This window comes from Prionailurus viverrinus, chromosome B2 (genome assembly GCF_022837055.1).
Source record: "Prionailurus viverrinus isolate Anna chromosome B2, UM_Priviv_1.0, whole genome shotgun sequence".
NCBI classification, from domain to species: domain Eukaryota; kingdom Metazoa; phylum Chordata; class Mammalia; order Carnivora; family Felidae; genus Prionailurus; species Prionailurus viverrinus.
The window spans coordinates 72,562,126-72,634,214 of NC_062565.1; positions in this window are offsets into that span (position 1 = coordinate 72,562,126).

The window sequence follows — 72,089 nt, forward strand, 5'->3', positions numbered from 1 at the left end:
TCTTCTACCAGTAATACATCTTGTAGAATTTTCTTTAAGAAAGCTCTCTTAGAAGTAAATGCTCTTAGGTTTTGCTTGTTTGTTTATAATTCTCTTAATCTTATCATTGTTTTAAAAGTAAAGTTTTATTGGGTACACAATTCTAGACTGAAGCCCCTGCTTGTAAGAATTAGGGATTAGATTGTAACAGACCAGTTTACTCTCTAAGAATAACTAAAAAAAGCTGGGTAGATGTGAAGCACTATTTAGAGGTACTGCAAGGGACTGAAGCAGCCGTATGTGCACAGTCAAGATCCTGAAGAGAAGGGAATTAAAAAAAGGTGAGCCAGACATCACTCACTGTTTTTCTTCCCAAAGCATTTGCTGATTCTTTTTAAAAAAAAAAAAAAAAAAAATTTTTTAACGTTTATTTATTTTTGAGACAGAGAGAGACAGAGCATGAACAGGGGAGGGTCAGAGAGAGAGGGAGACACAGAATCTGAAACAGGCTCCAGGCTCTGAGCGGTCAGCACAGAGCCTGACGCGGGGATCGAATTCACGGACCGCGAGATCATGACCTGAGCCGAAGTCGGATGCTCAACCGACTGAGCCACCCAGGCGCCCTGCATTTGCTGATTCTTAATGCTGCATGGGTGAAATGATGAGCAGAACTTTTGATAATCTCTAGGGATACAAAAATTGTATACGTATTCATTAAAAGAATAGTAAATAAACGTGTCACTAAGAACCTACTAGAAGAAGGAAAGTGGAAAATATTTTACTAATCCAAAGAAGGCAAGAAAGAAGTAAATGAGGAATACAAAACAGGTGAAACAAATGAAAAAAAATAGTAACATGATTGGTTTAAAATAAAATATATCAATGTTTACGTGAAACACTCCCATGATGGGATGGAAGAAATAACAATATTATACTGAAGTAAAAAACAAAACTCACCTCTTTGCTGTTTTAAAAAGATATGCCTTCAGTGTGAAAACAAAAAGGTTGAGAATGAAAGAGTGGAAAAAATATGTAAACGCCAATGATTTTTTTTTAAATTTTTAACTTTATTTTTTATTTTTTAAAATTTACATCCAAATTAGTTAGCATATAGTGAAGCAATGATTTCAGGAGTAGATTCCTTAGTGCCCTTTACCCATTTAGCCCATCCCCCCTCCCATCACGCCTTCAGCAACCCTCAGTTTGTTCTCCATATTTATGAGTCTCTTCTGTTTTGTCTCCCTCCCTGTTTTTATATTATTTTTGTTTCCCTTCCCTTATGTTCATCTGTTTTGTCTCTTAAAGTCATAATATGAGTGAAGTCATATGATTTTTGTCTTTCTCTGACTAATTTCACTTAGCATAATACCCTCCAGTTCCATCCATGTAGTTGCAAATGGTAAGATTTCATTCTTTTTGATTGATGAGTAATACTCCATTGTATATAAATACCACATCTTCTTTATCCATTCATCCATCAATGGACATTTGGGGTCTTTCCATACTTTGGCTATTGTTGATAGTGCTGCTATAAACATGGGGATGCATGTGTCCCTTCGAAACAACACACCTGTATCCTTTGACTAAATGCCTAGTAGTTCAATTGCTGGGTCGTAGGGTAGTTCTATTTTTAGTTTTTTGATGAACCTTCATACTGTTTTCCAGAGTGGCTGCACCAGCTTGCATTGCCACCAACAATGCAAAAGAGATCCTCTTTCTCTGCATCCTCACCAACATCTGTTGTTGCTTGAGTAAACACCAGTGATTCTAAGTTGACCTTTAGTTTCTGTCAGCACAATGAACTTACTATTTTTTTCTCTTCCAACTTCCACTGTTGCTTAGTTGTCAATGTACTTGTCATTCATTTGAAGCTCATCTGTATTCTCCGGCTGAAGGTAAGATTTTGTCTTTGGTGCTACATGGTTTTGCTGTGGTGTGCCTAGATGTGGCTTTCACTTGATTTATCTTATTTGAGATTCATTAGCCTTTCCATAGCTATTAATTAATTATTAGTTGTGTAAATTTCTTACCCATTAACCTTTCAAATGTTTCTTTGGTTTAACTTTCTGCCTCCTTTGCCATCTATATTTAAATGGATATTGGTTGGATCTTCTTACTTATTTTTCATGTCTCTTAACAACTTTGTCATATTTTCCATTTATCTATTTATATATGCTCCACTCTAGAAAATTTCAGGTAAACACTCCAGTTAATTAATTTCCTTTTTGGCTATGTTTAATGTATTGTACATTACACATTTTATATAAATTATAATAGTTTTTGTTTCTAAAGAAGATTTATGTTTTTATTTTTCAAGATAGGCTTTACCATTTTAAATAATCTCTCATGCTCTAGTTATATGTTGAACACTACATTTTATTTCCTTGAGCATATTAAGCATATTTATGTTATATTTTTAAATCAATAATTTTAGTACCTAAGGTCTTTGTGGGTCCCTGTAACCTTGTATTAGGTTGAATTGTGCCTCCCTTCCTCCAACCCCCGCTTAAAAATGTGCTTCCTGGAAACTCAGAGTATGATCTTATTTGGAAACAGAGTCTTTGTATATGTAATTATGTAGGTGAGGTCAAACTGGAGTAAGGGGGACCCTAAATATAATGTAACTGGTATCTTTATGAGAAGAGAAGAGACAGAGGCACACATGCGAAGAGAGATGTGAAGAGAGACACAGCGGGAGAAAGCCATGTGAAGACCGAGGCAGAGATTGGAGTGATGTATCTACAGACCAAGGAATGCCAAGGATTTCTGGTAACCACCAGAAGTTAGGAGAGAGTTATGGAACAGACCCTCCCCAACATCCTTCGGAGAGACACGGCCCTGCTGACGCCTTGATTCAGAGTTTTGGCCTCCGGAACTGTCAAAGAACAAATTTCTGTTATTTCAAGCCACCAAATTTGTGGTCTTTGTTATAGCTGCCCTAGAAACTAGTACAAATCTCATCCATAAAATACCCACTCAAAGATATAATGTGAGGATTGAATGAGATTATATATATAAAATACTTTGCTTTGTCTGGTCCAGGGTCCAGAATAAGTGCCCAATAAATGTTATCTTTTTGGATTTGATTTTCATCTCTGTGACGGTGTTGGATCACTTTCTTTCAAGTGCATATCTATCTATCTATATCACACACTCAATATCTGTATATATATATGATATATATATATATATATCATATATATATATCATATATATCCACATAGAACTGACCCTAATTCTCTTCACTCAGACCTCATTCAGGTCTTTCTATATGAACCCAGCTAGTTTCCCATAGTTGTTAAAGCAGCATATATCTAAGACTTTTTCAATTTCAAACCAGATTTCATGTAATGAACACTAAATTTTTCCCATCAGATAAGAGAAGGAACACTCTTTTCATACTAAGGATCCAGAAATAGTGAGTTGTGCTACCGGAAAAAAAAATTGCATCGATCGTTCGTGGTCTCTTGGTTCTTTTTCATTACTGAGAAAAATCTTGCACAAATCTTTTTTTCAGAATAAAAAAAAGAAGTAATGACAGCTCCAGTGGTTTGCATTGTGGTGCTGCTCACTTAAGACCAGCCCGAAAGCAAGAATCTCATTTCATGTCAGGAGTTTAACCCATAGTTTAGCTTGGCCAGCTGAGCCAAAACCTTGAAGCAAAGGGTGGGGTACTATGAGAAAAGTTAAATTTAATCTCTGTAGTTCCAACATGTTAAAGTTTCTGTGAGTTAGAATTAAAGTGTGCTTTGGAATAAATTCTAACATGAATAAAGAGAATGAATGAACATTTGGACCAAATGATGTTATTTTTAGATAGTGGTTTTTTCTTCCTGTTGTCTCCTCGTGGATTTCAGTGGGTAAAGCAATGACAGAAACCTTGCATATTGTCGTGGTACATAATCACTTCTATGTGTCCCACTGCTTATATGTTTTGATACCCTGAGGATAATCCTTGATGTAGTGTATGAGTAAAGAGTAAAGTCCTGAGTTGGACAATATTATTTTAATTCAGAGATAGATTGTTTAACTCTATCTAGACTGACATCAAATTGGGAAAGAACTAGAACTGTCTTTTTAGTTACATATTCTATATCAAGAAGACATTGCCCCCTGCCCCGCCTTTCCTTTAAGGGCTCAGTTCATGATATGATCATATAGTATAGTTACGTACCACAGTTTAATTTATAAAAAGATACCACTTTATGTCATGAAGAATACTTTTAAAGACAATGGGATAAAGGGATCTGCTTGTAAGACTCATAAATCCATTCATTCAATCATCCATATGCTTATTCAGAAATATTTCATGCTGACAATGGACCTATACTAGGTGCAAGAATATAGGTTGAGAATAATGAGATTCTTCCGTCTCTAAAAGTAGTACATGTCACTGATTGAATCAGGAGAAGCAAATATGAATTTGAAGAGGAAGATGGAGAGTCAAAGAGCATGTTGCAATTTTTAAAAGGATCACCAGGGAAGGCCTGAGAAGGTTCCAGCTGAGCTAACATCTAGAGGACAGGAGGACATATTCAAGTGAAGTTATTGAAGAGAAATTAAGATTTGTAAATCTGAATTACAGGGGAAAGGCCTGACAGGAGATAGTTCACATAAATAGGTTTGGGGAAACTTACTAGAGTATCCTCTATTTTTAAGAATTTCGTTGTTATTTTTTTACTTTTTTAAAGGTTTATTTGTTTTTGAGAGACAGAAAGACAGAGCATGAGTAGGGGAGGGGCAGAGAGACAGGGAGACACAGAATCTGAAGCAGTCTCCGGGCTCTGGGGCCCTATGCAGGGCTCAAACTCACAAGCCGTGAGATCATGACCTGATATGAAGTCAGACGCTTAAATGACTGAGCCTCCCAGACGCCTCTACTTTTTAAGAATTTCATATTTATTTACAGAAGATACTGGAACTCTAGACCATCAATACAAAAGTTTTAGTTTATTCTGAAGCCCTTTCTTTCTCTACCGGTCTCTATTCATTCTAGAGCTTATTCTGGTAACTTAGCCAAGGGCTTTGATCACAGACCATTTAGATATATTGGGGTAAGTATGCCCTCAGCCAATAAGTGTATAATTGTGTTGTGACTTCAGGCATGGTCTACATTTTGCAGTCTTAGAAACACTGCGTTGTGCTCTGGCCCACTTAAAATGGCAGGAACCTTAAGCAAGGCACGTATTTAACCTGCTACTTCAGACTCTCCATATGCAAAATAAAAGGATTAGACTAAATGGCTTTTATTTATTTATTTATTTATTTTTTCTAAATGGCTTTCAAAAAGACACTTTGGTTCTCACATTCCATGATTATATGATAGTTACCTTGATTCTACATGGAGCATTTTAAATTGTGAACATATTGCCCAATTGAACAGATTTTCCATACAGAATTTTCTTTGCGCTTGTTAGTAATTGTTCTTCTTCATGTTCTTTATTCACAGGTGTTCTCTCATTGAGAATAGTTATTTACAAATTGACTCTGGACTGAGGGAAAAAAGAATGTCATATGAGATAACCTTAGAATAAAGGTTCTTATGGGATTTTCTGTTTTGTTCCCAATGACACTTAAAGCAGAGTTAGTGCAAATCTAACCTGCTTTTGGATCCTAGACAATCATGAAATTTAGAGAGGTTTTAGGCTTTTGAAGTCTTGAAAATAAGTATTGTCTTCTGACTTATTCTAGTTTTTATCATTTTTGATGCATCCATCATTTTGTCAACTCCCAAAAAGACCGTAATCTTTCTTCTCTATTTCCCTAATACCTCATCACGTTTCAAGTTGATTTCTCTGTCATTCAAAAGGAAGGGTTTGTACACTTGTTTAGCTTCAAAAGTGCAGTTTGTTTTATTAGTTTCTGGTTGTTGCTTTTCTTTGAAGTGTTGTCGTAATAAATCAGCTGAATAATGAGATTCTTCTGTCTCTAAATGTAGTACATGTCACTGATTGAATCAGGAGAAGCAAAGCTTAGGGAAACATAACTGACTCAATTAGTATAATGGTGGCCAGCCACATGATTTAAAGCCACTCAGGAAGATTTATATTCCAGGAAGCGTTGAGAACAAAAACGAAATGCCTCTTAAAACATTATTGAAGGTAGGAAACTCATTTAACAGGTTGGCACATAGTGAGTGCTCAGTGAGGTACTAGTTGAATAAAATAAATAACACTATATATATATATATATACACACACACACACACACACACACTTTTTTTTAGTCCACTCTCTGACAAATAATGCCAGGGAAAACTTTTAACAAATTATGTATATGGCTTGTGACTGTATTTTGATAGAAGGGTGTGATTATAATTTACTCCAAACTCTGTGTCTGCATAGCATTTGTGGTGGTGGCTACAGGAACATGTTTCCTCCAGAATAAACTCCTGAGATGTGGAACAAATCAGGTGAACTCTCAAAACCTGGCAAACTGAGATGGCGAGGTGGAGACACTTCAGATTTAAGGCTACGAATCAATCTGGAGTTTGCAACCCAAATAGACTTGAAACAAGAAGACTAAGAACAAGGAGGAGAACATTGCCAAATCACTGTGTTATGAGCAGGAACAGGAGAAAACCTTAAGGAGAGAAAACTCTGAGATGTGAAGGCACCAAGGATGATAATGGTGATAAAGATGACAAAAATGGCAGCTGAAGTGTGTTTTAGTATTTGCTAAAGTGCTTAGATGTACAAACACGAAGTGAAGCATTTCTGGTAGATTATTTCATTTAATCCTCACAACAAATTTGTCAGGAAGGTAAATTCATTATCCTCTTTTTCTCTCTTTCTTTTATTTTTAGGGAAGTGATTTCTCTGAGGTGGTGCTGCCTGCCACCATAGCCTGGTCAGAACAGAGAATCAGGGAGTGGGGGAAGGGAAGGAAGGATAAACCTAGATATGTCTGTTTATCCTTTTTTTTTTCCAATAAAATTTAGAAACATAAGAAAACTTTTCCTACAGTTACAGAGCAAAGAAGTGGTAGAACTGGGAGAAGAATACATGGAATGTGATTCTAGAACCAACATGCACATCTACAGTGAGGTTTGTGACAGAAGGAAGAGCAGAGCTCTGAGAAACTAAAAAACTAATAAATAACTAAATAAAACAACAAGAGTGGAATTAATTTTTATGAATTAACACTTGCATTGGAGACAATAAAAAATGAACTGATTATGTTAAAAGTTTGAATCAGTGATGTGGAGACCCCCTTGAAACTATCACCACAAAACAAAAAGATAAAATATTAAGGGGACCCAATGAGTACAGAAGGTGGAGATCCAGCCTGAAAATTATAGGTACTTCTGAATAAGAAATCACAAATGTGTCAGGAGACAATGAAAGGTATACTTGAAGCAGACTTTTTTTTCTAAGTGTAAAAACACTTAGAGATGCAAATCAAAAGGACTATGGAATTCCAGGAAAAACAATCAATAAAGACAGACCTCATCCCATTTTTTGCAACATTGTGAAGGGGCCAAGATTAAAAAATTAAAATACAAAGCTCCTACAAGCATCTCGGTACAAAACTCAGGCCGACAACAAAATTTACCACTCCAGCAGTGCATATCGGAGAGCCGGGAACAATCTCCGTGAAGTCATTCACGTGGGACGGCGACGGAGAAACACTGTCAGATACTCACAGGCTCAGAAAATATACTAACTGTACCCTCTTGAAAAATTCCTTGAAGATGTATGTTAGGAAACTAGACATCTGCAGATTGTCCAGAGTGAACATAGCCTTGAAACTTGTTCAATCACCCTGTAAAAGTATAAGTACTATGGGTGTTCCACAGGCCACACGGGTCACATGCCTGAGGGGTATGTGGAGCCAAGTTAGCTTTGGCTACTAAGCTTGGAAGAAAATATTCTTCTTTTGAAATATTTGCTATTCCCCCTTCTATGCTCCATTTTTTTCTTCTTCTTCTAACTGAATTGGAACTTTCACCGTAGTTTCCTTCAACCTTGCAATTTCTTCAAACCATTTGGATGCTAACATCTCAAATAACAGTGAGATTCCCCATAGTTAGCTTCACAGTAACTTTCTCAAAGGTAATTTCTCCAAAGTCATTGGAATTGCTCCACTTTCAGCAGAAATCTTTCCTTTCAGTGATATTTACATAACATAAAAAATTTGCTGTTTTACGCAGAAATATTTTTCAAACGGGCCAGGTTTTATTCCTTTTCTTAAAATACTTATATAAAGAATGTATCATTTTAACAAAGTATGCCAGTGTATCTGCTTTTCCCAGAAGTGCTGAAAAGGATTTGTTAAAAATGATGCACTGTCATACCAATTCTCCTTTATATCCCCTAAGTCTGTAAAACATAATCACTGGGTGGAGGTCAGCAGCAGAGAGAGCCAAACGTTTCTTAGACCTTTATGTAGATGTGTGGTGCCTTGAAGCTATATACGACTAAATAGCAAATTCTGGAATAAAAAGCAGCTGTATTTTCTGAATTTTCTTTCAATAGTATCTGTTTCTATTGTTTCTGTGAACTTTCTCGATATTTCTTCCCTCACACTATCTTTGCCATCAATAGCTTTTTCCTGCTTCTTATGGGTATACTTGAAGGAAGTGTCTGGTTTTGTGCTTCACTGCTAAATGTTAAATTTCTCCTCTGTGGTATTTCTCTTGACCTCACACTTCTTTCCTTCTCTCCCCAAGTAAGATCCCAAGTACAAAAAGCTAACAGAAACACCACGATAGTTATTTGATGCTTTTAATAAGGCCACCCTCAAACAATCCCAAGGCAATTAATATATGATGCTATGCAATTTGTTTACCCATGTGCCAAAAAGCAAAACTGAAGTAATGTAGGAAGGTCTTTTGGAGAAACTAGAAGCATTTATTTTTAAATACTTGCTTTATTGTCCATCAAAGTAATAAATTGATGCCAGTTGTTTTAGGTTTTCTTTTTTCCAGACGAAAACTGAAATATTATTACTAGCTGTAGAAGTCCTATGATTTGTATAGCCCTGGGACTTGAAATCTATATTGAGGTTATTCGCTTTTAAGAGGCAGAATAGTATAGGAGCAAAATTTATGGACTCGGGAGCCAAACCGCCTGGGTTTGAGTCAGTCTCTGCTGTGCCATTTTCTACTTATGTAGATAATTTACTATCAGTCGATAATTTACTATCTGTGTTGGTTTTCTCAGGTATAAAATGGAGATAATAATAGTATCCATTTCATTGTTAATTAGTGTAACACATTTAGAAGAGTCTTGGCACGTGTTAAATATGTTCAATATTACTAATTTCTAAGTTATTATTTTTAAAACTCAGATTTCCCTCGAAGGCCCCTTCTCTTACATACAGATGTATGGAATGATTTACCTAGTGGATCTTTCTTTCATAAGAATGAAGTCAAAAATTAAATTTTCTACTCAGAACATGTATCTATTTAAGAATTTCTGCTCTATTGAAGTTTCTTTCTCCTTTTCTGATCACACTATCTGGAAACTTAGCAGATATGTGTTTTCTTACTAAAATCTGTTTTTAAAGTTAAGATAATGAGAATTATTTAATCTACTTAAAGATACAGACTATTTTCACCTACAAGGTGTAGCAAAGTGAAAAAAAAGAGGAAAAAGAGAGAAGTTTGGGAAAAATTGGAAGTGGGTCTCAAAGAAAATACAGCTGAAATTTCATCATCAATGGTTCCTGCTTTGTTCATTCAACCAATATGTTTTTAAAACACATGAATTATAAACACTGCTTCCTGTCCTCAAGGTATGTGTTGTTGAATAACAACTCCTTGTGGTAAATGTTACTGTAACATCTAGCTCACTCTTATCAAAATAAGTCTTGCTAAAGACAGAATTAGAGATGGAATTCTGGTTTAGTCCATAGAGAGGAGTTCTTTAGATTGGTACTTTATGAAATCTACAACAGAAGTTGTTGAAAGTAATGAAACCAAAACTCTACATTAAGAATGAAAAATAACATAAAAACAGAGAGGGAGGCAAACCATAAGACTCTTAAATACAGAGAACAAATGGAGGGTTACTGGAGGTGGGGGCGAGTGAGGGGGCAGGTTAAATGGGCAAAGTGTATTAAGGAGGGCACTTTTCGGGGTGAGCACTGGGTATCATACGTAAGAAATAAATAATTGAGTTCTACTCCTGAAGCCAAGGCTACATTGTATGTTAACTAACTTGGAAAAAAAAAAAAGAATAACCTAAACTTTGGGGCTCCTGGGTGGCTCAGTCGGTTAACTGTCCAACTCTTGATTTTGGCTTGGGTGATGATCTCATCACGGTTTGTGTGATAGAGAACCACATTGGGCTCTGGGCTGACAGCACAGAACCTGCTTGGGATTCTCTCTCTCCCTTTCTCTTTGGCTCTCCTACTGCTTGCACTCTCTCTCTCAAAATAAATTAATAAACATTAAAAAATGACATAAACTTTAATAATGCCATCATAGTAGCTAATACTTTATCATAATAGCTAAATACTTGCTAAGTATTGTGTGCTAACAATAATCCTATACATTTACTTCATTTACGGATATTTAAATAGAAACTCAGAAAGGAGAAGGAGCTTGTCTGGGGTCTCTTGGTTGGTCAGTGGCCTCAGAGAGATCTACCTGACCATCATATGTAAAGCACATTCCAATCAGGCCCATTCCTCTATGACACTTTGCTTTGTTCTGTATCCTTCAATTGAAAATTTTATTTATTTATTTATTTGCTTATTTACTTTTGTATCCTTACCACTATCCTGTATGTCACAAAAATGCAGTATGGTGCCTGGCCTAATAGGCTAAATTTTGTTTTATTTATTTATTTATTTATTTATTTATTTTTTCAACGTTTATTTATTTTTGGGACAGAGAGAGACAGAGCATGAACGGGGGAGGGGCAGATAGAGAGGGAGACACAGAATCAGAAACAGGCTCCAGGCTCTGAGCCATCAGCCCAGAGCCCGACGCGGGGCTCGAACTCACGGACCGCGAGATCGTGACCTGGCTGAAGTCGGACGCTTAACCGACTGCGCCACCCAGGCGCCCCAGGAATGGATAATTTTTAAAAAGTGTCGTGTTTTGGACATCAGATCACTCTTGTTCCTTTGGATGTGTAGTGATTGATACCATCTTGTGATTTATGCTCCTTGTCTGAAAATGGAGTGTATGGATAGTAAATCTGAGGTGTAGTAAGACCAACAGATTAGGAAACCAATTCCTATTGGAAAGATAGTTGTTTACTAACAGTTCCCAAGAGGGGGGTATGCCATTCCAATGGGGGCCACATGGGAAGTATTGATGTTGGTTGCAAGGCACAGAGTTGGGGAGAGCTGTGGGCAAGAATCTTTTTTTTTTTTTTTTTTTGGTTTCTGTGGGAAGAATGGTAAGGCAGAGTAAGCAGGTGTAGGATTGGACAGGGTAATTTGAGTAATTTCAACACACTCTGGAGTACAGGGCCTGTCTCTGGTTGTCTGGTATGTGGCCCTGGTGATTAGGGAAAATGTACAGTGGCACAAGTGTAAGAGCCCAATAAGCAAGAGGGTTTAGCTGTGAGCTCCAGATTGATTTGCATTTGAAAAGTACATTCATGGGCAAGTTGTTTACTATGTCTAGGAATTAGAACCCTGGAAGGACAGTTCCTCTAGGGTGAACAAGCCCCAGATGTTAAAGCATCAGAATATAGAAAATAAAGAGATGGAGCGCCTGGGTGGCTCAGTCGGTTAAGCATCCAAATCTTGATTTTGGCTCAGGTCATGATCTCACGGTTTGTGAGTTTGAGCCCCGCATTGGGCTCTGTGCTGACAGTGTGGAGCCTGCTTGGGATTCTCTCTCTCTCTCCTCTTTCTATTCCTCCCCCACTCTCACTCCCTCACTCTCTCCCTCCAAATAAATAAATAAATAAATAAATAAAACTTAGAAAAAAATAAAGTGATACGGTTAACACAATCCTCAACTCTGCTTCTGAGATACTGATTACAGAAAACCCTCTGAAATCACATTTCTCCTCTACCTGGGTTGTGACTTTTCCCTTTAAACAAATGATGGATTTATAGTCAACCAATTGCTCCTTACCGTTTCATATAATTTGCATTATATCGAATAAAGACAAAAGTATGTAGTATATTTTGTTCTTTTTTAAACTTTTTTTAACTTCTTGATCTTTATCTTCTCGAAGAAGATATAACTTTTTAATATTACAAAATGATTCTCAACTGGGGGCAATTCTGTTCCCCCAGGGGACATTTGGCAATGTCTGGAGACATTTCTGGTTTTCACAACTGAGGACAATGCTAGTGGCATCTAGTGGGTGGAGACCAAGGGTACTGCTAACCATCCTACAATGTGCAGAATAACCCCAGGTACAAAGAATTATCTGGCTCAAAATGTCAGTAGTGCCGAGGTGGAGGAACCCTTTTATAACAGAGTGATTCTGAATTCACCTTCTATTTTCTCATCTTTTTAACTTTCACATGTAGAGATTTGGAATCTCTTTCCATTATACCATTAGAGAAAACAGCATAAACTTGAGAAATGAATACGGGTTCTGACTTCTCCCTTGTTCTTCACATCCTTCCTGCTGCTTGTCTGATTTTGGAGACAGAATTCAACTATATGTAAATTCTGTTCTTATATTACTATTAGTCAAGTCTGTTGTAACTGCTAGATTACATTAGAAAGAACCTTCATAATTGTTTATATACATGTTGAAAAAAATGAGAAAAAAATGGATGGAAAGTGTCATTATTTGGAAATAGTTACCTATTCAACACTTGATGAATAAATATTTGCTGAGTGAGAACTTAGTCTGATAACCTTGTATCATCAAGAAGTATTTATTTTACTTGAAGCGTTCTTTTCTGTAATATTCGTGCTGAATTAAAAAGTCACATCATTAATGTAGTTGTCTAGTATATTTCTGTAGGACGCTCAAATAGAGGTTAAAAAGTAAAACAGTGGGGGGGGGGCGTTTGGGTGGCTCAGTCATTGAACATCTGACTCTTGATTTTGCCTCAGGTCATGATCTCTCAGTTCGGGAAATAGAGCCCCTCATCAGGCTCTGCGCTGACAGCACGGAGCCTGCTTGGGATTCACTCTCTCCCTCTCTCTCTGCTCCTCTCTGTCTCTCAAAATTAATAAGTAAACATTAAAAAAATAAAAAGTAAAACACAGGGATCACTGAGAACAGAAAAAAATCATATCTATTGAGGGAAAGTGGGACTCTTGAAAGAGAAAGGACTCTAGAATTCGGAAACTCCAGCAAAACAAACTGCCAACTGTATAGGTGTACATCTTCCAGACGACACTTGTGAGCTAGGGATCATAATGCCAAGCAGGCTATGACACTGAAAGTTTTTCAATCCAAAGCACTGAATAATTTTTTGTTTCTTGTAGGCCTGAATCTCCAAATTTACAAAGCAAGCCAGTGAGAACGTTATATGTGTGCATGTTTGTATGTGTGTGTATAATTTTATAATAGGATGTATTGTAAGAAGTTGTATAAACTTGTATAAAAAGTGTAAATCACTTGACTGTTTCAGTTCTAACATTTATAAAATAGTATAAATCCTCACATATTTTTACATTTTTATAAGTGAATTATGTGGATACATATGCAGATTTGTTCCACACACAGATTCACTGTGATGAAAATAACATGGATCATATTTATAACAAAAAGCAGTGATTTTTTTTTTTACATTTTTTAATGTTTATTTTTGAGAGAGAGGAGCATGAGAGGGGGAGGAGCAGAGAGAGAGGGAGACACAGAATCTGAAGCAGGCTCCAGGCTCTGAGCTATCAGCACAGAGCCCGATTTGGGGCTTAAATCCACGAACCGTGAGGTCATGACCTGAGCCAAAATTGGATGCTTAACCCAGGTGCTCCCCAAAACAGTGATTTTATGCCTGGAGGGCTTTTTCAAACACAGGTGGTGGCCCCCACTCCCAGATTTTCTGATTTAATAGGTCTGGAGTGGGACCTGAGAATTTGCATTTGTAACAAGGTGTTGCTGAAACTGCTGGTGCAAGACTGCACTTTGCAAACTACAGGTTGGCAAATTTAGTGATTTCCCCTCCATGAGAATATCTAATCTTCGCCACAACCCTGACCAATAGGTGTTAATATTCTCATTTTATACAATGGACACTGAGGCTCAGGAAGATTATCTAGGTTACCCAAGCTCACCTTAATGACGTGACAAGAAAGAACAAAAGGGAATTCTCTTCTGGTACTAGTTTTTTGGTATCCCTTCTTTGATATGTGGGATTATTCTAGTACTCTATTTGATGATGCTTCATTTCTGAAGGAGGAGTTTTGCTGTACATATTATTTCCTCCACTATTTACAGTAGATGCTATATTTATGTCTGACCTAGGCGTTTTCATTATTTCTTCATTCATGAATGAGACATTGTCTATAAATTGAATAAAACTCTTAGATATAATAATAGACTGAAGCCAAGTTTCAGAGAGGGCGTGGATGACATTTTTATTACTTATTTTAGGCACAGTGGTATTTGGTCTGGTGTCACATGTTCAATTATTATTTCACTCCCTTTATTACTAGCTAAGGGCTTGAATTTCAGAGGTTGAAACGAAAGAAATCTGGAGATTAGAAGTGAATTGAGTTTTATTTTATGTTAATTAAGTAACCTAAGCCAGACACTTTATTAAGCTTATTATTTCACTTGCTTTTAATAAGGAGGACACAGAGAAATTAGGCAACTAGAGTAGGGTATGGATATGCAGGAAAGTTAAAGGATTCTTTATGAAGAATGACTACCTTAATAAACTAAGGAGAATTTTAGGATTTTTAATATGTTAGTATATTATAATTCAAATTAAGTAGCAACGGATCCATGGTGTTAGCAATATCACATGGTGAGGCAAAATCATGCCAGTTGACTCCCATTTTCAGAGTTTGGGAGCTCTACATTTTCCAATAATATTTCAATTACATTTTTCAATAAGTCTATCATTTTAAAGTTAAAAAATTACATATATATATTCATATTTATTCATATTTATTTCCAGGCACTCTGCCTACTTTTGTTCTGGTCTTTCCATTTTTTTTCTCTTTTTCCCTCCTTCACTGCTCAAGTCCAACACAAACGGTTCCTTTTCAACACACAGTTCTGCTCATTATTTAAGATGGAAATAAGGCTAGAGAGGCATTTTCTCATGCTATTTCTAGGACACCTCAAACTCTGCTTTGCCTGTAGGCCAATTCCTATGGAAAACCCAACCAAAAGCTTCTGGAAAACCTAACCATTGTCTTCAGCAAAAGAAGTTTTAGATTCCATGGCCCATTTACCATCTTCTCCAGTGAATAACAAATTGGTTGGACTGTATTGCCATTACAAGACTATCATAGCAGTAAATTTTATGGAATAACTCAACCATAATTGCAAAGAAAAACCAACATAGCAATAAAGCAATTTTAAAGAGTATTTCTCATTTAGACCAAATTTTCTATTCTCGGAAAATGGTCATCCTAAACCCAAGAAGGGTCAGCATGCAAGAGGCAAACAACAGACTGCTGATGTGTTCCTTAAAAAGCACCTCTCTTCACATGAGGGCTTGAATTTTAGGCTGTAAAAATGCACCCTCAAATTTTATGAGAACAAAGGCTTTCTAGAGTAGTGAGGGTATAGCATGTGTTCTTACAAGAAGGATCTTCCTGGAGTATAAATGAATGATTGTTCTTTATATGCAAGGTCTCTGCTTGCCTTACAAAGGCTTGTAGTTTGAATATAGATGCTGAGAGCCCAGGGCTCACCATTAAAGCTGAAAGTTAGTCTCCAAAGGGCTTAACTTGCCCTCCTTTTGATCTGGTGGAGCAGTGAGTGTGTTGGCCTCTTTTTCTTTCATCACTGGCACACCCAAAGTTCAAGGCTAATCGTTTAAAAAAATCGCTTTTTAAATATCTTTAACTATTTTTCCTTTTTATTGTTCTGATACCATTTTATGAAACATTTCCTTTGTGTACAGTTCACATTGTAAAAATTTTTTCATCATACCACTGAAGCTTTAAGTTGAAATTTCTTTGCCTCCATTAATTTAAAATAAATTCGCATTGTCTTCTTGATGCAACAGTCACTGGTTGTTTTGACTTGGTACTTAATCATATATTTAAAATTTTTATATCCATTTAAAAGAAGTCTGTATTTTAATAAGTTCTTCCACAGAACTATGGTATGTAGAGGTGAGTACTTTGTCCTAGCAGGATGAAAAACTCAATTAGACTTGAGATTTTCCTATGTGCTCTTCTGGTGCTTTGTGATTATTACCTGGGCTTGGGCAAGGAAAAAGCAAAGGTCAATCGTTAGTGCTCTAGTGTTCAGACCTCTACTCTTTGTCCCCATCTCCAAACTTCTCCTGGCATTGAGGGCCCCAGGATATAAAAGTGGAACAAGCAATGGAGCTTGATGGGTAAGGGCATGGGTTAAAGTGCCAGACAGATAGTTGGCTGAAATCCAGGTTCTTTTACTCCTGCGCTATGTGACCCTTAGATTCTCACTTACCCTCAGTTGCTTTATTTTTAAATTTGGGATTATATAACTTCCTACTTAAAGTATACTTTAAATATTAAACAAGCAGATATGGGTAAAACATCAGACATAATGACTGGCATAGAGCAAGCACTCAATATAGAATAGCTCTCTGTCATGTGTAAGTTACCTGATTCAGTGGCAGTATTGTTTTAATTTATATTACTAACATCTGTTGTGGTCAGAATCATTCTAGAACTACTCTCCTTCTTCCTTTCTATATTTATTTCTCCAGGCTTCTGATGTATTTCTTCCATGACTCAATTTGACAAGTAACTAATTTGATGATGGCTAGGGAGAAAGGCAGTTTCTAAGTCCTCACAGAATACATGGCTCTTCTGCAGAATTGGTTCCTACTTTGTTTTAAAGAGATGCTAAAGGGAAAGCTGGGCTTTGACAACCAAGCATGAGAAGTTTAGGAGATGGATTAGCTTCAGTGCATGCATGTTAGTATGTAAATGACACTATTTATTCCCTTACTGCATAGGATCCTTCTATACAGAAATCATTGAGCAGTCCTCCCAATTTGTTGAACTAGCTATTCTTTGAGCAGAAGCCTGCACTTCACTCAGTTTAGGGGACCATTAGTTTGCGGGCCATAAGAAAATATTAAAGGAACTTTGCCATCCTGAGCCAATGTCCCATCAATTTCTGGACATTGCATGGGGGGCACAAATTGGCAGACTAGTGATTGGAAAAATGGGGAGATGTTTTTCTGGTTCTCCTCAAACCTCTCTAACTCTTAGGGCCTGATCTTTCTCAGCCCATTCTTCTCCTTGTGCTTTAAATGCTGTGGTTTCCAGGGTTCCTTCTTCACACTAGTGCTCTTCTCACTATATACACTCTCGAGTGACCTCATCTATTCTTGGGGTCTCAAGTACAACTTGTATCTCCCTCTCAGACGTTACTCTGACACTCATATTCTTAGTTTTGACTGCTGGTTGGGTATTTTCTTCTATGAACTTTGTGGACTGCTCAGTTTTAGTGCATGTCTAAGTAAAACCTTGTGGAACCAGCTCAACCAGCTCTCCTCCTGGTCATTGGCAAATTCTCTGTCTCACTGTCCACCTAGTACCCAACTTAGAAATCTGGAAGTCATATGTGAGTCCTTCCTTCCCTTCAGCACCCATACCCAGTAGGATCAGACAGTATCTAATAAGAGCATAGGTCACACCTCAGAGTTGTCTTGATTGGTGTGAGGGAGAAGGATAAAATACATTTCTCCATCTTTCAGTCATTGTTAAGGGTTCTCCTCCAGGAGAATGTAAATTCTCAAGTATTTTAAGCACGTTGTGTAAACAACCAAGCACGTGGTGGCTGTTGTGAGTAAAAACACACTTTGGGAGGATGTGCATAAAAATGGAAAATGGATCGAGGACTAGAAATGGTCCCACAATACAGTCCTATCCAAAAAATGAGGTTTGTTTGGTTGGTTTTTTGGTTTCTGTTTTCTGTTTTTGTTTGTTTGTTTGTTTTAGCTTGCTGCAGCAATGGGAATACACTGCAGAGGAACTTTGGTACGTCTCAGTAAGAAAAGGTGGGGAGGGCTTTTCACAGGGGTCAGACTTGGGCTGTATGATTCTCAGGAGGGAACAGAGAAATGGCCATCAACTTTCCACTAATGCTATCGAAGGGTGGGGCAGTTCAGCAATTGGGTGTCTCACTGATCTTTGTGCCAGTGGTGAGAAGAGTGAAGTAGGGCTGTGGATGTCATTAGAGGAAGCAGCAGTTGACTCAGAAGAAGGTGTTGGTCATTGTGTGGCTACAATATGGCCTTGGAGATGTCATTTTAGAAATATTGTTTTCTGTTGACCTTGTCCATGGGTAATTGGAAACACTGTTGATATTTTGTCAGGAAACATCACAGTTCAATTACTGACAGGGCTGATTTTCACTTTCCTACTAATCATCACCATCATGAGTTAGTCCATAAATCCTACCACATAAGGAAGATTGAACAAGTAGCATATTACTTACTTTCAGGGGTTTATGGTTTAAAATACTTTCCCCTAAAACAGATACAGACAAGCTTACAATATATCACAGTTACTTTATTGGGTGTAGATAAAACAATCTGGTTTGTATTAGAGGTTATCATCAAGAGATTTTGCGCAGAGGTTGGGATTGACACTCTTGTTAATGCAACTGCCTGGTACTCACTTAATGGGTAGCTATGCTTTCTTGGAGCCTGGCGAGGGTGTGGGGGTGCAAACCAAATGCTTTTTTCTTTCAAGATGGGTCAGATTTCCAAAGTGACTCTTACTTCCTCAGTGAAACTCAATTATCAGTCAAGGCCCCTGCAAAAAATATATGGCACACTCAAACTGGGTAATTTCAAGAGTGGAGGGGGTCATTTAAAAAGATATGGGGAGGGTACAGAGAAACAAACCATATGGGTAATCTAGGACAGAGCAGACTGAGTGGAAAGGGCAAGCTCACAGGAAAGTGGCCTTCATTCAAGGGATTCAGGAAGGTAGGTAGATCCTCCTCTGAAGGAGCCAGGAGAAATTGCCTAGACTTCATTCTCCACTACCTTCCTGGTGTTCCCACTAACCAACACAACAGGGAGCTCTTTGATAAACTCCATTAAAATCAGCCTCCTAGAACACAACAGGGTGGATCAAGGTGGAAAGTGAATCTGAAGGGGCGGATGGGAAGAATCTGGCACAACTCATCAAGAAGTCTGTGAATTTACTATCATATGAGTCGTCATAGTTATGCCAACATGGACGAATATGAACCAGATTAACTCAGGTAAGGGTTTGCAATGGATAGCAATGTTCTGGGACCTGCTGCATTTGATTATAAGCTATTCTTCTGAAGATCACTGGAGTGGTTTTTACCAGATTGTGCTGTCTCCAATTACAGGTAAAATAATAGACTTTGTAAAAAACAGAAACCTGGATTGCAGTCATCTGTGAAAATGATTACAAGTGTACCCAGACCTTCCATCGAGTTATCTTAGAAACATTTGTACTTGGATCATTTTACAGTAGTTTATGAATCTGCCAAAAGATTGTTCCACAGGTGATTCACTTGTATCATGACATGTAGGCTTGTGTAAAGGTTTTAAACAAACCATATGGGCACCATGTATGGAATTTAGAGAATGCTCCCTAAATTTTGAATTGGGAGCTATCTGAATGGAAAATCAAACGAATAAGAAAGACTTAGCAGTTTTCTTATGGGAAAGTTCTACTACCAAGATCTCAGAAGCAGTTGAGAATAGAGAGAAGGTGTTTGTTGGGAGCAGAATTGAAAATTCTGAACTGCTTTACAGGAAAAGACTAGTGGTGGGTAAATGAGGTGAAAAAATGAAAAAGGACACATCTACCTAAAGTGAAGTCATCCATATTAATATCTACATTATCTCCTTCTTTATAGAGCAAAAGGGCAAATATTAGATGTGTTAAAATATGGTGGTATGATCAATATAAAATGGCTCAGGCAAAGGATCTTTCAGGGGAATGGAGGGAATCTCTTTGAAGTTTGAGAACATGTATAGCTACTGAATTTTTATGAAATGGATAAGATTAAATTGGCACATGTAAAACAGCACCTTTGGAGAAAATATGTTAGACTGACTGTAGGTATAAAAAAAAGATTGGAATGTTTAGTCCAGAGATGCCAAGAATAAAGAGGAAAAATAAATGTGATCAATGTGAAAAAAAATATGGAAGCTGGTAAATAAACATTACTAAGAATTCAATGGTACACTTGGATCTTCTTTCTAGGAGTATGTGGCACATGAAATATATTTTGCAGGCATGAGCAAAGCATGGAAAACCTTTCAACAACAAGTACCCTCTCAGCCCCTGAATGTCTGTGTGACCCAGGGCAAGTCTCTGATCCCCATTCCCTCCTCTGTCAAAGACAAAGTTGAGGTAGTTTACCTTCAAAGATTTTTCTAATGCTAAATACACATTTACTTAAAAAAACCTGAAACCTATCACGGATGCCAACCCTTACTCATTTATTGAATGAGGTGTAATTCACAAGTAATAAGAGCTCAGTGAATTTTTATATGTATCTGTAATCACCACCCAAATCAAGACAATTTCCAGCACCTGAGAGGGTTCCCTGAGTCCTTTCCCAGCCAATATACTTTGCCTAAAGGTGGTCATCTAATTTGATATCTACTTCAGCAGGTTAGATTTGCCTGTTTTTGAACTTCATAAACATGGAATCATATGGTATTTGATTTAATTTGATTTAAAATATCATTATTTAACTTAGCTATTAGTGTTATTCAAAATAAATAACCTTAACTATAATTGAAGGTAATTGTCTCAGCATGGTGCTATACAACTTTATGTGTTCTTTGTGTTTTATGCAACTAAGGTGGTTCATGTGATTTTTTTTAGTGTGCCAAAGCTACTTGGGTAATTTTCTTCCAGGTGGAAATATCCTCCTATCTCAACTCTGTCCAATTCTCATTCAATTTCAGGATCCAGGTCAAGTCCACTGTCTTCATGAAGCCTTTTCATAAGTATTCCAGTCCACATTACTGCTCTGCTTTTTGGCATCTGTGTGGTTCTTAGTCTATAATACTTAGGATAGACATTAATCATACAACACTTCATATTATTTAACTGTTCCACATATTTGTAACGTCTGCTTTCTAAAAAACTACATGTGCCAATGAAAAGACAGTTTCATTTGTTATTTTTTTAAATCCCAGAATAATGTAAATACCATTGAATAAAAATGGTTGCCAGTAAGCATGTGTGTGTTGTTCTCTCTCTTATATAACCATATAAGAATGTGGGCTCTGGATTCAGACAGCCTGATCTGGATTGAGGCTACTATTTATAAGCAGTGGGCTCATGGGCAATTTGTATAACTTGCCCGTGTAAGCTTTAACTTTACCATTTCTAGACGTCATGGCAGAATTTATGTACGCATACAAGGTGCTCAGAACTTTTCAATTTGCCTAGGATTTTCAATCTTATTATATACTCTATTGCAAAACCATTCTTCATGTGTGGTTTGGTCACATTTCACTAACATTGTTCTGGTCTTAGAACTGAGCTAGTGAATTGTGTTTGAATGCTTGTCCCTCAGAAAACCATTTCAGGGTGATCCATTTAGATGATCAATTAAAGAAATAGCTTTCTTTCCCACTTAAGCCCCTATCTATTGATTTTAATCTATGCTAATAGAAGGAAGTGCCACTACATTCTGATGTAGTATTTACCAGGCTCCTAATAGGAGCCAACGTTATGAGGGGTGCAGGTATGTGCGTGTGTGTGTGTGTGTGTGTGTGCATGTACATGCAGAATTAGGTTTTTAATAGATGACCCAAGTACTGGGTCACAAGTTAATGGGGATGATATAAAATATCACTATCTGAGTATCTACAGTAGTTTTTTCCTAAAAGTTTCTTTTCAGTAAAATCTTTGAAACTAATAAAATTAGAAGTAAAATATTAGAAAAAATGTCAAACTGTATCTTTTTCCAAGTGACTTTTAGCTATGTGTAAACTCAAGGGAATGAGATATTTATTTGTATCCAAAACTTTAGTAATGAGTACATAATTTGGCTGAAAAGTTTCTAGTGGAAAATTAGGCCAATATATATTACACATTAATGAACAGTTATTCTTTTGAGGATTATGATGGAAATGAATGCTATTCTTGCCTACCTATATTCTAAAAGTATTAAGACCATTTTGAATTAAGCCTTGAAACACAGGGGTTGGAGGAAAGAAGGAGTACATCACCACACAATGATGTGGTCACAATGTGGGGTGCAAACCTGTTTCATGGATCTTTTCCTGAATCAGCCTTATGTTCAAGTGAGTGTATCATAAAAAGAAAAAAAAATACCAGCAAGTAAAACATCAAAAACAACAACAAAAGAACTTTTCATGGACTCCCAGATGAATGTGGCTTTCCTTCCATTTTTGAATTAATTTGAATTCTGACATAATACTCCCTTCCTCTCGCTGTCCAATTCTTTGGTATTTATTCAGCAATTTTGGTCATATTTTGGTAATGATGTAGATTTATGGAGGATATGACAGATGATTCATACAAAATCTTTTTTTTTTTTTAATTTCTGGAATCCTCTTGGCATGACTTCCAAAACTCAGCCACTAATAGAACATAAATATAGAGTGGCTATGTTTCTATTTCTAGAGAAAAGAGTAGTAACTATAAGTACTGAAGACCTGGGGGTGGTTGGATTTTAGTACTTCAGAATCAGCAAAACATACTCATTTGCAACTTTTTAGGGTCATATTCATTCTGTGTTTATCATGGTGCTTTGTAATAACATGGCTGGCCTTTGGCAATTCTGTTTGTGTATACATTCTATATTTTTCTTTCAAATTTTCCTATTTATTTTTGGAGAGATTCATTTGAGTTCTAGGAACATTCTGGGAAACTTAGAAATGAACAGGTGTAGAGCAAATATGTAAAACTTCTAGATGTTGTTTTTGTTAAATGTGCTGACAAAATTTTAACACCTCTTTCTCCAAGACATTTAGTGCTTGCTGTCTGTATGTTCACTTTGCAACTGGACTTCATTTTGATATCTTCGCAATGGAAATCTTTAAGGGAAAGGAGAATCTGTCCTAGTCTGTGAAATAATACAGAAAAAAATGGCTACATCAACCTGAATATATAAGCTCAAATTTGTAATTTAAAATTGTTTATTTTTGGGGTGCTTGGGTGGCTTGGTCGATTAAGCGTCCTATTTTGGCTCAGGTCATGATCTCTCAGCTTGTGAGTTTGAGCCCCATGTGGGGCTCTGTGCTGACAGCTTGGAGCCTGGAGCCTGCTTCAGATTCTGTGTATCCCTCTCTCTCTGCTCCTCCCCCACTTGTGCTCTTTCTTTCTATCAAAAATAATAAACATAAAACATTTTTTTATTTGTTTCTTTTCAATTGCTTATTTTTTTGTCTAAACTTTAAAACAGCCAATACCCAGCTTCCTTTGTGTTTGGAAAGAGAAATCAATTCACTTTTTTTTTTTTTAACTAAGATGTAAAATGCTTTCAACATTCACCAAATCATTACTGAGGGTCTGCTATGTGCCAGATCTTTGTTAAGGCCCAGGGATTCTATGGTGAGAGCTGATGCAGATCCTGCTTTGGCCTCCTGGAGCTTACAAAACAGAGTCACACATTTTCTTCATGTCTTCTTTATCTGGCAATGCTATTCATATTTTAATTACATAGGATGAGCTTTTCAATTTAATATGTGTATATATATGTATATATATATACACTTAATTATACCATGTAAACGATGACTGATTCAAGTATATAGTGACTGTATATATTATGCTTAGCTTCTTTTATTAAGGTAAATTGACATATAATGGTATATTAGTTTCAGGTATACAATGTCACGATTTGATAATTGTATATATTGCAAAATGATCACCACAATGTCTAGCTAACATTGATCACCACGTGTAGTTACAAAAATTTTTTTCTTGTTATGAGGACTTTTAGGATTTACTTTCAAATATGAAATACAGTATTATTAACTATAGTCACCATGCTGTACATTACATCACCATGACTTATTTAATTTATAACTGGAACTTTACACCTTTTGATGCCACCATGACCCATTTTGCTCTTCCCCTCCCACCTCTGCCACCCACCAGTCTGTTCTCTGTATCTATGAGTTTGTTTGTTTATTTATTTCTGTATATAAGTGAGATCATACAGTATTTGTCTTTCCTTTCTCTGGCTGACTTATGTCACTTAGCGTAATGACCTCGAGCTCCATCCACGTTGTTGCAAATGGCAAGATTACTTCCTTTTAACATCTGAATAATAATCCACTTTATATATCTCACATGTATATAATCTCACATCTTCATCCATTCACCTATCAATGGACATTTATGTTGTTTCTATATTTTGGCTATTGAAAATAATGCTGCAATGAACATGGGGGTACATATATCTTTTCAAGTTAGCATTTTCATTTTCTTCAGGTAAATACCCAGAAGTGGAATTTCTGGATCATATGATAATTCTATTTTCAAGTTTTTCAGGAATCTCCACACTGTTTTCCATAGTGGCTGCACCAACGTATGTTCCCACCGGCAGTGCACCGGGGGTCCCTTTTCTCTACATTCTAGATAATTCTTGTTAGTTCTTATCTTTTTGATAGTTGCTCATCTGACAGGTGTAGGTGGTATCTCATTGTGGTTTTGATTTGCACTTCCCTGATGATTAGTGATGTTGAGCACCTTTTCATGTACCTGTTGGCTATCTGTTTGTCTTCTCTGGAAAAATATCTATTCAGATCCGCTTCCCATTTTTTCATTGGATTGTTTTATGTCTAGCTTTTATGAAATGCTTCTTTTATGGGAAAAAATCTGTATATTGACTCCTAGTGTTCTTGAATGTTTACATTTTATTTCAATCAAATGAAGATACAAATGATTATTAAATAATGCTGTCTATAAATATTCATAAATGAGACAGAATGTTTGTATGTACAAATTGTATTTTAAGCCCATACACTTTATTTATTTCATTTTTTAAGTACATACAATGTAATCAAAGTTAGGTTTTAAAATGATTACACAGGACACTTGTAGAAAGTACATTTATAAAGTTAAGCACATTTATAGCACATATGGATGCTGGATAATTAAAATAAGCTCTGCATGGGAGTTTACTTTAGAAATGGGCACAGGGAAATATTTTAATTTCCATATGCTTTGAGTAATTGTATTTTAATATCTTTTTCTTCTCAGAAGTGGTTATTTCATTTATTTTTAATGAGAATTCAATACATTTAAATTTGTTCTTTTCCCAGATCTATTAAGGAACTGGACCTTAATATACTGTGACCCTGGGCTGATGCTTTATTCCCAGAACAAAAATATTTAATCATTTTGTATAATATTGACTTGGCTTAGGTTAGGTGTTATATTCTCTAATTTCTGTGTCTTTTATTGAAAAGGTAATGAATGTTACATTTTGTGTATATATACTATGGCAGTCTAGCGCCCCCCAGATCTTTCTTCTGGACTGCAGAAATTATTCGCACTGGGAGTGCTGTCAGAAGAAGGGCATCAGCTATCAGCCTTCTTCGGCATCATGTCGAATCCCCTGCCCCGAGCAGCCCACATCCAATGGCTGATCAACATAGAGTACAAAGACCCAGTGGTCTCTGAAGGGCTTTCTAACCCCGTGGCTCCCTGTGGGACAGCTGAGGCTGCTGCTGGTGGTGTTGGGATTGGAGTGCAGCTCAGATTCTCTGCTACCTACTCTTTTTTCCACAGCGGTTGATTCCAAGAGCTTTCCCATGCAAACACTCCCAAATCAGAGGATGCTATCTGGGGAACCCAAGGTGTGAAACATGCCCACCGAATACTCAGAAGTCAAATGTCTTGACGACACTGCAAATTAATGGTCAATTCTGATAGCTATTACTACCCTGAAATGTATTCTAATCAATTAATTGTTGTAAATGTTAATGAAGATAGAGTATCTTGAGTTTACTAATATTTTCTGATTTTTTAAAACAATCAGCTTCTTAATTGCGGTTAGCTAGTAATGAATTACAAGCAGATGAACAGCATAGCAAATAATTGAACACACCAGAAAAAAAAAATCCACAGTAATCACATTTTTCTTTTGTCAAAGTCTTAGTACTATTTTGACTTGACCTGCAGATTGAGCAGGCTGTGGTCTGATTTGAAACAAAGGAAAAGATGAAACAGACGCTTGTTAATCATCCTGGAACTTCTTAAACAGCTGTTGCTATGGGAGATACTGTCCCAGTATTTCTTTTGAATTTTACATGAGGACATTTACTCCCTCTTTGGCATTGCAAATTACAGGAGTGATTTAGGTAGTTCTAAAACACACAGCTCCTCTTCCCGATTCGAATGCACGGCTTTGCTTTTTGGCATCCATTTGAAGGTAATGCCTTTTCAGCAAAGCCAGGAAAACTCTGTGAACTATAATTGCTCACTGAAAACGTGTTTTATTATTAGTACAATTTCTCAAGAAAGCTGTAAAGAACAGAAACTGTACTTAGGGAGTTAATAAAACAATACCGCTGTTTCCCTAGCCAGTTTTTCCAGGTGCAACGCCTGCTCCTCTCAAAAAAATCTATAGTTTCAGAGTAGAATAACCCCTGCGCATGTATCAGTGGTCAAACCCAGAGAAGTGGGGGCTGATCCAAGAGAAACAAGATTAAAAATTCAACAAAAGACAGGAATCTGGACGTGCACCAAGCAACTTTTCATCAGCATGTCTGTCCGAGAGGAAACATTTTCCAGTGGCCTCCTTCCTTTTTCGTTAGGCATGAGCTCAACTGCAGTGTTCCCAGGCACTACAACGGACTGCTGCAGGCACCGAGACGCATTAATAAATGATGCCTTCCGTTAAAGGTAGTTTGGACGCCCTGCCCCCTCAGGTGAAAGTCAAACCCTAGCGAGAACCCAATTCTAGCACATTTCTCCGCAGCCCACGTGGGGACTCCCTGTGACTCTCCGAATGGCACAGGATTTGGGTCAGGTGGGGAGGGCCAATGTGGCAGGGAGAAAGAACGATGTTACTTATGCTGACCTCTCCTAGAGCAATGGCAGAATTTCCGGAACTCATTAACTGCTGCCTCTCCTTCATTTATTTTCCACTTAGGCTCCCTCCAACTCCAGCTGTGGGTGCAGAAGCCCCGGAAGCAGGCGGAGCAGGCCAGGTGCCGGCAGAGGGCGCATCTCCAGCCGGAAGCCAGAGAGGCTTCCACCTGGCCACGGGGAAATTCAGGACTGCGCCTCCGTGGCAAGGTTTTATCTCCCTCGGCTTCAGCTGATAAACAGCGCCTATCAGGCGCGTACATGTGGAAGTCAGAGACATTGAAAACACACAGGGTTCAAGTGTTTTGCACCACGCAGTGTTTACAGGAAAAGGAAAGCCTGGTGAGTCATCCTTCTGTTTTTAAATGGTAACTACTAAAAATTTATATGTGCACATTGCCACTCTGTGCATTTAAATTGACCAAACATTAATGTGTTCAGAGGATGACGTGTGAACAGAATGCTACTTACTAAGGAACTGTAATAGAGTGATTTCAAAAGGCCCATGAGAAGATGGAGAATTAGAAAGATATTTTGCTTTAGCCGTTTCGTTTTTATCCACCTGGAAGAAAGCAGGGATCACGCAGGTCACCATCATCAGTAATCAGGAATTACAGCAAACCCAATCCCAGTGACAGTTTGTCCATAGACCATGATGTGGGCTGTAGCCTAAAATAAGGGAGAGGAAGCAGGGCTTGAGGAGTACAGAAGACAGCCGTGATGCTGGTAGAGAATTTGAGCTGTAGCTTTTCCAGTGCTCTGCTACTCTCCTTCCAGTGGGGGTGCTACACAAATTACTTTAGAGTTGTGTCAAACCACACTTTTGCAGAGTTCCTCAACTTGGCGTCATCAGCAGACCACATGAGCCTGCCTTCTGTGAATTCCTTCAAGTGATGCAAATATTGAACAGAAGGGGACCTACTAGTCTGTGTCAAGGAATGTTCCTCCAGGGTGACACTGTTTCATTAATCAGTATTCTTCCACATAGTAAACAAAATGCGAGTCCTGCTAATTGCTACAGTACAACTCCCATTTCTTGTGTTGTTTATGAGACCCGGACTTGCCAACTGACTGGCTAAATACAGACACACTTGGCTATTTTTTTTTTTTTTTTTTCTGAGGTAGAAGGATGCAGCTCTGAGGTAGAGGCTTTCAAGTTAGCTTGCCTGGGTTTGAGTCCTGGCTCAACTATGTACTATTAGCTGTATGTCTTTGAGCAAGTTACCTACCTTCTCTGTGCCTTGGTTTCCTCATCAGTAAAATGGGGATAACAGCAGTGTGTGGGTTCCTGTGAGGATGGAACGAGTTAGTGACAAGTGTGCATGCCTAGAGCAGCGCTGAGGCCACAGTTGGTGCTGTCCCGGGGTTTGCGATGGCTGTCATTATCACCACTGGGCCCCTTTCCCCAGAGAAATGGTGCGCCTGTTTATTGTTGGTATTTAACCTGTGTTGACACACAGTGATCACTGTTCACTTTGAAGTGCAGAGAAAAATAAAGATTTAAAAATTGGCTATAGAATTTCCTGAAAATATCCCTGTTGAAGCATCCTTTCTTTATAGCACAGATTATATGGGCTAGAAAATGCTCAATGGATATAAAATAGGTAGTGAATATTAGCTACCTAAACTGTGTTCTCCCAAATATAGCATGAATTCTGCTGAAAGCCTTTTTCTTTCCTACCAGTAGCTAAAGTTATCACCCGTGGGGAAGAACAAGTGGCTTTGCTATATCACTATACATCCTTGAGTCAGTTATTTAACCTCTCTGAGCCTCAGGTTTTAATTCTTTTCTTACTAAGAAATTGGAATGAGAATGTAAATTTTATAAATTCATTTATTCAAAGGCAGTGTATTGAGTAACTGATAGGTATCTTGCATAATCTAGGTTTTAAAGGTTGAACTCAATGTGAATAAAACAAAGTCTTTGCTGTGACAGTAAACAGATATTTAAAAAAAATCTAATACATTAAGGGATAAACAATGCTGTAAGAATACAAAGCAGAATAAGGGGCAAAAGGGTGATAGGGAGCAAGGGGCAGCAGGTATGACAGCTTTTCTAAGAGTGGAAGTTCCCATATTTGAAAATTTTTGATGTTGTACATAACACTATGAAATTTTTTACTGGAACTGAAAGGTGAGGAAATCGCCTTTTCTCTTAAAAGGGCTTTTCTCTTAAAACTGTCCATAGGCTCCTACGGTCTTCTTTTTGGAGCTCCCATAGCATGGCCTGTGATACGCTGAAGGCCAGGTCAGGGGTTGGGGGATGGGGGTGTGTGGAGGCTTTTGGAGGATAGATGCTCATCCCCATGTGAGAAGCCTAGATGATCCTAAGGAGAAGGGCATTTGCCCATGTTTTCACTGTTTCAGTATCTCTTCATGGGCAAAGAAGATAATGGCATTTGTCGCTATTTCAGCAATGAATTGCTTGCTCTGAAACCCCTCGAGATAAACCTCACCCCAGATCTACCAGGTCTCCCCATTCTCACCTGGAACTTTCTTAGCTGAAGCATCGGCAAGCAATTCACTGGTTTTTCATTTTTTACCCTTGACAACTTTCTCCAGAGAAGTCTGAACGCCCTCAGGCCTTTTCACCTCTTGCAGCTAAGAGGGAGGGCAGGGCTGTTAGTGACTGTGGCAACTGAAAGTTATTTCTGGGCTATTTGAAATCCTTCATAAAAACTCCAGGAAACTCAGCAACTTCTGCACAGCATATGTGATCTTAACGTGGAAGCTGTTGTTCCTCTGGCAAGGACCCTGTGCAGCACAATTGGATTTGTTCCTCAAGAAGTGTCAGCGAGGCGCCGTAAGGATTCGTAGGCTGAGCTTTGGTCGGAACTTGTATGTTTTTTAGGTTCCCCGGGACTTCAAATTGCCCATGACTGGTACAGAAGACCCCTCGCTGACCGTTCCTCACAGCGTTTTTGTGGCTGTTCCATCTTTTTGCTGAGCCCTTATTCTTTTCCAATTGAAGTGCTCTCGAAGTGTAAATCAAAAGTGAAAGTTGGACAGGGGGATTGGACCTGAATGAAAGTCTGTTTTCTTTCTTTTCCTTCTCAAATGGAGTCGTCTGAATTTCAAATCATGTCAGTTTGCTTACTCTGGCTGAATTTCTTATTTCTCCTGTTGATTAATTCTTGATATGAGACCATAGTTTGTCCTAATATTGTTTTCAGTTATTTCCAAAGAGATCTTTGGAAATAATTTATTTTTTCAGGGAATATTCTGGGTTTCCCCTTCAAACCTATGAGCCTTGTCAGAACTGTCCAGAACTTGGATGTCTCAACAGGCCTCCCATGTCGTACGTTCTCCTGGATTTACCCTTTGAATGTGCTCTACGGAATAGATCCTGGGTTCTTAGATTCTAAGTAACACTAACTCTAAACCCCACCTCGACGTAATAGTTCTCATAAACATTTGAATTCTCAGATGAATTATATAAATTAATTGTTGTAGACTTTATAAAGCTGAAAGCTCTCTTCTTTTAAAGGAAATGTGTTAAAATACTTTAAGGTTCTCCTTAAATTTGAGCAATATTTGAGTAAGTCATCACCACTGCCAGGCTACTACTTGGGTTTGGTGCCATTTTGTAAGTGCTTTCTATTTGGGCTTTCAGAACTGCTAGTGGGTTGAGGGAGAGTCCACAGTCATCATTTGTTCTTTTCCAGGATTAGATTACATGATAGTTGCTAAGGTGATGTTTTACACAGAATATGTACTTCCGTGCGTCAACACAGGTTTTAAAACCTCCCTAGATATACTCTGGGTCAGACAGGCTAAAAATTTGTGCCGTCGGTTTCTCACAAACAGATACTGGCAAGCTTGTGGGTGATGACAGGAATGTAAACAGTGAAGCAGAACTCCTATCGGTGGTAATCAGGAAAGAAAGGACTTAACTGATGCCTAGCACCCAAGGTACAAAAAGGCAAAGCTAAGTGGAAAATGTCTCAGCAGGCACATTATGTCTACTAGTACATATTGTGACACTGTTTGCTTCTCTCTAGTGAGTTTTCCATTAACTTCATCAAATATTTAAAACTCACCCTTTTCAGAACTGTCAGTTCATCCCCTTCAGTACTTAGTCATTGGGTGCTGAGTACCTGGTACTTGTGTTTGTGTTCTGAGAGAGGTGGAAAGCTCCGATTTCAGTCTCAGCACTGCCTCTCCTGGTAGGCCATTCCTACCTGAGTATTAGCAGTACTGAGAGATAGAAAAATGGGAGGCAGAGTTCGCAGGCAATTTTTTTCCCTTTTTTTCTGGAGTGGCTATGATGAAGATAAGATAAACCAGCAACTTTTGTGCAAGGCATTGTTAGCTCCTCTCGTGGTAGAAAAGTGCTCTGGAAAGTCGGGGACAGAGAGAAATTGTATGCCTGCATCTGCTCCTGGTTACACTTCCCTAAATTTCTACTGGAGCAGCCTCTGTGCTCTGTCCCTCGTTTGCACTCAGAAAAAAGCTTCTTTCTTACAAATGTTTAACCTGTAAACTTCATAGGTCATGGAAAGTGCTACAGAGACCAACGCAAAGGGCCTCAACTCTGCCAGCACCCACCACCTTCAGCTTCAGGGGCTGCTTGTAGAGGGTTACTTTCAAAGTTCAAACAAATGGGTTGAGAAACAGCTTTTTGGAACCTACCCTCCTCTTAAAAAAGATTGTAACAAGATTATGAGTAAAATCCCCGAGAAGCTATCTTTAAATTACTTGAACCATATGTAATCCCCGAGAAATTTACAAGAGTTAATTCTCCATTTCTCTTTCTCTCCCACCCTTGCCTTCTCAAATTCCCTCACTTAATTTATTCTCATAATTGGAGAAATGAGCAATTTTCCTATTCTGTTAGAATGTCTGTGAGATGATAAAGAGAAAAAAAGTTAATCAAATGGAAGAATTTGCGGAGGGATATTAGGTTCAGAAATAAATTATTTCAACATGTGAGGTTTTTATTGGGCTGCCAAAGAAAATCCATGCAGTAGGTCACAAGAATAGAATCAGTAGCGGGTAGGCTTAAGTTTCTTGGTTTAGAAAAACTTAAGATGGGTGTTCAAATATTAACATTTTCTAAGAAGTTGGGTGGTTTGGAGTAGAGTATGTACTTATGAGTATAAATTCAGAGAACAGATTTTGGCGAACTTGATTAGAACTGAATTTAACAATTATTAATCATCGTCATTAAGAATGACACACTATATTTGACTGTATTTTGTTTTAATATTTTAAATTATAAGTACTGGGCTAGAAGGAAAGAAATTGAGTCATAGTGCTGATTTTGTCACTGACGAGAAATGCAGTTTGGGGAAAATTCATTTAAAATTTAAGGGTCTCAGTTTACCAAAGGTGAAAATTGTGATGCCTAATGAGATACTTTCCAGCCTTCCAACTCAAAGATTCACTCCAGGCACAGCAGAGGTGTTTTCAGCTTCACTTCAGATTTGTCCTCTGCTTTCTAATCAGATTTGGTTAGAAATGGTACTACATTTCTGGATGCTTTGTAGTTTTTATAAACCTGTGCTATCACACAAGTAAACTTTTGTGCCTTAAACACAAGTTTGGGGGCTGCAGGTACTAAAAAGATGCATGAACTAAAATTTGAGTGCTACAAGCTCAGTTGACTTCTTAAGGGTTTTCTGGAAAAAAATTATGTTGGTTTCTTTTGTAGGCAATAAATGCTTTCTGTGTAGTTCTGAGTTAAGTGATATTTTCATTCTTGTTCTACATTTCTAAATATCTAACTCTGAAAATACAGTAGTCTTATACGACAATCGGTAAAACAAAATTAGGAAGCTTCATGAAGTTGGCCATGATAATCAAGAGGCAGAATCGTAGACGTTAGAGAGTCTGAGGAAAGCTTTGGAAACCCTCTTACAAACTTGCACACCGACAGACATTTGCATGCATGTATGTTTGCATACGATCTCAAGAGGTTCAAAAGGCAAAATAATTACTTTCCCTAGAGGGTTTTCAGAGGCCCAATATGCAGTCTCTAAATTTCAGACTTGGCAGTAATCTTCATCATCTGCACTGCAGCCTTGGAGATAACTAGGGCAGATAGTGGCAACTCTTACCATCCACATAAGGGGAGAGTGTAGTGGTGTAGATAAAACAAAATTGGTAGATAATTCTCAAATCAGTTTTCTTTGATCGTGTAACACCTCTTTTAGTTTCTTTTGCTTTGTGTTAATGTTGAAATCTGTGCTTTTCGAGAGCGCACCAGTTGTTGGTTAGCCATATTTGTGGTAAATTGCTGGGACAAAGCCAGCTTAAATTTAAAATATGCTGCGGATGGCCTACAAAGTGTATGCAATATATATGGATAGTTATGAGCTGTCACAACGTTTCTGTGTATTAGCACCCATTTTACTCCAAAGAGAAATCTGAGCACATTAAAAAAAGTTGCAGTAATTTCCACACAGATAGATACGTTTTACCACAGCATGTGAATAAGGGTGGCTTCAGAGGGTGGCTACAATTTCTCCTTCCAGATTTTTTGAAGAATAATAATAATAATCTACTATATTTAGAGGTATATTCTACTCTGAAATAGAATGAGAGAGAACAAAAGAAAATATTTGGCCTCTCTTTCCTCTCTCTTCCCCACCCACCTCTTCTTTTCTCACCATTTCTCTGTGGTCACTTTCTCTTCTCAAATTCCGAAGAGAATTTTAATTTGGACCTAACTCATTGTGTCGTTCTGGAGAATTCTTGATGATACCCTAAAATGATGCTGAGTCTGATTCTTATTATAGGCAGAGCTGAGCAGAGCTTTTAAATAAATGAAACTGTTTGTGAGGGTTTGTTTTTCTAATGCTTATATCATTCATTTCACCATTAGAACAATATTCTCCAGTAGATATTAACAGTGGTATATATATATTAGGACCATAAGGGGCTGAATAAATTTTCCCAGGCCACTAAGTTGGTACGTGCCAAAGCCAGGCCCAATTAGCTGCACATCTACATTCCCTTCACATATCTTTAACTTCAACTTCAAGAACCGTTTAAGGATATAGTAGATGTTCAATTAATAGTCATGTTCTCTGAAGAATATGACTAACTTCAAAACCTCACTGGCTTCCTAATGTGGCATCTAGCCAAACGTACTACTACTCATCACCTTTTCCCCTGGACTGGATATTGAGTTTCTGTGCTCTTTGAAGCAGGATGGTAGACTAGACACCCCCAGCTGGAAACTTCATGTTCCGGAACCTATGCAATTGAATGACATCCTCATTAATAAACATTCTTTGAAGTTGTATGAATTGAGACATCCACATAAGCCTGTTCGATAATAACATGTATTTTAGTCACATAATAGAAGATGAATGGACAAATACACCAAAGAGTAGCTGAGTCAGTTTTATGCTGGTGTTACCTAACCCAAAGAATGTTTGATAGAAACATCTTGAAGAATTAGGAAATATTAAATGTTGACATTTTATGAATACATTTTATGTCATTTTATGACATTTTATGACTTTTTTCTCTCACTAATAATGTTTCAATCCTGGAAAACATTAAAGTAATTGCAGTCAGCTTTTATGTATCAGAGAAAATTCAAAGCAATGTTCTTATGTCTGATATTTAGTTAAGCTTTATAATAGTTTTTTTTTTAAATGCTTATTTATTTTTGAGACAGAGAGAGACAGAGCATGAACAGGGGAGGGGCAGAGAGAGAGGGAGATACAGAATCTGAAACAGGCTCCAGGCTCTGAGCTGTCAGCACAGAGCCCGACGCGGGGCTCGAACTCACGGCCAGTGAGATCATGACCTGAGCCGAAGTCAGACGCTTAACCGACCAAGCCACCCAGGCGCCCCTAAGCTTTATAATAGTATCTATCATAGAAAGTTCTAGAATGACTTTCTGTTATGTTTTGAAGGCAAAACACTTACAATACTGCTATAATTTTTTTTTTATTTCAATAAACTTATTTATAATTGGTCACTTCTACTATTAGCTCAGATCTTAAATCTCTTGAAGTTTTTAATGTTTGTGTAAATAATGGCATCTACTGAGGAAGCTACCAGGCTTGGGGTTCTTGAACATACTGGATTCTTTATCACATTTTTCCCTGCCCTGGTTTTTGGTTATCTGCCTGGATTAAAAGAGCAAAACCAAACCAAAAACTGCAAGCGAGAGACTTATTCTACTCCTATTGCTGTTTAGCTATGTTTCTTTGTTTAGATCCCCGCTCCTTCATTACTAAATTGGGCAAAATCCTTGCCTGAATGAGGAAAGAAATAATGATAAAAAAATATAATAGAGAACAAAATGTCTGTCTATGGAAATCTGTGGTTGTGATTCATAGTAGTATTCTCCATATCATCATTTATCCCTTGGTTGGTCATTTTAGGAGGTAGAATTAGGGAATGAGTGTCAGAAATTGAGCTTATTGGTTTCTAAACCAGGAGCTAGAGTTAGATCTGCCCTAAGTTTGTACCTACATCCTGTCGTTGACTCTAAGGTTCTGAAAAAAGCCAGGAATCCATTGACATTTGCTTCAGACAGCAGGACACTGGCAGATGTTTATGGCCTACTTTGCTTGCTCTGGTGCTTAGTTTCTCTAAATACAGTTTCCGTCATGCAGAACCTCTCCAGACATTCCAGGCTTTTCTCAAATGCCACTGTTGTTAAGGTTTGTAAAACTGGGGGAGCAGGGAAAAGGGGGCGGCTGCAGGAGTAGCATATGGGAGAAGTGTGCTATGTTGCTTTGCCGTGTTTCGGGGAAAGAGAGACGAAGATATGAGGACAGGATGATTAAGTACACCTTCCTGTGTATTACACATGGGACTTAGTAAACAACCGTGTTCTGTCATGATGTGCTCTGTTGTGGTATGCTTAAGAAAAACCTGTGCAAACACTGTAAGGAAAGGTGGCTCATAGGAAGGTGATCTGTTGATGTTGAGGGGAAGGCTATGGGAAGAGTGGATGAACTCTCTCAGGGACAATGCCAAACGTGGAATTCACATTTGGCCTCTCTCTAGGCCGTGCAGGCCATGTAAGCTCCTGGTGACACCTGGGTCTCAAAGAACCCTCACTTATTCAAGTTCTTTCCTTTTGAGCACTTTTGAAGATATTTGGAGACCTTGGTGATTTGATAATGGTCCTCAAGAGTATTATTCACTGCTTTTGTAAATTCACTTTTGCTTAAAGCTACCTCCCCTGAACAAAGACAGTTGTAGGTTTTATGGAGGCCACTACTTACAATTTTTGGAGCCCTCTTTAAAAAGAATACGAAATTCCAAATACAAAATTAGATACAGAAGTGTTTAGAAAGTGTTTAGAATGAGAAAAGGAAACACATTGAATCAGAAAATTAAAAAAGCTGACAATTGCCACAGACATAATAAAATTCAGAAAAATAATGCAAGGGGAACCTGGTGGCTCAGTCTGTTCAGCATCCGACTCTTGATTTCTGCTCAGGTCATAATCTCCCAGTTCATGAGTTCGAGCCCTGCATCGGGCTGTGCGTCGTCAGTAGATTGGGGTTCTCTCTGTTCCTCCCCCTCTTGTGCTCTCTCTCAAAATAAATAAATAAACTTAAAAAAAGAAAAAAATAATAATGATATTAATAAACTGCCCGCTACATTTCTATAATGCCTTTTTTTAACCTTTATTATTTTTTGGCTGCATAGTCTCTGCCTTTTTTTTTTTAAGCCTTAATTTTTTTTTTTGAGCACTTTTAGGTTTACAACAAAATGAAGAAAAAGGAACAGAGATATCTTAGGTAACCCCCTTAGCCTCCTCTATTACTGACTCACCAGAATGGTGCATTTTTTTTTCTTAAAATTTTTCAACATTTATTCATTTTTGAGAGACAGAGAGAGACAGAGTGCAAACGGGAGAGGGACAGAGAGAGAGGAAGACACGGAATATGAAGAAGGCTCCAGGCTCTGAGCTGTCAGCACAGAGCCTGACACGGGGCTCAAACTAACGAACTGTGAGATCATGACCTGAGCTGAGGTTGGTGCTGAACCTACTGAGCCACCCAGGCGCCCTGCATTTCTTTTTTCTTTTTTTTAACCAAGGATGAACCTACGTTAACACATCATTATCACCCACAGTCTGTAGTTTGCTTTAAGGTTCATTCTTGGTGTTGGACATTTCACAGGTTTAGACATTTCACAAGTGTAATAACATATATTCATCTATGCTCTGCCTATTCGTCTCTTCCCCCAGCTTCTGGCAACCACCGATCTATTCACTGTCTCTATAGTTTTGCCTTTTACAGAAAATCTTATATTGGAATCCTATGATATGTAGCCTTCTCATTTTGGCTTCCTTCACTTAGTAGTATGCATTTTAGGTTCCTCAATGGTTTTTCATGGCTTAATAGCTTATTTCTTTGTAGCATTGTCTGGATGTGCCACAGTTTATTTATCCATTCAACTACTGAAGAGCATCTAAGTTGTTTCTAGTATTTGGCAATTATGAGTAAAGTTGCTACAAACATTTGTGTGCTGGTTTTTATGTGTGTATAAATTTTCAATTCCTTTGGGAATATACTAAAGAGTACAATTACTGGCATATGGTAATAATATGTTTAGTTTTGTAAGATCTGATTGCCTTTTTACAGGACAACAATTTTCTAAGATCGTTTTCTATGGAGAAGGCAGACAGATAATTCAATCTTACCTCTAACATGGCTGGATGAAATTTGTGTCTTTGTCACTGAGAGTTGGGATGCATGAAACAGAATTTCACATGGAGATGTACTTCCTGTTTATAGTTCTGTTATAGGTTTGTGTGCTACAAACACAGAGTCTGATAAATTCTATTTCTCATGGTTGCTATAAAAAAAAAAGTTCAGTGTGGTCAGAATTGTTTACTCTGCTTTATCAAGTTTGCTTCTGCCAGGAGAAAAAAAAAAACAAAACTTCTAATTGAGGCATACTAAGGTGCCAGTTCATCTGTTTGCAGTGTTACAGGTCTGATGATCAGAAGAGTTTTCTGCAGACTGGCTTCTGAGTCTATACTTTTCAAGTCTTGTTCTCCTTAAATGATCCACATGTTCCCTGGGTTGTGAACTGTAGGCATGTTCATATCCTATAAGCCTGCACCTTCATGTCAGAAGAGAGAAAGAGTCAGCAAAGTATATTGCAGAGTATTTTTGGAAGCCAGTCCTATGCTGTGAAGGAGGGTAATAACTTAACAATATATACAGATGACTGTGAATCACATCAGTGTATTCCACTAAGCCCAACAAATGTACCCAACTTAATTTCTCCGTAGCTGAACCACAAATACTCATGGCTACTTCCCTCTGTGGGAGGGAAAGTGGGCCAGTGGGGGAAAATGAGTAGAAAAAGACAGAAGCCCTACTAACTGAAGTTAAAATATCCTACTGTTGCAAATCTTGTAAAAAATTATATGACTATGTGAACACATTGGTACACCCCCTCCTAGGGCTTGACAGTGTCTGGTGTAAGTGAGGAGCCCTTAAGCTTAAGTTTCATTAGCTTCACGGTGAATTCATTTCTCTACCATTAGATTCTACTCTTTTCTCCACATGATTTATCATTCACACCTGTCTTACCTTCCTACACTGTCCTGCTTATAATATTTCAGTATGTGACTATACATATACACATTCAGATATGTTAATGAACTTTGTGTATTTACCTCTAATATGGATCTCAGAACTCTTTGAACTGTGAAATGGTTATCTTTGTTCCCTATGTAATATTAGCTTTGTGGATAAAATTTATCTTTGTGGATAAATATTAGCTTTGTGGATAAACCTGAGCCGAAGTTGAACACTTAACCGACTGAGCCACCCAGGCGCCCCTACTGAAACATATTTTAATTCTTTTTTTTTTTTTTTTTTAATTTTTTTTTTTCCAACGTTTATTTATTTTTGGGACAGAGAGAGACAGAGCATGAACGGGGGAGGGGCAGAGAGAGAGGGAGACACAGAATCGGAAACAGGCTCCAGGCTCTGAGCCATCAGCCCAGAGCCCGACGCGGGGCTCGAACTCACGGACCGTGAGATCGTGACCTGGCTGAAGTCGGACGCTTAACCGACTGCGCCACCCAGGCGCCCCTAAACATATTTTAATTCTTAAACAATCACTGAAAGATTAAGAAAATGATGGCATGAGGGATGCCTGGGTGGCGCAGTCGGTTAAGCGACCGACTTGGGCTCAGGTCATGATCTCATGGTTTGTGGGTTCGAGCCCCGCGACAGGCTCTGTGCTGACAGCTCAGAGCCTGGAGCCTGCTTCGGATTCTGTGTCTCCCTCTCTTTCTGCCCCTCCCCTGCTCACACTCTGTCTTTCTCTGTCTCTCAATAACAAATAAACGTTAAAAAAAATTAAAAAAAAAGAAAATGCGTGAGAACATTGAAATAATGGAATATCTTTCTAAAAATTACACATATATTTTTAGTATGCTTATGTTTATTCCCACCTCTCTTTCTTCCACCTGTTAGTTGTATATATAATATACATATGCTATATATATTTGTTTTACATTGCCAAGATTTATATTTTTTGCATTATGTTACTTGGTAAGGATAATTACTAGAGTCATAGTTTTACTTCTGTATTTAAATTGATTCACTGCTCACCATTGGTCTTATCACAGTTTCTACATCATTTATTGCCCACTTTCTATCATTAAGTACAAGGAGGGTCCATAGTACTCCTATTCCATGAATTCTTTCCTATGGAAAGTTTTCAGTTGATTGTCTGCCTCCAAGATTAGACTGAGTGGGCATCGTTCTTAGGTCTTATTTTACCTTGTTTTTAGAGGTGACAAACTGGTTACCAACCAGCCAGGCCAGCTAACTTTGGCGGAGGTCATCGAGAGGACATGACCTCGGGTCCACCCTTAAGCTGGACGCGGGCAACCAGAGGCTCCTCCCTTGTCTTTGGAATGTACATTCTGCCCACCATTATCACACTGTTTCAAGGACGTACGCTTGAGAGAGTGTGTTGCTGTTGAGGCTATTTGGTCTGAATACGTGACTATAGCCGGTTAAGGCCTCTGTATAAACTTAAGATTCTGACAGCAGGTGCAGAGATGTACGAGGCTTCTCTTGCAGTTGCTGAAGACAAGTCTTGTAAGTTCCCCTGCTTTTTAAAAACTGCTGCCTACCAATCTGGAGTGGTTTGCCCCTTTCTTCGATCTTTCCCTGCCCTCGATGTCCTAACCAACACTAACAGACGGACTTTATTTTCCTTAATTGGGAGAATTAAGACAGAAGTTTGGATTTCTGGATTTTCTTGAAAATAGCAAAGATCTGGTAATGTGACTTCCTTTTAACTGTTTCTTACTCTATTAAGGCAAAGTTGACTGTAGCTCTCTTGTTTTGGTGATGTGTGTGCTCTTTAATTCAGTGAATCCAATCTGTTTTGACCCTTTATATATGTTCTGCTTCATCCTGTGGGACACCAGACTTAGAATTTTTTTTTGACATTTCTCTATTATTTTATGGCACTGAGTATTGAACTAGTCCTTTTAATATGATTTCCCCATTCACTTGTTGGTGGGCTTACTTTTTTTGCATTTGTTTTTTCCCTCAGGAAGGTCTTATGTATTGTATTTCCTAAGTTCTTTCATTTTTGGCCTGTCTGCTTGTTGCCCTTATTCCAAAACACATGTGTCTGGTTATAATCTATTTTGATATAGTATAATTTTTTTCACTCAAGATATTGTAGATATTGCTGTACTGTTTTCTGGTTTAGTATGTTGCTGTGGAGAAGTCCGCAACCAACTTGACTTCCATCCTTTTATCTGACTTGCTTTTTCTTTCTGGATGCCTGAAAATTTATTTCTTTGTCCTTGAAACTTAATGCCTTAATACTTAATACCTTGCGATGTTGATCTTTCTATATCTTTTCCTCAGTAGAGAAGCTCTGTTCTTTAATCTGAGCTTCTCTCTCATTTCAGGGACTTTTCTTTTTAATATTTCTGAGTATTTCTTCTGTTTTATGTGTTTGGATCACAATGACAGAGGCATAAAATATCCTTCTGTTATACTAGCTTTGCCTTCTATCAGCTTCTTTCGAACTTGTTTTCTGATATTGGGACTATCTCAAGCCTTTCCTTTATCCCATTAATATGACTTTAGCTCCTTTTTGCTCTTTCTAATCTATCAACTAGAGGAGTAATGATTCTAATGGTGTCGTTGCAGTCCCAGTTGATCTCTGCAGACTGCCTTTATAACCTACTTCTGTTGTTTTAGGGGCTTTCATTTTTTCCCCCTTCATATTGCCACTAAGTCCTTGCATACAATGAGTCAATGTAAGACAGTCTCTTAAGCTCTTAGAATGTGTTTTCTTTCCAAGTAAGATTTTTCTGTCTCTCTTGTAGGTCATGTCACTTTTCTTCCCTGTATTTCTGTTGTGCTTCTATATAATTGCAATGCCATTTCTTTTCGTCTCGCTCGTGCTTAACATGCTTTGGTTGCTCTGGAAGTGTGTCTGTGAATTTTCCAGGATCCCCTCTCCATGAGACCTCTCCTTCTCATCTTTCTCTCTCAGAGCTGCACTCTGAGATCTGCGTGTTGCTAGCACTTAATTTTTCCCTAGCCTCAGGTCAAGAGAGGAGGGATGATGGAAACTCTGACTCTGCTTTTTCTTCTCTGATTTGGGCAAATTTCCTGTTTCACAGTCTACTCCATCTACCTGGAGTGTGTTCTCTTCCTGAGCCCTTCAGACCAGTCTTCTGGCTTGTGTGTGAGGCCTTGAAGCTTATGCTTCTAGTAGATGGGTTGTTTAAAATCTTCATTTTCCTTGTTTTACTTTCACATTTCTCCCAGTTGTGAGCATTCACCCTTCTTCCCCCTTCAGGATAACACTTACTGTGGGTGTAGCCCCGTTATCATGTCAACTGGGGGACAAAAGGGGTTTTACCTTCTGTTTCATCCCTCAAGTTTTGGCTCTTGTGAACAGTTTTTATATTTTTCTTATTTATCTGACCTTTTGTCTTCATTTCTGCAGTGTATTGCCAGAGGTCTTGAGCACCCTCTATTATTTCCTCTCCAGCTGGGAGGGGGAGAATGGTGGTCCCTGGAAGTTTTCTCTTCCTCTGTGGGTTCCTCTGGTGGAGATGTTTGCCAGAGTGCTCCCTTGACTTTCTCACCAGCAGCCTGCTCTCCCAGCTTCCTCTCTATTTTTAGAAATATTAGTAACATTTTGAGGACTTACTTGCATCATCTACTTTCCCTACCATTTCTTCTGAGAGATGCAGATAAGCTTAAAAGACTTCTTGGAGCAAATAAGCCTCTTTTATTTATTTGTTTGGCCACCTCTTTTCAAAGTTTATGTCATGTATTTTTGTTCCTTTCATCAAGTGTTGGAGTGGGCAGATTCTCTCATTGTCTACTACCCTAACTGGGAGGTCCAAACTATTTTGCCATTTTTTTTTCATTCTTTTTCTCCTTTTAAAGAAGGTGGGCTGATAGATGTGTATTTTAAAAAATTTCCTATCATGGACTTATGTTTCCCTGACTGTTTTAAAAGTTAAACATATTATGTTCAAACAGATTTTTATATCATTTATTTAAATTTGTTATAACTATGTTTGTGACACATTAGACCACAGTTTCTTTTTTGAGCTGCTTCCATCAGTTTTGCTGTGAGAGTTATACTGGCTTTATATCAGGACATGGGAAGATGAAATATTTTTATGCATTCTGAAAAATTTAAACAGCATGGGAATTCTTTATTTCTTGAAGATTTTGTTGAATTTACTCATGTATCTATCTGGTCCTAGTCGCCATTTCAGGGGTACATTTTCATAACTATTTCATTATTTATCATGGTTTTCAGCCTATTTTTGCCTCTTGAATTAATTTTGGCAACTTTCTAGAAAATTACACATTTTATCCAGATTTTTCTTGCTTGACATCTCAAATTTTTATAATTTTTCAATCTGTGTTTATAAAGCATTTCTCATTTCTTTCATATATACTTGTATTTCCTCTTTTGAATTATTACATGTTCCAGAATTATTTTTTCTTACCTTTCCAAATAGCAAGAGCTTGGATTTCTTTATCAAGCTTAGTCTCCCTTTTTCTAATACATTAATTTTCTTCTTTATTTATTGATTTGAGTTTGTATATATTAGAATGCCTTTCCTCACATTTTAGCTGGAGAGATATTTTGTTGGATTATATATTTATATCCCAGAAAAATTTACAGGTTTTCACCATCATCTTTTAACTTTTGGTATTTTAGAGGGCAAAGCATTTTTGTGCTTTCGTATGTGACATGTATATTTTCTACCTAGATTCTTATTTCTAAAGTGAAAAAAGAGGGAGAAGGATGATGTGTCATTGTTGGTCTCATTCTGATGGTCTTTTTTTCAGTTCAGGGAAGTTTTATTTTGCAATATTTTTGGTTATTATTTTTGTTCATTTGCTTTACACTTGAGTACCAATTATTTGAATGTTGGCTTCACAGTCTTCTTTCCTCCTCATCATTTCTCTCTTTTCCCCATAATTTTCCACATACTGGAATTTTTTTTTTAAGCTCAATTTGGAAATGGCTAACTTGTCCAAAATCACTGAAACGGTTATTCTAGGATTTAAGGCCAGTTTTATCTGGTATCAAAATCTGAGTTCTTTTTTTTTTCTTAATGTTTGTTTATTTGAGAGAGAGAGAGAGAGAGAGAGAGAGAGAGAGCATGAGCAGGAGAGAAGCAGAAAGAAAGGGAAACACAGAATCTGAAGCAGGCTCCAGGCTCTGAGCTGTCAGCACAGACCTGACATGTGGCTCGAACTCATGGACCATGAGATCTTGACCTGAGCTGAAGTCAGATGCTTAACCAACTGAGCCACTGGGGTACCCCTACTACTTCAAATTTCCAATATATAGTCTACTACTTATTGCTACCAATGTGCTTTAAATTTTCCTATGGCTTATTTGTAAATTTTTTGAAGTTCCACTTGCTTCTTTATTTTTTCTTGCATCCTGAAGTTTTTGCAACTTAGCTTTTGTACTTCTTATAGCTTTCTGTGTCAGAGAGCCCTCCTTCTTTGTATTTTCTAGAGAATTCCATCCAGAAAAACAATAACACCACCAAAACAACAGCAATAAAGTAAAAATTACAACATCTAAGAAAGAAAAAAGGCAAGATGAATTTGGTTTATTTTCTCAGGTATTTTTTTCTGCCTACAGTACATGATTGTCAGAGGTGAGCTCTTCTTCCATGTTTTCAGGCTCAAGATCCATTTTTTTTGCCCCTATAGTATTGCTTTTAGGTCTACAAGAATGTTTTTTGGTCCTGGTGCTCATTCTAATCTCTAGATTGTAGGAATTTTTCACCTAGAGTAATCTGTGTCCTGTAGTTTGCATCTTCTCTTATCTATACAGTCTGATTATTTGCAAGAGCTCTATTTTGTAGGTTCACATTGCCATTAGGATAGCCTCTGCTCTGTGGTTTGCTTGGCTTGGCATGATGGTTCTCATCAATGCCCTCTTGTCTTCTGGAGGTGCTGTTTGAACAAATGCAGATGGATTAGTGGGAACTTGACTATGGCTGGTGTAAGAAACAGCACACTCATGGCAGAAGATTGGTAGTCCAGCATCATGGCTGTGTGGCTGGCCAGAGAAAGAAGGGCATGAAAGGAACATGCTAGGCTGAATCAGCTCCATTTAAGGGACCTTTCTGAAGTCTCACAAACACTTTCAATATATGTCATGGACAGAAGTTAGTCCCATCTTCGCTACCCCACCCCAGGTGTCAGGGTAGTTGGGAATGTAGTCTTCTGTTTTGAGTTGCAATATACTGAGTAGAAAAATCAGGGTTCTGAGAAGGATGGGTTGGGGACAGTGTGGGAGGACAGACATTTGTGTAAGTTACTGGCAGTCTTTTGTCACTGCGTGGGTCTTTCTGAGTCTGAGCTGACTGCAGAAGTGATTAAAAAGTGTTCCATTATTAACCGTAAGCTGCAGAAAGGGCCAGCATGGTCACACTTATGATTTCTTCTCAGACTTGCTTATACCCCTTACATTGTGTTCAAACTTATTTCTTCCTCCATCTTCAATGATTTCATGGAACCTGCTTTGTGGGAAAGATGACAAAGTGCTAAGGTCTCACAGAGGGTGTCTCATCTTTCCACCCCCTCTCTTTTGCAGGCCAGGTTTATTCTCTTGAGGACAATGATGAGCAGATTAATCATACAGTGGTTAGTCAGTCTTGGTTCCCTGATCTCATGTCCCCCCTGCCCCACAACCACCACTTCTCTCAGAGTCCTGTAGCTCTGCCTTTGTCTTTCCTGCCGCTACCAGGATTAATCTCCCAAGCACATCTTTCTCTTTCTTCCCACTCTGTTTCTACTAATCACATTAATACCATCAACAGGGATGACTAACACTTTTATTGTGCTTTACTTCCTACAAAGTGCTTCCTCATACTTTTATTTCATTTGCACTTCTAAACCCTTCTACAGACTCTTTTCTTAAATCTTCCTCAAGACGCATGTTTTAGAGGTTAGTGATTAAACAAATCTATGTGGTTAGGTGGTAGAACCCTAACTCAACCCAGACCCCCTAACCCCAAATCTCATGGTCTTTCTACCACATGGTGATACAAGTTGTAGCTCTTATACATTGTTCTCAGCAGGGACAGTTCAAGTGATAAAATGTCCTGGATCAGCGGTACATGGAGAAGGTAGCCTGTAAGGTGCGCCTAACTGAAATAAAGATCCTGGGGTCCACATATGTAGAGATAATCTTTGCTACAAAGTAAGCATAAACAGGAACAGCTGGGTGGCTCAGTCAGTTAAGCGTCAGACTTTTGATTTTGGCTCAGGTCATGATCTCACATTTTGTGGGATCGAGCCCCATGTTGAGCTCTGTGCTGACAGCATGGAACCTATTTGGGATTCTCTCCCCCTCTCTCTTTTCCTTCCCTGCTTGTGCGCATGTGCGTTCTCTCTCTCTCTCTCTCTCTCTCTCTCTCTCAAAATAAGTGAATGTTAAAAAAAAATGAACAATAATAATTCCCAGATATCTATGCATAATGACATATGGACTCTAAAACATGTTTTTTCTCTTACCAAATATTCCTCAAACTGGACAATACTAACAGGATAAACATTGCAGAGGTTAACAAATAATGAACAGCTGCAATAGCAAATCCTCTCTTCCTCTGGAGTGTTTTATCAGAGCTTGTATGCTCCTGGCTTAGTGCTAAATGCTTCACCAAGGGAAGCAATCCATGGGTGGAAGCAACCATGCAGATCAGACGATTACGTTTCTTTCCAGTGGATCAGGGTCTCATAGAATGGCCTCAGATAAAAGAGGAAGCTGCAGGCAGAAAACCATGAACTCTGGTGGCTGGCTGAAGCAGAAAGGCAAATAGATGGTAGCAATGTTGTGATAATGTTTCCCAAGGGAAAGTCAAGTTAGAGCGCTTTTTAGTCAATGTGAGAAGCACAGCACACACAAGTTCAGATCAAGTTTTTAACTTCTAAGCTTGGATTCCTCAAGTTATTTCTTGACTTTTAAAGAAAATCTCTGAAATCTATAATGCATCATATTATTCAAGTTTCTATTTCACTTTAGCCACCATGCTGGCCATATTTAGACATAAACATATTTGCCTAACTTAGCTTCAGTCCAATGCATTCAACATTTCTTCAGGAATTTATGATTTTAGTACCAAGAGCAGGCAGTGGTAAGGTGGATGGTTGCAAAGAAGAGGTCTTGCCTCTCATGGAAATATATAACCTCAAAAGGGTCCTTTGTATTTGATCCCTGTGCTGTCTGCTCTTTTGTACGATGTGGCATTTGATCATTAGTGTGATTTGTACAGGCTAAAGATAATATGAGCTAGGTAACTTTTAAAATAATACAATACTTATTTCTGTTATGCATTAATTTATTTATTCATTCATTAAGTCATTCAAAAGATATTACTGAGGTCATTTACCATGTGCCAAGCACTGTTCTATGAGCCGGGGGTACAACAATGAACAAGACAGCCACAAATGTTGTCTTCAAGAAAATAGTGCCTGTGGGATGCACAGTGCCTCAGGAATAGCCAAGAGGAAAGAAGAAATAGACATCACATCTTTGTTTTCCATAAACTTGAACCAAGTTCAAGAAGTTCAAACAAGAAGCCTGCTATCCATTGGCCCAAATATATGTGTCATTGGCCTCTACAGTTAAAAAAATTTGATATTAATGTCTTTAACATTAATGCCTTTAATATTAATGTATTAATAAATTAAATTTAATTAATTTAATATTAATGTGCACTCCAGTGCACAACACTCTCCGTCACTATTTATCATGTATACCTGACCTACTTTTTAAGTTTACTTTATTCTTGTGGCCCCTGAAAGTGCTGGAATCTCAGACAATTGGATTTACAAATCCTGAAAATTTAGAAAATTGTAAAGAAAGTAAAAAAGAGAAAAGGGTTCTTGGACCCCAGAGACATGTAGGTGGAGACATGGAGACTTCTGGGCTTTGTTGTCAACCACACACTGGAAAGAGATCACTCTCCAACCCAAGGGTGGAGAGAAGTGGGCAGTGGATCCCAGAGCAGTGGATAATTTTGCCTTCTGGGAGGACGTTGCAAGCATGCAGAGGAGAATTGCCCTGTAGGACTTTTGGTCAGAGTGGTTTGTAGAAAGGTTACAGAGATCCTCATGGTAATGGTGTTACAAAGAAGCAGCAGGTCCTGGATGTGGAACAAAATCCATGACATCCCAACTATGATCTATGTGGATTGAGGACCAATATTTGATGACCGGTACTAAACTCTGTGCCACGCCTGGGCCTAGGTATGGTCCTTGAACTTTCAGTATCACAACCTTTGGGTCAGGAGGACACCTCACACATAACTGAGGTCACATTTTTCCCAGCTGGCATAGCTCTTGGATTTGGCAATAAACTTGAGTACTGGATAGTCAGGAACATGGTAATTTTTGTACACTGAAGTCAGTGGACTTAGATTCATACCTGTTTTGCTTGAGTATATGAGGGAGCTTCCATCACTTCCCCTTAGAGGGGAGGAGAAGAGGGCTGGAGGAAGATCATATTTATGGTGCAGGATAATTTTCCTTGTAATCAGTCTTTGCTGCTGTCATTTATGAAAGGCTTGGTGTGTGAGCTCTCTTTTTCTCTTGTAAGTTAAAATTTTTTTTAAATTTATATTTTAGGTAATATACAGTACAATATTAGTCTCAGAAGCAGAATTCAGTGATTCATCACTGGCATATAACACCCAGTGCTCATTACAAGTGCCCTCAATACTCATCACCAATCTAACCCACCATCTCCCCACCTCCCTCCATCAACCCTCAGTTTGTTCTCTATTGTTGAGTCTCTTGTGGTTTGTTTTCCTTCTCTTTTCCCTCCCTTCCTATATGTTCATCTGTTTTGTTTCTTAAATTCCACATATGAGTTAAATCATATATTTATCTTTTTCTGACTTATTTTGCTTAGCATAATACATTCTAGCTCCATCTATGTTTTTGCAAATGGCAAGATTTTATTAAAAACAATTTTTTTTGATGTTTATTTATTTTTGAAGGAGAGACAGACAGAGCGTGAGGGGGGAGGGGTGAAGAGAGAGGGAGACACAGAATCGAAAGCAGGCTCCAGGCTCTGAGCTGTCAGCACAGGGCCTGATGCAGGGCTTGAACCCGTAAACCACGAGATTATGACCTGAGCCGAAGTTGGAGGCCCAACCGACTGAGCCACCCAGGTGCCCCAGATTTTATTTTTTATGGCTAATATTCCATTGTATATACTGATAGCACATATTATTTATCCATTCATAAAGCGATGGACATTTGGGCTCTGTCCATAGTTTGGCTATTGTTGATAATGCTGCTACAAACATTGGGGTGCATGTACCCCTTCAAATCTATATTTTTGTATTCTTTGGGTAAATACCTAATAGTGTAATTGCTGGATCATAGGGTAGTGCTATTTTTACTTTTTGGGGGAACCTCCATACTGTCTTCCAGAGTAGCTACACCAGTTTGCATTCCCACCAACAGTGTAAGAGGGTTCCCCTTTCTCTGCATTCTCAGCAACATCTGTTTGTTCTGTGTTGTTAATTTTAACCATTCTGACAAGTGTGAGGTAGTATCTCATTGTGGTTTTGATTTGTCTTTCCATAATAATGAGTGATGTTGAGCATCTTTTTATGTGCCTGTTAGCCATCTGGATGTTTTTGAAAAAGTGTCTATTCATGTCTTCTGCTCGTTTCTTAATTAGGTTGTTTGTTTTTGGGTGCTGAGTTTGGTAAGTTCTTTATAGATTTTGGATACTAACCTTTTATCAGATATGTCATTTACAAATATCTTCTCCATTCCATAGGCTGCCTTTTAGTTTTGTTGATTGTTTCCTTTGCTGGACAGAAGCTTCTTATCTTGATGAGGTCCCAACAATTTATTTTTGCTTTTGTTTCCCTTGGATGTTCTTTCCTGTTTTGTTGAAGATTAGTTGACCATATAGTTGTGGGTCCATTTCTGGGGTTTCTGTTCTGTTACATTGATCTATGTGTCTGTTTTTGTGCCTATACCATACTGTCTTGATGACTACAGCTTTGTAGTATAGCTTGAAATCCAGAATTGTGATGCCTCCAGTTTTGTTCTGTTTTTCTTTTTCAGGATTGCTTTGGGGTCTTTTGTGGTTCCCTACAAATTTTAAGATTGTTTGTTCTAGATCTGTGAAGAATGTTGGTGGTATTTTGATAAGATTGGCATTAAATGTGGAGATTTCTTTGGGTACTATAGACATTTTAAGAATATTCTTCGAATCCATTAGTGTGGAATGTTTTTTTCCATTTCTTTGTATAATCTTTAGTATCTTTCATAAGCCTTCTATAATTTTCAGAGTGGAGATCTTTTACTTCGTTAGTTAAGTTTATGAAGTCAGTATTCCCTTGATTGCAAAACCAAACGAAGACCCCACTAAAAAGGGGAATTACAGGCAAATATCCATGATGAATCTGGATGCAAAAATTCTCAACAAGATTCTAGCAAATTGAATTCAACAGTACATTAAAAGGATCATTCACTATGATCAAATGAGCTTTATTCCTGGGCTGTATGGCTGGTTCAATGTTCACAAATCAATCAACATGATACACCACATTAATAAAAGAAAGGATAAGAACTATATGATCCTGTCAATAGATGCAGAAATAGCATTTGACAAAACACAACATCGATTCTTGATAAAAACCCTCAACAAAGTAACCTCAACATCATAAAAGCTGTATGTGAAAGACCCACACCTAATGTTATCCTCAAAGGGGAAAAACTGACACCCTTCCCCCTATGGTTAGAAACAAGACAAGGATATCCACTCTCACCGTTGATATTTAATATAATACTGGAAGTCTTAACCTCAGCAATCAGACAACAAAAAGAAAGAAAAGGCATATAAATCAGCAAGGAAGAAGTCAAACTTTCACTATTTGCAGACAACATGATACTCTGTAGAAAACCCAAAGGACTCCACCAAAAAAATTGCTAGAACTAGTACATGAACAGCAAAGTCACAGGATATAAAATAAACATGTGGATATCTGTTGCATTTCTACACACCAGTGCTGAAGCAGCAGAAAAAGAAATCAAGGAATCAGTCCCATTTACAACTGCACCAAAAACAATAAGATAGCTAGGAATAAGCCTCACTAAAGAGGTAAAAGATCTGTACTCCCTTATAAGTTTTTATCGCAGTTCTTTCCTTTTTCTGTTGTCTCCTTCATCCTCATATCCCTTGGTTCAGTGTGACCGCATGGCGTATTTCTGAGACTGTAATTCTCCCTCGCAAAACGACTGCTGGGAAGCCCCTTCTTTCTCAGGCCTTGCAGTCTCAGCTCCATTCCATGGCTCTCTCTCTGCCAGCTCCTTTACTCACTGCCTCACCAGAGCTGTCCGGTGAGCTGCTCTAATGTGGGCAGCAACCAGCAGCCTCAGCTGCCCACGGAGACTTCTTAGAAATCCAAATCCTCAGGCTGGACCCCAGACTCAGTGAATCCAAAAGCAGTGGGTGGGCCCCGGAGTCTGCCTTTTAACAAGTCCTCTGGGGGTCTCACTTCAGAGCATGCTCAAGTTTGAGAATCTGTCCTGGACAAGGAAGTACTTGAAGAATGTGGTGCCCTGTGGCAGGCAAGGGCAAGGGTGCCTGTGGGTGAGAATGCAGCTGTCCTTTATGAAACACATGCTACACACTCAAGCACATGATTAAATCTTCAAGCTCCTCTGTATCAATTACAGCTAATTTCCTCTGCACTGAAACCAATGTTTTGACCTGTGGGCAACTTTGGGGAGAATCATAAGGTCTAGAGATTTTGCTTTATTTTTAGTTCTCCTTGCCACATTATCTCTCTCTCTCTCTTTTTTTTTTAAAATCACATCCCAGGTGTTTTCACTGATACATGCTGGAGATTATTTGATCATGTTATTATTGGCCAAAATAGAGACAGAGGGAGGGAGATGGAGAGGGAGGGAAGTAGGAGAGAGAGAGAGAGAGAGAGAGAGAGAGAGACACACAGACAGACAGACAGAAATAAAAGAAAAAAAGATTTGACTTTGCAGAAAGCATGTGGAAAGTTAGATGGAAATTCTTGTGTGACGTGTTGTAAGAATACTATAGATTTTCTTCTGGTAATTATGCATGCTTTATATGAAACTCTTCATAAAAACAAGTGTAGAAAGATGAGATTTAAAAAACTTGAAAACTGGACAAATTTAATATTTCCAGCAAGCAAGTCAACAATCAGCAAGCCTTTTTTTTTTTTTTTTAGCTTCTGTGTTTCCATAACATGCAAAGATTTGCTGCCTACTTGTTTGCATTTTCACTCACCAGTCTAACATGAATGGAGTGCCTCACTTTTTCTCAGCCAGTCAAGTACTGATTTTGCATCACAAGGGGAAAATATAAATGTAGGTCTTTCTAAGATGATCTCAACCACAATGTTAGAAAATTGCTAAGTGTTAGAAATCTCAAGTACGGTATTGGCAGGAGCAAAGGTTCACGATTTGTGATGCATAGTGTAAAATCCCTAGATTCTGTTTTTAATAATCAAACCGAATAAAAATGGTGGGGCTGTTTAAATCTCTATTAAAAAAACCAGAACCATCAAACCTCCTGGGTATAGATTTGAAAGAGTGTCAACTATCAATATAGATGATGAAGCAGGAATCCTGAACATTCCCCACATTTAAAGTAGAATTCCCAGTGGGTCAGTCACTAACTCTGAAAAAATCTGCTTCCTGAATTCCCCAAGAATACTGAATCTTATTTAAAAATGCATTTAGGATAGGAGTATCTCTTTATGATTATGAAAACATTTCACTCCTATGTTACAGTTCATTTCTGAGTATGTACTTTTCCTTTGTGGCAGTAACCACCCACTCAGAGTCATTTCCATACTGACGTGAATTGTATTTCACTGATGATGCTCTTATATATTATAGCATTCACTGGCTCTTGTCTTCTCCCTTCATTGCCTGGAGGGAAGGCAGTATTTAGGCATCAAATTATTGTTTTAACACAAAGGATGAGGTTGTTGGTCAGGGGAAGTGAGAAAATTTACTTGATTAGCAGAATTGGTTTGTTCTGAAGCTGTTTGTGCAAAAGAAAGCCAAGTAGAAATGTTCATGTTTCAATCAGGAAGAAAGTAAATGTTGTTTGTGTGTAAATAAAGATACTAAAGGGAAAATGAGGCATTTAAAAATGCAGAGCAGTTGCTTTTGGGTTTATCCTCATGATAGTTGCTGATATGAATAATTATGTATTGGATGTTAAATCAGATTGGATTTCCAATTTGACACTCTCTTCACTCTCCTCTTCCTCCTTCTGCTCCCTGCTATTCCCCCTTCCCTCCTACCTCCCACCACTTTGTCATCTGGTATATTTATTTGGAGGATGTGTGCATCATTAAATTCAAAAAATATTTTTCACTTACCTACCCTAGGTGAATAACTGAAGCTGGTATAGAGTTATGAAATGCAACAAGAATGGGCCTCTGTGGGGGTGCTTGGGTGGCTCAGATGGTTGGGCATCTGACTTTGGTGCAGGTCATGATCTCATGGTCTGTGAGTTTGAGCCCCACATCGAGCTCTGTGCTGACAGCTCAGAGCCTGGAGCCTGCTTCGGATTCTGTGTTTCCTCTCTCTGCCCCTCCCCCACTCAAGCTCTGTGTCTGTCTCTCTCAAAAATAAACATTAACAAAAAATTAAAAAAAAAAAGAAAAGAATGGGCCCCTGTGGATAAACATAAGTGCAGTGCTCGAGAAGTTAACAATTTAGTGGTGACGCAGACATGGACACAAAGAATTATAACATAAGGCAAAACTTGCTATATAAAGCTATAAACATAGTTTAATTTGTAGCCAGGTGCATCGTTGCCCAGTACAAGAGAGAATTCATACTTGTTTTTATAGAAGAGATAGATTTGAACTGGACCTCAAAGTATAGATAATATTTGAGAAGTGAAGCTGCTGGAAGTAAATGCTGTTCCACAGGAAGGTAACAGGTGGGAAACATGACTTGGGTGGGATGCATATGTCATGAATTATGGTTATGGAAGAATCATCAATATAAATTTAAAAACTCAGACTATGGGGCGCCTGGGTGGCGCAGTCGGTTAAGCGTCCGACTTCAGCCAGGTCACGATCTCGCGGTCCGGGAGTTCGAGCCCCGTGTCAGGCTCTGGGCTGATGGCTCGGAGCCTGGAGCCTGTTTCCGATTCTGTGTCTCCCTCTCTCTCTGCCCCTCCCCCGTTCATGCTCTGTCTCTCTCTGTCCCAAAAATAAATAAACGTTGAAAAAAAAAAATTAAAAAAACAAACAAACAAAAAAAAAACCTCAGACTATAACAAAGGCTTAAATAAAGGGGTGTAAAAAATACTAAGTGCTTAGCAGAATGCCTCAAATGTGGAAAGCTGGGACCTGAGATGGTCCGCTACATCCTTCCACCCATCTTCTCCTCCACCTTAATGACAGTGGGGCTACTCTAGTTGAGAAATATATTTTCTAACCTCGAAGCCAGAAAGCAGAGATGATATTGGGTAGTGGGTTCTAGGAGCAATGGGTTCTATGAATCTGTCTATAGAACACCAAAGTACCCCAAAATTTCAGGCCAGTTAACCAAATGATTACTCACTGTATATGCTCCCATATATTATTTGTCCAAATTGATTTAGAGCAGGTTTAACATTTTATAAGCAAAATGGATTACTGAGTCAAATTTTAGAATTAAATCTACTGGATATTTTGCAATCATGTAGACCCAACCTATATAAAAAGAATCCTGGCCAGTGAGTTGGCTGGAATCATTGTTAAACAAAAGCCATAACACTGTGTCATGAGGTTGAATTTAGTTTTCCTACCACATTTTTTTTTCAAGTGAGTCACTAGAACAACATCCTGACCCTACAATATGTTACCAACGAAAGCAAATCTTTATTTTTCTCTGGTTTCTCTTTGCAGCCAAGCAAGTCTTTGGCTGTATTATATTCATCAGCAAGAAATCCCCAAATACCAAGAAGCATACCAGCATCTGCATGGGCCATGGATTCAGGACAGATTTCAAATCCTGGAAGAGAGAATTAATCTCCTCCTCTTCTTGGGCATGCTCTAAAGCAAAAATGATTTCACTGACCCATGTCAGACTTAACACTTTGTTTCTCAGGAACAGACAGGGATCTTCAGCAGGTCTCATTTGTTGAGGATGGCTGCATACAGAGCATGAAACAGGAAATTGGCCTTTGCAGTGTGCAGAAATGAGTCTTTGGCCATGGTGTAGCCTTGTCTAAAACTCTTAAAGCTAGGATTCCTGCTAAGGCTTACCCTGAATATTTACATGTCAAGATCAGATGAAACCTTTTCTCTTTTCCAAGTCAGCACTGCTATTCTAAGAGGTCAGCAAACAGTATTTACCTTTAGCAGGGGACATTGCAATGACCAAAACATTAGGTATGGATATGGGACAGGTGGAGACCCATTTATCATTAGCTAACAGTCTGTATCTCCCTACACATAGTCATTGGTAGGGAAGTAGGAATTTTCTTTGACTTAGATCCCCAATTGCAGCAACATGGTCTTCTCCACAGTGAGCTCCTGAGCAGCTGCTTAGGACAAGGACAAGACTGACAGGAATGCCAGATGTGTTTGAACTAGGATAGGGTGTGGCTTTGCATGCATATCTACAATCCCTGATGTAGCCAGGAGCTTGCACAAGAACAGATGTGGGCTTTTGTTATATTTGAAACAATAGTTTTGTTCACCTCTGAATATAAAATAAGAAATTCTCTGAGTCCTAACACTGAAGGAAGACATAAATTATGATCATGTTTTCCATACTTTAATATCTCCTGAACTGAGAGCCTAATGCCCCAAAATAGCTTATGGTGGGAAAATGGTACACTATTTACATAGTATTTAAATATCTTTCACTACTGTTAAAGTCAGAGCACTATTAAAATTCAGCATCTGGAGACAACATCCAAGAATATCCTAGGGTGTTTGTTTGTTTGTTTCTGGCACTGTTACGTCACTATGTCTTTCAAACTTTCCTCACTGCATAAAGAGATCTGTAATGTTCCAGAGGAGATATTTTTTTGTCCTTTTCCTACCTCTACAAAGGAGATATTCTTTTTTTTAAAGTTTTTTAAAATTTTATTTTGAGAGAGAGAGAGAGTGAGAAGGCAGGGGTGGTGCAGAGAGAGAGGGAGAGAGAGAGAATCCCAAGCAGGCTATGCACTGTCAGTGCAGAGCCAGCTGGGGAGCTCACACTCACAAACCATCAGATCATGACCTGAGCTGAAATCAAGTGTTGGGAGCTCTAATGGGCTGAGCCACCCAGGTGCCCCTAGAAAGAAGATATTTAAAAATGTTTTTTGTTTATTTTTATTTGTAAGAGAGAGACAGAGTATGAGCAGGGAGGGGCAGGGAGAGAGGGAGACAGAATCTGAAGCAGGCTCCAGGCCCCAAGCTGTCAGCACAGAGCCCCACATGGGCTCATGAACCATGAGATCATGACCTGAGCCGAAGTTGGATGCTGAACTGAATGAGCCACCCAGGCGCCCCATAGAAAGGAGATATTTTTAACCAACGTTGACAGTTGTAGCTCCTTGGAAGTCTCTTTGGTTCGTCCTCTTCTATAATGACTAGATCTAGATTCTCAAGTTCCACAAAAGTCAAGGTGTCCTTCATGTTTTACTTCCTGATACTTTAAGAGCTCTGATGCTCCAATGAGATGGGCTTAGGTTCAGATCCTTGTTCTATCACTTACTGATTGTGTGAACATGGTCAACTTATTGCTGGGAGATAGTTCTCCATGGTTGTCTTGTGTGTCTTCACATCTTTCAAGCAGAGGCACTGACTGCCTTTGTTTTAGACTTTGTTTCAAGCATGTTTGTATAGTGACTAACCTTTGAAGATAAAGATAGTGTTTCCTTCCAGAGCAAAGGGTAGGCATGCTTAGTGTCCATTACAAAAATTCTTATAATACAGACTGTAAAAATTCCTATAACACATTATAACATTCCTCTAACTCAGTCTATGCATGTGCAAGTGTTGTTACCTGACTCTCTTTGTGTGTTGTGTGGGAATTAAGATTCAGGAAATTGGCAAAAGAAAATGTTAATACTCTGGCTACTGCTAGTGCTGTGAATAAGTCCTTTGTCTCTGACTCAGGGGTTTCATGTCTTCCACAAGCCTCAATGAGACAATTGAAGGATAGTTTGTTAGCTTCCAAGTATGGTAAAATTAATACTTACTTAATAGTATTAATCCTCAGTATCCTCACCTGTAAACTAGACTTCACAAATAGTACTGACATCCTTCTAGTAAGGACAATGAGCTCAGTACTAATCATATACTAGGCCAACAATCAGTATTTGATAATGTTATTATTTAAGTGATACTTTCACCTCCTACCTTAAATAAACCAATTCTTATGTGTAGACTTATTTTGAAAGAAAACTTCTGTTAAAAGCTTCTGTTAAGAAACATACAATTTTAATTATCCCTTCCTAGAGGTACTTCCTCTGGGAGTCATTTTCTTTTATCTGTGAGAATCACACTTTCTCTTCTCATTTTTTTTTTTGCAGTACAATTTTATATAAAATCTTGAATGAATCTAATGTATAAGCTTCCATTCAAAAACAAAAACAAAGTTTCCTTTATTTGTTCCCATGGAAAATACAAGGGAAAAGGAAACTTATAGAAAAACTTTCTTAGCTTAGTTTGACTTATGATTAAAAACTTAATTTCTAAAGTATCTTCTCTTTATTCCATAAGAGAACTATGTGAAAGCACAGTAGAAAAGCTGGTTTCAACTGAACATGTCAGCCTGACCATGTGAGAGCCTAAGCCTAATATGTAGGTTTATTGCTGCCCTTGATACATGAAGACAGAGGACATATAAATTGTAGATATAATTATGTTACTTTTTTTTAGGTTTATTTATTATTTTGAGAAAGAAAGAGATGAAGCACAAGTTGGGGAGGGGCAGAGAGATAGGGAAAGGGGGAGAATCCTAAGCAGTGCAGAGCCTGATGTGGGTCTCAAACCCATGAACCGTGAGATCATGACCTGAGCCAAAGTCAGACCCTTAACCAACTGAGCCACCTAGGTGCCCCTATGTTACTGTTTTTTAAAAACACATCTTCCTTAAATCCCTTTTACCTATAGGGAATAGTCATAATTGTTTGGCCTGGTTTTATAGGCCCTTCTGATCTGTCCAGCTTTACCTTCAGTACTTCTGCTTCAGTTCCTTTACTTCTTCATAGGTCCTTGAACACTGTATGCTGTTCCCCTTTCTGTAAATTTTAGACATATCTTTCCGTCTGGTATGTCTTTCCCTTCTTTCCACTTAACACACAATCCCATTCATCCTTTAAGCATCAGCTCAAATTTTCCTTTTTCTGGGAGCCTTTCTGACTTTATCCAAGTAGAATTGGCTTTATCTTTTCTTTTTCTGGCCCATGCTCTTAGTTAATATAACTATTCTTACCTTAAAGAATTGATCTGTCTATATTAATTGAGCTATGGTCTGTTTCACCTAACTGATTGCTAGTGGCTTGAGGGTAGAGATCATCTTACTTTTTTTGTGTGTGTCGTCTTTGACATGCACATGGTAGATTCTTTTCTTTTTTTTTAAGTTTTTATTTATTTGAGAGAGAGAGAGAGCAAGCAAGAGAGCACAAGCGTGGGAGGAGCAGAGAGAGAAGGAAAGAGAGAATCTCAAGCAGGCCCTGCACTGTCAGCATGGAGCTCGATGTGGGGCTTAAACCCATGAACCATGAGATCATGGCCTGAGCTGAAAGCAAGAGTCAGATGCTTAACTGACTGAGACACCCAGGCACCCCTGGTAAATTCTGTTCTTATCAATGGGGCATAGAATGGAACTGGTCCACTTTTCTGAGATTTAAGCCATGGAATTTGTCTTATTGGCACTTGGTTAACCTCAATGGTTCTCAACATTGGTTGCTCAACGGAATCACAGGGAGAGCTTTGAAAAATACCAGTTATGTGGCTCAGGTACTCTGATGGTAGCATCCACACTCCATCAATTAAGTTATTTGGTTTTCAGTGGAGTCCAGGGCTTTTTAATAATAATAATAATAATAATAATAATAATAATAATAATAATGATAAGCACTTATATATCTCTTAGTGTATATTGCATTCTTTCAGGCACTGTTTTAAGTACTTTATTTATATAAATTTATAAGCATTTTTTTTGAAAGTCAACATTGAGAACCACTACAGTCTGGCTAAATAGCAAGAAAATATGATCACTGAAGTTAAAGTAAGATAATGACACCTAATGACAGAACTAAGCTGGATTCTTTTAGCAGAGCCCATATTTTTTGTTTATTTGTTTGTATTTGTTTTAAATTAAATACAGGAATGAAGAACAAATTTCAGTGGGTACAGTGTGATGAGTTGTGGTTAGACCAGAAAACATTTTCAGTGACTGCAGGAAGAATTCCCATTGCTGAATAAGTTAAACATTAAGAGTCACTTTTCCAGTTTAAGGTCCAGGTCTCATGAGACAACACTTTATTAACCAATTTGCCATAAAAATTTGTCTTTGCTCACTGAAGCTTTTTGCTTTTAAAATGGTGAAGCTAATTTAATTTGACATCTTTGCCGTTATTTAAAAGAAATGTAACATCTGACTTGAAATCAACCACAAGAAAAAATTTGGAAAGGTAACAAATACTTGGAGACTGAAGAACATCCTACTAAAGAATTAATGGGCCAACCAAGCAGTTAAAGAGGAAATTAAAAAGTATATGGAAGTCAATGAAAATGATAACACCACAACCCAAAACTTCTGGGATGCAGCAAAGGCGGTCATAAGAGGAAAGTATATAGCAATCCAGGCCTTCCTAAAGAAGGAAGAAAAATCTCAGATATATAACCTAACCTTACTCCTTAAGGAGCTGGGAAAAAACAGCAAATAAAACCCCAAACCAGCAGAAGACAGGAGATATTGAAGATTAGAGAAGAAATTAATGCTATCGAAACAAAAAACAAAAAACCAAAAACAAAAACAAACAAAGAGTAGAACAGATCAATGAGACCAGAAGCTGGTTCTTTGAAAGAATTAACAAAATTGATAAACCACCAGCCAGTTTGATCAAAAAGAAAAAGGAAAGGACCCAAATAAATAAAATCAAGAATGAAAGAGGAGAGATCACAACCAACACAACAGAAATAAAAACAATAATAAGAGAATATTATGAGCAATTATATGCCAATAAAATGGGTAATCTGGAAGAAATGGACAAATTCACTACCAAAACTGAAACAGGAAGAAATAGAAAATTTGAACAGACTCATAACCAGTAAGGAAATCAAATTAGTAATAAAAAATCTGTCAAAAAACAAGAGTCCAGAGCCAGGTGGCTTTCCAGGGGAAATCTACCAACATTTAAGGAAGAGTTAACACCTATTCTCTTGAAACTGTTCCAAAAAATAGAAATGGAAGGAAAACTTCCAAACTCTTTCTATGAAGCCAGCATTACCTTGATTCCAAAACCAGACAGAGACCCCACTAAAAAGGAGAACTATAGACCAATTTCCCTGATGAACATGGATGCAAAAATCCTCAAGAAGATATTAGCCAACAGATCCAATAATACATTAAAAAAAATATTCACCATGACCAAGTGGGATTTATACCTGGGATGCAGGGCTGGTTCAATATCCACAAAACAATTAACGTGATTTATCATATCAATAAAAGAAGGACAAGAACCATATGATCCTCTCAATAGATGCAGAGAAAGCATTTGACAGAATACAGCATCCTTTCTTGATAAAAACCCTCAGGAGAGTAGGGATAGAAGGAGCATACCTCAAGATCATAAAAGCCATATATGAACAATCCAACACTAATATCATCCTCAATGGGGAAAAACTGAGAGCTTTCCCCCTAAGGTCAGGGGCAAGACAGGGATGTCCACTCTCGCCACTGTTATTCAACATAGTATTGGAAGTCTTAGCCTCTGCAATCAGACCTCACGAAGAAATAAAAGGCATCCAAATCGACCAGGAGGAGGTCAAACTTTCACTCTTTGCAGATGACATGATACTCTATATGGAAAACCCAAGAGATTCCACCAAAAAAACTTCTAGAATTGATTCATGAATTCAGCAAAATTGCAGGATATAAAATCAACGCACAGAAATCAGTTGCATTCCTATATACCAACAATGAAGTGACAGGAAGAGAAATCAAGGAATTGATCCCATTTACAGTTGCACCAAAAACCATAAAATACCTAGGAATAAATCTAACCAAACAGGTGAAAAATCTATACACTGAAAACTATAGAAAGCTTATGAAAGAAATTGAAGAAGACACACACACACACACAAATGGAAAAAGATTCCATGCTCCTAGATATGAAGTACAAATATTGTTAAAATGTTGATACTACCCAAACCAATCTACATATCCAGTGCATTCCTTATCAAAGTAACACCAGCATTCTTCACAGAGCTAGAACAAATAATCCTAAAATTTGTATGGAACCAGAAAAGACCCTGAATAGCCAAAGAAATCTTGAAAAAGAAAACCAAAGCAGGAGGCATCACAATCCCAGACTTCAAACTATACTACAAAGCTATAATCATGAAGACAGTATGGTACTGGCACAAGAACAGACACTCAGATCAATGGAACAGAATAGAAAACCCAGAAATGGACCCACAAATGTATGGGCAACTAATCTTTGACAAAGCAGGAAAGAATATCCAATGGAATAAAGACAGTCTCTTTAGCAAGTGGTGCTAGGAAAACTGGACAGCAGCATGCAGAAGAATGAACCTGGACCACTTCCTTACACCATACACAAAAATAAACGCAAAGTGGATGAAAGACCTCAATGTAAGATAGGAAGCCACCAAAATCCTCGAGGAGAAAGCAGGCAAAAACCTCTTTGATCTTTCCCGCAGCAACTTCTTACTCAACACGTCTCTGGAGGCAAGGGAAACAGAAGCAACAATGAACTACTGGGACCTCATCAAAATAAAAAGCTTCTGCACAGTGAAGGAAACAATCAGCAAAACTAAAAGGCAACCTACATAATGGGAGAAGATATTTGCAAAAGACATATCAGATAAAGGGTTAGTATTCAAATTCTATAAAGAACTTATCAAAGTCAACACCCAAAAAACAAATAATCCAGTGAAGAAATGGGCAAAAGACCTGAATAAACACTTCTCCAAAGAAGACGTCCAGATGGTCAACTGACACATGAAAAAATGCTCAACATCACTCATCATCAGGGAAATACAAATCAAAACCACAATGAGATACCATCTGACACTTGCCAGAATGGCTAACATTAGCAACTCAGGCAACAACAGATGTTGGCGAGGATGCGGGGAAAGAGGATCTCTTTTGCATTGTTGGTGGCAATTCAAGCTGGTGCAGCCACTCTGGAAAACAGTATGGAGGTTCCTCAAAAAACTAAAAATAGAAGTGCCCTACCACCGAGCAATTGCACTACTAGGCATTTATCCAAGGGATATATATTTCGAAGGGACACATGCACCCGCATGTTTATAGCAGCACTATCAACAATAGCCAAAGTATGGAAAGAGCCCAAATGTCCATCGATGAATGAATGGATAAAGAAGATGTGGTATACACACACACACACACACACACACACACACACACACACACTGGAGTGTTCCTTGGCAACCAAAAAGAATGAAATCTTGCCATTTGCAACTATGTGGATGGAACTGGAGGGTATTATACTAAGTGAAATTAGTCAGTCAGAGAAAGAAAAAAATTATATGACTTCACTCATATGAGGACTTTAAGAGACAAAACAGATGAACGTAAGGGAAGGGAAACAAAAATAATATAAAAACAGGGAGTGGGGACAAAACAGAACAGACTGATAAATATGGGGAACAAGCGGGTTGCTGGAGGGGTTGTGGGAGAGGGGATGGGCTAAATGGGTAAGGGGCACTAAGGAATCTACTCCTGAAATCATTGTTGCACTATATGCTAATTTGGATGTAAATTTAAAAAAATAAATAAAAACAAGTAAGTATTGTTAATGGGGAACAAAAAGGGTAATTATTTCATAATTTTATCAATAAACATTTCTATAAATTAAAAAAAAACATGAAAAAAACATGAAACAAAAAGGAGAGATGACTCAGAGACAGGTGATGAATTGTCAACCTGTGGGAAGGAGCTTTCACCAGAGAGACATGTTTGCTTTGTAAAGAGGCACAGTGTAAAGGAGAAATGGAGAAAATAATTAAAATGCTCTTCCTTCCCTCATCTGTGTTCATTGGAAACCAATATCTTAACATGAGGAGAGGAAGCTCAGCTATTTTAACTCCTGAAGAAGGGTTCTCTTGAGCAACAAGGATGATAGAATTCATCCTCCTGTGCCTAATACAATGGGCTAAAGGCCTGGTGGGGCAATTTATTTGGCAATTCATCAGCTACTATCCTGTGAAAAAGCATCTATGATCACAAAATGCTATTTCAATCTTTTAACAGCAGTTAACCTGATAGTTGCTCTTTTCTCAAGAGCTGGAATACGAATCTTGAGAGTAAAGGACTGTCTAATGCATCTTTGTTTTCTTTCCCTTCAAAACTTAGCTCGATGTCTTTCCATTAGGACAATCTCAACTAGCTTATATCCTTGTGATTTGCTGGTGGTATCTAGAGTTTGAATAGTGGATTCATGGTGAGATTGAAGAATTTAAGCAGGAAAATTTAAAGGTGAGGATATATCCTCCCTTAAAAGCCTAAAAGCCACCCATCTGGTCTGCCCAATTTTGGGTCCTGAGGAGACAGACACAGCAAGAGGATGGCATGGGAATTGTGGAAGTGAACATAGAAAGGCACCAACATCAACATCCTCTAGTTTCCCTGAGGTTTGGATTCCCCGTTATTCTGACAATATGTTGTTTCACTCTACTGAATCGGAATGAAATGTGGGTTTTTATCATTAAAAACATTAACGATACTCTTAATTAACTCTTCCCTGCAATAATTTGACCTACGGCATAGGCAGGGTATGTCTGCACTTCTTGAATTCTGTCAATAAATCTATATTATCATTTTGAAAAAAAAATGAAAGAAATGTAACATCTGGAAAAAAAGACTGTGATGGTTTAAGTAAAGTGATACTATAACAAGTTTACAAAAAAAATGGTCTTAGGTTAAACTAGTAAGTTTTAGTAAGAATAGTAAGAACAGCAAAAGGGGGATTTTTATGTATCATATTTAATTGTAAAGGAATGTTTTCACACAAAACACATTATGAAAATTGTTTTGCAGTAAAACATTTTTCTAGCTATCATAAAGAACATTACTAATACGGTATTGCTCAGGACTTTCTTATTAGTATTATTGCTGCTTTTCTCTATTCTCATCCATCCTTCCTGCCCACCAGTTGTCTGTCATTGCAAACCCCAGGTGTGCATGGAGGGTTAACCTCAGTGAAACCAAACAGACTTGCCAGCAGACCTGGAATAAACCTGCCCAGTTGGGTAGTATATGGAGGAGGAGAAGAGTCTCGTAAAACTCAATGTCTACAGAGCAAAGTAGTATGGAGCCACTTGATGGCTGCCATTGGGTATCAAAGAGAGCCAATCCAGAGTAACTCAGATGGCCCAGAAGCTAAAAGGGCATGACCACATGGAAGCTAGACAAAACAATACTGGAAGATGTACCCAGGCAATAGGAGAGAAGCATGTCTGCCACAGCAGGTTGGATTTGACTACCTGTGGTGGATGAGTGTTCTTTCAGAGATCAGTTTCTACCCCAATGTGTTCTGAGGTGTCAGTAGGGCTATAAATAAAGGAAGAAAATCAGGTATTAACTAATTGAAAATAAGGTGGACAGGATTTTAAAAATAAGACAACTGGTTATTAGCCCTAGAGCACCAACTAAGAAGCAGATAAGGCATAAAAATGAATTGATCTTAGGTCTCAGAATCAGACATGACTTCCTTAGGTGACCAGATTCCTCCTATAGGTGACAATGGACAGGTTGTTTAGATGTAAGTGGAAGGTGGATGCTATGTTTGAGATACAGAAAAAGCACATCTTAACATTTAACTCTGATCTTTCTGATCCATTTTACTCAATGGCTTCCTATTGATCATAGAATAAGCCAGTCTCATTAATCTGACATGCAAGGACTTTTATTATCTGGCATCAACTATGTTTTATTCTTATTTCTTCTTATCATATCTTTTTCCTCCAACTCCTACACCTACTTTCTTTGCATATAGCCTACAGTTCTATAATCCAGATTAATTAAGTATTCTTTGTCTTAATACACCCTATACTTTACTTGTTTGATACTGTTCTCAAATTTTTTCCTTCATATCTACCCATCATGTAGAAATCATTCCTTAATACCAAATGTTGGCAGTTTTTTTCCACTTTTTAAAATTTTTTTTTCCTTTTTTCCCTCCACCTTTACTATCGCCATGCCTTTTTAAGCAAAGGCTCATGTCGGCCTCATTCATCTTAATATTTTCCATCGAGCCCAATATAATGGTTCAGACAAAAACATAGCTTTTAAAAAACCTGATTTATTGACATAATGTTTTAACATCACATACATTTTAAAAATTACATTAATTTATACATATTTTGAATGTGTAATAAGACTGTAAAAAGTATTTGTAGACTTTATTAGATTTGAAGGAAAAACCCATATTTTTTCTTGAATGAAATCCAAAGACATCAGTGATTTAGGAACAATTCAGAAAAATCAGATTTTTAAAGAATTTCAGTATTTAGTTGCATAGTACATGTTAATATGTATATTGTATATTCATTCCATTATGTAATACACAGACTTTTGTGTATGATTGGGTTTTTGTGATACTTAGAAAAGCAAAACCATGATGACAATAATTTTTATGAGCTTAGAAGAAAAATGATTAACTTGGATTTAAACAATTCAATAATAGAACTAGACATTACCTTGAATCATTAGTATCAAGTTATAGCAATTACTGACTGATTGTATATAAACGAGAAGGGGTTGATCTGTATTCAAAACTTACTCTCAATATTATAAGACCAGTAGTTGTCAAACAGCCATGATTTTGATTTGTTCCTCATGGATATATAACAATATCTGGAAACATTTGGGTTTTCACAAATGGGGTAAGTGCTGCTGGTATCTAGTGGACGGAGGCCAGAGGTAAAAATACATATAGTTCAATGAAAGTGTCAGCTGTAGAGATACACTCATTTCAAAAAGTATCTTAAAGTTGATCAAAGTAGAAATTACATAAAGCACAATTAAGATGTAGAATAATGACCTTTCAGAGACTATGGATTCTTACTACACTGAAATATACTGTTTTGACTTTTGCTTGGTAGGTGAATCTGATCTTCAGTCTAAGAAGCAATTTAATAGTGCAGAGGCTTTTGTGTGGTCATGTAAATTGTGATTGCTTTTGGTTTGGATTGCATGTGGTTAAGCTACATGTTTCTACAGTTTCACTGAATTTCAAATTTTGCTTTAAGGAGTGATACTGGTTGATAGAACCATTGATATAAGATGGCTAGACTGGTATAACTTTGAAACTTTCCTTTTAAAAGCTTTGCATCACTTGGGCCTTTATACTTTATATCAAACTGTTTATAACCCAAATGATTTAAATAACAACTCTGCAAGGTGAGGTCAGTGTGCACTTCAAGGCCAGGGCAAAAGACTCTGCCATTTGTTTTCACTGTTTTGTTTGGCCTTGTCCATTAAACCAGATGGATAAGCAGAACACATATGGTGTATGAACTGGCTGGGGCTCCCAGCAGGTCTGTGCTGTGAACTCTGTGGCCTGCTGCTGTGCTTTTATGTTTGAGTTCAAAATTCCCCTACTCATTTGTACAGGGGCAGAGGCCAGGCTCATCTAAACTCACCAGGAAGCAGCCACTCTGAAATCCAGAATGCTCATCTAGGAGGAAAAGGCTTTTAGTGACAAAGGCCTTCTCATCCATGGTCTGCTTCTCTCTTCCTTTGCACCACTCGGTTTCCTCTCTCAAGATTACAGAGTTCTGTGGGGACACAATTCCTGACCTAGGCGTGTGGGCAATTCCCATTTTGAATCCAGTTCTGGCTCTGAGTTGACTTTTCTTCTGGCTAGCCATGTGACCACTTCCAGAAAGAGAGAGAGAGAGAGAGAGAGAGAGAGAGAGAGAGAGAAAGAGAGAGAGAGAGAGAGAGAGGGAGACTGCTATGCAGATTTGTAAAGATCAGGAAAACAAAGGGCACCTCTAGTTTTGACATTAGTAGCTCCGGTCCAAATGAGGGGTTTAGCCTGGGACCATTGTCCTGGGGTTGGTGTTGTAGAAATAATGGCCCTTTCTAGGGGTGAACCATCTCAGTGAGATGGTGGGGATCAGGTCACTACTATAACTTGCTTACTTTTGCTTCTGTTGGATTTGATGGTCCTGGTAACTTTCATTTCATTTTACACAGTGGTCCTGTATTTAGGAGGCTGTAGTGGTTTTAAGAGCGTGTAAGTGGTTATGAGCATGGACTTCGGAATCAAAAAGATTAGGCTTGACTCACAGTCTCTATCGTGTGTTAGCAGAGAAAACTTGCAAGTTTTTTAAGCCTGTGAATCTAAATTTCTGAATTTAAAAATTGCTATAATAGTGCTTCTATAAGTAGATCAAATTAGACGTTGTATTGTGTGGTAAGAGTATGTACTCCAGAGCCAGACTGCTTGTGATTGAATGCTGGCTCTGTCATTTGCTGGCTGGCTGACCTTGAATACAATGCTTTACCTTTCTGTGCTCTGTGGAGATAATAATAGGATCAGTTTAGAGGCTTGTTGTCAGGATTAAGAGACTATATGTGTAGAACACTTAGAACAATGTTAGGCATCTTGTAGTGCTTAATAACCATTAGCTAAATTATTACTGTGAGGGTGAATTTTCTCAGTAGCAGAGACATCCTTTCATAAGTATGTATTTGTTAAATACATGCGTAGCATCTCTAAATGTACAGGCACACTTCGGAGATATTGTGGGTTGGGTTCCAGACCACTGCAATAACACAAATATTGCAACAAAGTAAGTCAAATGGAGTTTCTGTCTCACTGTGCATATAACAGTTAGGTTTATACAATACTATAGTCTATGAATTATGCAATAATATTATATCTAAAAAAAAACAACGTACATATCTTAATTTAAAAGTATTTCATCGCTAAAAAATGCTAACCGTAATCTTCTTGCTGGTGGAGGGTCTTGCCTTGATGTTGGTGGCTGCTGACTGATCAGAGAGGTGGCTGCTAAAGGTGGAGGTGGCTGTGGCAATTTCAGAAAATAAGACAACAGTGAGGTTTGCCACATCAGTTGGCTCTTCTTTTCATGAGTGATTTCTCTGTAGCCTGGGATGCTGTTTGATAGCAATTATCCACAGTAGAACTTTCAAAATTGGAGCCAGTCCTCTCAAACCCTGGCACTGATTTATCATCTACATTTGTGTAACACACTCTAAATTTTTTGTTGTCATTTCAACAATTTTCACAGCATCTTCACCAGGAGTAGATTTTATCTCAAGAAATCACTTTGTTTATTTATCCATCAGAACCAACTTCTCCTCTGTTCAAGTTTGATCCACTTTTTTTTTATTGTTTATTTTTTGAGAGAGAGAGAGAGAGAGAGAGAGAGAGAGAGAGAGAGAGAGAACATGAGCAGGAGAGGGGCAGACACAGAATCTGAAGCAGGCTCCAGGCTCTGACCTGTCAGCACAGATCTTGATGTGGGGCTTGAACCCACGAACCATGAGATGATGACCTGGGCTGAAGTCAGATGCTTAACTGACTGAGCCACCTGGGCGCCCCTTCAAGCTCCACTTCTAATGCTAGTTCTCTTGCTGTTTCTACCACATCTGAGTTACTTCCTCCCCTGAAGTCTTGAACCTTCAATTTTCAAAAAAAAAAAAAAAAAAAAAAAAAACACATCTGCAGAGCACAATAAAGCAAGGCACAGTAAAGAGAAGCATAATCAAATGAAGTATGCCTATCCTACATAAGAACAATTTTGAAAGCCCTAAAATATTGAAGTATTTGTGTAATTTCTCAGTTTTCCACTCAGATATGTAAATGGCCACTCAACCAAGGTGTCTGTTTTTCAAATTGAGTAAAGTTTAAGAAAAGTGCACACACATCCACGTGCACACACACGTGACAGATGTAGATGAGAGATGGGTCTGATGAAATGCAACAATTGAAGAGAGCCTGTCACAACTCAAGAGTGTTAGAAATCCTTGGCTCTAGATGCCCCTGGGAATTGAAGGTCTGTTTGCCACAGTGATTCCAAATCATCTGCTATACAATTGGCAAGTTGTATCTTCCCTTCATTGCCATTGTGCTTATCTACTCCAGGAGGGAAGCCTGTGCATCATCCCTCCCGAACCTCCATCTCCCCTAGAACCAGCTGTTCATTTTTAAGTCTTTTCTTCTGTACTACTCTGTCTGGGAAATCAAGCTCAATTGTACCGTGAATATTTTAAAAAGCATTAAAAGAAGACCTGTTTACTCTTATGCTATGCTCAATCCTGACAAATTTGGGTTTCCAGTCCACAGTAGGCACACTTTTTGGTTAATATTCTGATAGATTACATAAAAGGAGCAGCTTGCTCACTTCTGTGCATGTATTTTATGAAATCTATTTGTTGGAAAAGAGGAAAGAAGACATGCAAAATGGATTATGAAAACCAATATATTTCATATCGTGGCTATGATAGCAAAGTTTCATTTTCAGATAAAAACAGCCACATGTGGTTTAATTGATAAAAAATAATTTACTGAGAGGTAGTGTATATATGATAGCTTAATATCTCTTCCTGAGTCTAATTGGGTTTTAGGTCTTAAAAAGATGCTAAAATGAACTATAAAATTTTCAAAGATTCTTTGCCTGAAAGTAAGTTTTAGGATGTGTAAGTTAGAAGAATTTCATTTAAAGTTTAGCTGGCATATGTTGTTTGCACTAAGCTCTTCAGCTTACAATTCTTTAAATCAAAATTAATGTGTAAGATGTTTTACTTATTCTACAATACTGAATCAAAATGTTTTTGTTTCTAACTTTGTAGAAGTTTAGAAATTTTCAAGTAACTTGGGGCATCACAATGAAATTCCAGGAGGGTCTGAGGAAGGGTCTTCAGAGCTTGAGACTTCCTTCAAACCAGAAAAGCGTTTTTACATTGTTCGAGTTTTCCATTTCATTTGGCCTGGGCAGCTTCCTGCATGTCTTGTCATCACTAACGTGTTAAATTTAGTCGTGTGTTTAGAAAATGGAGAGAAATGTTCACCACTGGCAGGTGAAAACAGGAAATAAAAATATTGACTCGGGATGTTCCCAGGACAATTAAACAGCTAATGAAAGGATTGTAGTTCCTAAGGCCACCATGAATAGGAAAGTGGGCATAGGTACCTCATTTGGCACCCGGTTGATTCCAATTCATGATGCCTATAATTTCTGGCTATGTAAGTAATGTGGCAAAATAGCTTGTATTGCAGTAAAATGAAAAAAAAATGGTGCCTCCTAAAGCACTTATATTTTTAGGATCACAGCAGAATCTTCCCTTCTCCATTTCCCCTTTTTTGGAAACACCAGGGTTTTTTTTTTTTTTTTGGAAATACCTAGTCTTTCATTTTGATTCAAGTTTTTTTTAAAGTTTATTTATTTTGAGAGAGAGAGAGAGAGAGAGAGAGAGAGAGAGAGAGAGAGAGACGGGGGGGGGGGGAGGGAGAATGCACAAGCGTGGGAGATGGGCAGAAAGAGGAGAGAGAAAATCCCCAACAGGCCCCATTCTATCAGCACAGAACCTAATACGGGGCTTGATTCCTCAAACTATGAGATCATGACCTGAGCTAAAATCAAGAGTCAGATGCTTAACAGATTGAGTCACCCAGACACCCCATTGATTCCAGTTCTAAACAAAATGAATATACATATATCTAATCACCAATAACATTGTTTACCTGGAGGAGCAAGCTGTTTGGGTCTAATATGACCCCAAACTAGAATAGTTATATGTGATGATGACACTTTCAAAAATTGATGTATCATTTGTTCAGGTTCTGAATAGAACACCATTATAAATTATTTGGAAAAAGTTTCTTTAAGAGAAAGCTATTTATCTAAGAATCATTTATGGAGGAGTTATCGTATATGAGGCACTGTGTGTGATAAAGAGGAAAATAGCATTCACATTTTTATCTAGAAAGTTAAATTTGATGGAAGTTACTGAGAGGCGATGACTTTCCCTTTCAGAGAAATATAAATGCAATTATCATTTTTTGTAGATTTTTAAGATTGATGGCAAAATGCATCAGGTACTTGCTCTGAATGCATTGTGATTCAGGTGTAAATCATTCAGACTGTGTCTATTTTGTTTGCAAGTATTGTTTGTTGAATCCCTTGCCTACAGATGACATCAGGAAAATAACTTTTATTACAAATCATATCTGATAGATGAGATGGGAGCTCTCATTGTCTGGGGAAAGAGGTGGGAGGAGGCGATTTCAAAGGAAGTGAGAGAGTAAGTCTTAGAAGTTCTTGGAGGCTGGGAATCACATAAGGGGAATAGAATTCTCTAGCACCCACCCCTTCCAGGATCCCACCAGATAAAGAGATATTTGAGAACATGAGTCTGGAGGACTTCACCTGCCTCTTTCTTGGGGCCTGGGAAAATGACCTTGAATACTGTGCCTGGTGATATTGTCAAGTACCAAAATAGTCACGATAGTAGAATATTTGGCCCTCAAAGGGGCAAGATTTTGTTTGGAAGCCAGTGGTCCCTGATGAGTTTTCTTGGTTGTGGTGAGGGGATGCCAGGGAGGAAGTGGGTTGGGCTAGGTGGCTGTAGAGCAGGTGGCCACAGCAGACCCTCAGAAGATGCTGGAGTGGAGGAATGAACATCCAGGAGGCCATCCACCAACCTGACTCCAAGCATCTTTATCCCCTTCTCATGACTGGATACCCTGGGGGAAGAGAAAAAAACAATTTAGAATTGACTGAATTTACCCCTCAGTTGACTAAGAAAAACTCTAAAGTGATTGAGAGAAAAAAAGTCTTGGAGTTAACTTAGTTAAGTAACAGTTATCCAGCAACTAAGCTCACTTATGGAGAGATGTGTTATTTTACACATCTAAATTTTGTCAATTAAAAATATTGTGCCTACAAAGACTGCTATGATTTCAATGAGTGTGCCTTATGTGCATATATAAAATGATTTGGGGACATTTATTTGATATTAGGATCAGCTTCATAGGTAGGAGAATAAACTATTTTATAAAGTCCCCTTAATGGATCAATGAAGAGAAATGACCACTTGTCAATATGCTCAGAAATGTTATATAACTTATCAGTTGATTGGAAATATTTAAAGTGATTAATGTTTTGAGTAAGAAATCATCAGGATCAACAGTATCACAAACAACTCCAAGACTTTGCTTGTCAGTTTCTAGAAATGACCAGTCAAGAGGATAGGTTTTGTTCTATGGATGTATTTTACAGTGTTTGGAGTTTTATGATATCCATAGGTGTAAGATTACTGAAGGAAATAAAAAC